General features: G+C 37.6%; 2 protein-coding genes across 5 annotated transcripts; both read left to right on the forward strand.

The window, feature by feature from the left end:
* Positions 1-20,056: 20,056 nt before the first annotated feature.
* LOC141566445 (triggering receptor expressed on myeloid cells 2-like) lies at positions 20,057-30,335 on the forward strand. Of its 4 annotated transcripts, none has more exons than XM_074310987.1 (6): positions 20,068-20,188; positions 24,555-24,905; positions 25,046-25,150; positions 27,021-27,129; positions 27,633-27,814; positions 28,325-30,335. In XM_074310987.1, the coding sequence occupies exons 1-6, from the start codon at positions 20,149-20,151 to the stop codon at positions 28,339-28,341; spliced, it is 804 nt and encodes a 267-aa protein (XP_074167088.1). In that variant the 5' UTR covers positions 20,068-20,148; the 3' UTR covers positions 28,342-30,335. The 4 variants fall into 4 exon arrangements, with proteins under 4 accessions (XP_074167091.1, XP_074167088.1, XP_074167090.1 ...); XM_074310989.1 differs by having other exon boundaries at positions 27,705-27,814; XM_074310988.1 differs by having other exon boundaries at positions 20,069-20,188; positions 24,582-24,905.
* A 10,460-nt stretch (positions 30,336-40,795) lies between these two features.
* On the forward strand, positions 40,796-49,819 carry TREML1 (triggering receptor expressed on myeloid cells like 1). The gene is made up of 6 exons (XM_074310991.1): positions 40,796-40,908; positions 41,401-41,730; positions 46,522-46,660; positions 48,353-48,438; positions 48,868-48,920; positions 49,325-49,819. The coding sequence occupies exons 1-6, from the start codon at positions 40,866-40,868 to the stop codon at positions 49,625-49,627; spliced, it is 954 nt and encodes a 317-aa protein (XP_074167092.1). The 5' UTR covers positions 40,796-40,865; the 3' UTR covers positions 49,628-49,819.
* Positions 49,820-52,490: the final 2,671 nt, after the last annotated feature.

Consider the following 52,490-nt stretch of genomic DNA (forward strand, 5'->3'; position numbering starts at 1 on the left):
AAGTAAGATTTAAATAATTGGAAAGACATTCAGTGCTCTTGGATAGGCCGAGCGAATATAATAAAGATGACAATTCTCCCCAAACTAATCTATTTATTTAGTGCTATACCAATCAGACTCCCAAGAAACTATTTCAATGACCTAGAAAAAATAACAACAAAATTCATATGGAAGAATAAAAGGTCAAGAATTGCAAGGGAACTAATGAAAAAAAAGTCAGAGGAAAGTGGTCTAAGTGTACCTGATCTAAAGCTATATTATATAGCAGCAGTCACCAAAACCATTTGGTATTGGCTAAGAAATAGACCGGTAGATCAGTGGAACAGATTAGATACAAAGGACAAAAAAGGGTACATCTATAGCAATCTAATCTTTGACAAACCCAAAGATACCAACATTAGGGATAAAAATTCATTATTTGGAAAAAACTGTTGGGAAAACTGGAAATTAATATGGCAGAAATTAGATATGGATCCACACTTAACACCATATACCAAGATAAGATCAAAATGGGTCCATGATTTAGGCATAAAGAATGAAATCATAAACAGATTAGAGGAACAGAGGATAATCTACCTCTCAGACCTGTGGAGGAGGAAGGAATTTATGACCAGAGGAGAACTAGAGATCATTATTGATCACAAAATAGAAGATTTTGATTACATCAAACTAAAAATTTTCTGTACAAATAATACCAATGCAAACAAGATTAGAAGGGAAGTAACAAATTGGGAAAATATTTTTAAAAGCAAAGGTTCTGACAAAGGTCTCATTTCCAAAATATATAGAGAATTGACCCTAATTTATAAGAAACCGAACCATTCTCCAATTGATAAATGGTCAAAGGATATGAACAGACAATTCTCAGATGAAGAAATTGAAACTATATCCACTCACATGAAAGAGTGTTCCAAATCACTACTGATCAGAGAAATGCAAATTAAGACAACTCTGAGATACCACTACACACCTGTCAGATTGGCTAAGATGACAGGAACAAATAATGATGAATGTTGGAGATGATGTGGGAAAACTGGGACACTAATACATTGCTGGTGGAGTTGTGAAAGAATCCAGCCATTCTGGAGAGTAATTTGGAACTATGCCCAAAAAGTTATCAAACTGTGCATACCCTTTGACCCAGCAGTGCTACTACTGGGCTTATATCCCAAAGAAATACTAAAGAGCGGAAAGAGACCTGTATGTGCCAAAATGTTTCTGGCAGCTCTTTTTGTTGTAGCTAGAAACTGGAAGATGAATGGATGTCCATCAGTTGGAGAATGGTTGGGTAAATTATGGTATATGAAGGTTATGGAATATTATTGCTCTGTAAGAAATGACCAGCAGGAGGAATACAGAGAGGTTTGGAGAGACTTAAATCAACTGATGCTGAGTGAAATGAGCAGAACCAGAAGATCACTATACACTTCAACAACAATACTGTATGAGGATGTATTCTGATGGAAGTGGAAATCTTCAACATAAAGAAGAGCCAACTCACTTCCAGTTGATCAATGATGGACAGAGGTAGCTACACCCAGAGAAGAAACACTGGGAAATGAATGTAAATTGTTAGCACTAATATCTGTCTGCCCAGGTTACATGTACCTTCGGATTCTAATGCTTATTGTGCAACAAGAAAATGGTATTTACACACATGTATTGTATCTAGGTTATATTGTAACACAAGTAAAATGTATGGGATTGCCTGTCATCGGGGGGAGGGAGTAGAGAGAGGGGGGGATAATTTGGAAAAAATGAATACAAGGGATAATATTATAAAAAAATATATAATAAAAAATTATTAAAAAAAAAAAAAAAAAAACAATTCTAACCCTAAATCCAACTCTGACCTTGACCCTAGCCCTAACACTCTGACAAGAATGTAACCCTAAACCTAACACTAACCTTAACTCTAACCTTAACTCAGGTTGCATTTCTAATCCTAGTAGTGCCTCTGACTCTAAACCTAACTCTATACTTCAATGCCTCTTCCTCTTACTCCATCTCCAACTCTAATCCTAAATCTGACTCTAACCCCAATTCTAACTCCAATTCTAACTCTAATCTTATCCCTAGCATAAATAAGGTACTTAACAAGTACTTGTTTATTGATAATTGTTTGAAACCTGGCTTATGGATCCTTTTAAAAGGATCCTTTTAAAAGGCTTGCTAATTGGTAGTCAAATTCTCCAAGGGTCCAAGATGTTTTATGGGAGGGTCCCTGGCCCTATCTCAAGATTCAGAGACCTGACATTGGGAAATAATATAGTGTTGGACTCCCATACTAATCTCCTTCTGCTCTTTCTGTTCCTACTATTTTGACCATCAGGGCCTTTTACTACTTTCTTAGTTTTTCTATTTCAGAGACTTGAATTAAGTTAGCACAGCTTCTACCTACCTAGGATCGCATTGAAGGTTGGGAGCTCCCTTTTTCTTAGTCCCCTAAACAAAGAAAAGCACTAACAGTGGGGATGGGGAGAGGTGACTGGAATAGGTTTATAAAGTATGGGATTTGAGTTTAAAGGAAGCCCAAAGGCTGCAGGGAGATGATTCTAAGAAGGAAACAACCACTGAATGGGCACAGTCACAGCACAGAGAAATAAACATAAGAAGAAAAACAAGAATCCAAGAATTGCTGGATCATTGAGTATGTAGAAAGGAGTAAGGTATAAAAAGATTTTTAAAAAGCAAGGTCATGAGGACTTTAAATGCCAAGAGGAAAAAAAAAGAGGTGCTGGGAACAAGAAGAAATGACGAGACTTGGCAGCATCACTAGATTGGATATGTGTAGTGGATTCAAGATATGAATCAAGGATGACATAGAGGTCTGGGTAATGTCTTTAACAATAATTATAAAGTAAAAAAAGAGAGGATTAGAAAGGTGAGAAAGTGAGGAGATAATGTTTCTATTTTAGGACATAAGATACTTTTGAAATATATATTTAGAGATGTCTTAATTCTAGTTGATTATTTCAGACTAGTGCTTAAAGGAGAGGTTAGGGTTGCCTCTATAGATCCCACAATTATCTGCATAGAAATAATAATTGAACCCATAGGAACTATCAGGACCTCCATCCCAAAACTACCCCTCTTATGATTCCTCTCTTATTATTAGGGAACACTTCACTTCTCAGAGCTAAGACCCAGCAAACAAGCTAAGAACATGAACTTGACAGAGCAACAGTCCTTTGTGACAAGCCTATCAATAAGTTCTGTTGCAGCTAAATCACAGAATGGGTTGTCTTTGAACCTGATTAAGTTCCAGGAGGAACCATGTTCAGATCATGAAGTCCTACTCTGAATAGACATTGTTGCTGTTATACCTCATTGCTACTGTTACACCCTACTGCTTGCTTCTTTGTCTAGTCACTACTATATGTATCAAGTCTTAGCTTTGCTGCTATGGATCTCCTCAGTGAAATAAATAAAGCTTTTTGCCTATAACCTCTGTTTGGTATTTATTTTTTATTATAGCTTTTTATATATAAAACACATGAATGAGTAATTTTTCAACATTGATCCTTGCAAAAACTTCTGTTTCAACTTTTCCCCTCCTTTCCCCCACCCCCTCCCCTAGATGGCAGGTAGTCCCATACATGTGAAAAATGTTAAAGTATATGTTAAATGCAATATATGTACACATATTTATACAGTTATTTTGTTGCCCAGGAAAGATCAGATTTAGAAAGAAGGTAAAAGTAACCTGAGAACAAAAAAACAAAAATGCAAGCAAACTAACAGAAAGAGTGGAAATGTTATGTTGTGGTCCATAATCATTTCCCAGTGTTCTTTCTTTGGGTGTAGCTGGTTCTGTTCCTTACAGTCAGTTGGAACTGATTTGGATCCTCTCATTGTTGAAGAGAGCCACGCCCATCAGAATTGATCATCATGTAGTATTGTTGTCGAAATGTACAATGATTTCCTGGTTCTGCTCATTTCACTCAGCATCAGTTCATGTAAGTCTCTCCAAAAGAAGTATTCATCCTGCTGGTCATTTCTTATAGAACAATAATATTCCATAACATTCATATACCACAATTTATTCAGCCATTCTCCAATTGGTGGGCATCCCTTCAATTTCCAGTTTCTAGCCACTATGAAAAGGGCTTGGCATTTATTTTTCAGAGTTGACAGCTGGTGTGTAACTCTGATATTTCATGGTTAAAAGAGCTGATAATAACACCAATAGAAGAGGGGGAAAAGAAAAGAAGGCTTGGGATAGAGCTATTGCTCTTATTATGGATGTCAATCCTGGAAGATCTGGAGCACAGGGTTGAGAGAGTTAAGAAATTATTAGGAAAAAATGGATGGGAAAGAGTAAGATAAGGAGATATGTGTAGACCATGTTGTTTTAGAGGCAAGGAGAAAGGCTTCCTAAGATACCCTTGGCTGCCTCTTTGAATCACTTTGGGTGAAAAATACTCTTCCAAGAAGCCAGGTTCCTTCCCACTCTCTTATCATCAAGTCAATTAAGGAGAAACCATGAGGTTCAACTGACTCTCTGATGGGAGGCTGTGAATTCTGGGTTTCAAAGGTCAAGAAGCTAATAATGGGTGGAGACAAGATCATGTAGAGAAGCCAGTAAGTTTCTTGTTTTTTCTCCAGTTTCCCTTAGAAGTAATACTAAATCAAGGCTCTAATGTGATTCTGGAATGACAGAACCCAGAAAAAGATGGAGTGAAATAATTTTTTCAGCTTAAAATTACTTAGAATGACTTCAGGAAAGATATGGCAGTCATCAAAACTATTTGATACTGGATAAGAAATAGAGTGGTGGATCAGTGGAATAAGTTAGATACACATGACACAATGATACATAGATACAATGACTTTAGTAATCTACTGTTTGATAAACCAAATGACTCCAGATTCTGGGATAAGAATTCCTTATTTGACAAAAACTGATGAGAAAACTAGAAAATAATAGGCTAAAACTAGGCATAGACCAATATCTCACATTCTATACCCAAGTAAGGCTGAAATGGATTCATGATTTAGGCATAAAGGATGATCCTATAAGCAAATTAGGAAATAAAGAAATAGTTAATCTGTCAGATCTTTGGAGAAGAGAGGAATTTATGACCAAACAAAAAAGTAGGGAATATTATGAAATGCAAAATGGATATTTTTGATTACATTAATTAAAAGTTTTTGCACAAATGAACCCAAATGCAGCCAAGATTAGGAGGGAGTCAGAAAGCTGTGAAACAGTTTTTACAACCAATATTTCTGATAAAAAATCTTCATGTCTAAATATATTGAAAGAATGGAGTCAAAATTACAAGAACACAAATCATTACCCAATTGATAAATGGTTAAAGGATAAGAATGGGCAGTTTTCACATGAAGAAATTAATGCTATCTATAGTCACATAAAAAATGCTGTAAATAACTATTGATTAGCTAAATGCAAACTAAAATAACTCTGAGGTACCTCACACTTATCATATTGGCTAATATAACAGAAAAGGAAAATGATAAAATTGAGGGGATATGGAAAAACTGGACACTACTGCAGTATTGGTAGAGGTGTGAATTGATCCAAGTATTCTTGAGAGCAATTTGGAACTATACCCAAAAGGGTATAAAACTATGCATACTCTTTGATCCAGAATACTGCTATTGGTATCCCAAAGAGATCATAAAAAGGAGAAAAGAATCTATATTTACAAAAATATTTGTAGCAGCTCTTTTTGCGGTGGCAAAGAATTGAAAAATGAGTAGATGCTCATCAATTGGGGAATGGCTGAACAAATTATGGTATAGGAATGTAAGGAGATACTATTGGGAAGACTTAATTGGAAAGACTTAGATAAACTGAGGCTGAGGAAAGTGAGCAAAACCAAGAGAACAATGTATAAAGTAACAGCAAGATTGTGTGATGGTCAATTATGATAGACTTAACTCTTTTCAACAATACAGTGATCCAGACAATTCCAATAGATTTGTGATAGAAAATCCCACCTGCAACCTGCTAAGGAACCATGGTGCAGATCATTTTTTTTGGAGGGTGTGTTCTTCTTTCTTCTGTTTTTTATCTTTTGTTCTGATTTTTCTTTCACAATGTGTGGAATAGAAAGATAAAGTGAAGAACTTACAGGAATGTTTAATTCTTTTTCTGTATCTTTTTATTATTTTTATGTCTCTGTGACCTGCATAAGTACAGTGTGTGCAAGCCAATATTTACTTAAAACTTTAGATATATTTACTTAACAAGAAATGATGACATATATCCTTGTAAAATGTTATCAATATTTAGATTATTAAATGCCGTCAGCTCAGTAATCTGAAGTTTGAAGGTCTGACTGATGACTCCTCTCGAAATTAGGGAAACAAAGCATTCCGTTCTAATCTGCCTTTGGCACCAATGTTTAACATTCAATTAGGGGAGAGGGCACCTATTTCTCAATGTTCCCCAACATATGAACAGAAATCTTCCATTCTAATCTCTCTGAATAGCAATAACCAATTAGATGCCTCCCCCTCCCCTTCTCAATGCTCTCTTACTTGTGATGTAATTTCTTGTATAAAAGCTATGTATCTTTACAACTTCTTTAGCCCTCCTACCATGAGCTTTCTCTTTCTTATTTCTCAATGGGATGGCTCATCCTCTGGAAGTTTTTCAATAAACAACTTTTCTACCTTCTACTGAGTGATCTCTAAGTAGTCATTTTGGGTAAGAGTTTTCTACATCTCTCACAATAACATGATTAATATGGAAATATATTTAACCTGAGTGTATATGAATAACATATATCTGATTGCTTGTTGTCTTGGAAAGGGGGGAAAAAGGAGGAAGGGAAAAAAATTTGGAACTCAAGATCTTACAAGAATAAATGTTAAACTATCTTTTCATGTAATTAGGGGGAAAAAAAGAAATGTCATTATGTAGGGGGGAAAAGAAGCTAATGATGATTATCTCAATGTGAAAGTATGGAAGTCTTAAAAGTATCAAAATGGACTAATAGGCCCTTAGTGCTAACAGGCCCCTAATTTGTTCATTCTACTATATTAAGCACAAGCTTTTCTTTCTTCAGGATAGTTTGGTTCTATTTTGCTTATATCTCACATATATTTCCCCCTAATCCCTTATTTTATGAAGAATCCATCATTTGGGGGTATGCTCCTGACCTCCCTGCAGTTCCTATTTATTATTGTCACCATGCACCATGCACAAATAAGTGATACAGAGGATAAAATGGATAAAGTATTGGGCTTGAAGTCAGGAAGACTCATCTTCCTAAGATCAAATCTGGCCTCAGACACTTACTAGCTATGTGACTCTGGGCAAGTCACTTAACCCTGTTTGTTGCCTCATTTGTGAAATAAGGTAGAGAAGGAAATTGCAAATCCTTCCAGTATTTTTGTCAAGAAAATGGGGTCAAAAAGAGTTGGACACAGTTAAAATAACTAGACTATAAAAATAAATAAGAATGTTGGCACTATGGCTATGGGATCTATAGGGTTGGGCAGAAAAAAATATTGATATTCTCCAATAATTCTGCTTGATGGTGTCTTCAAATAAGCCCCTTTCAGTTTAGGCCCTTACAATTCAACATACATTGTTAATCCAGTTCATTCCAATAAATATTTAAGTGCTTAAGTACCAGTTGGTATCTGGGATAGGATCATCTTCTTTGTAGAATTGAAAAACAAGATAAAAAACCAGAGGCAGAGCAGCATAGAGTGGAGTAGTTGAAGGAACTGAGAATTTGGTACTCCATCTTCCAGATCATCAATAAGAGGGGAGAGAAGGCTGAGGGAATCATTTGGAAGGAAGGAAAAAGGGGAAGGAGGGAAGGAAAGAGGGAATGAGGAAAGGAGCAAAGTTGTAGTATGGAAAATACAAGGTAAGATAGGGTTTCTGATGACAAAGATTCTGTACTTCAAAATTTAGTCTTTGGAAACTGAATCCCACTTTATCTAATTTGCCATTATAAGCCTTTTCATTTTTACAAAAAAAAAAAAAAAGTCTACATGTCTTAATCATCTAAATATAATAGCAAAATATAGATCAAAATGACTAGAGGTGGCCCTAGATTAATGGAAGACCTTGCCTTTTTTTAAGTTAAGGTCTTCAATAGGTCTTGTTTGACGGAGGACTCATTCATTCCGTGATTAAAGCTAGGTAATAATTGAGGCAAAGAAACTCCTCTTTTCACCTAGTCCAAAAAAATTTAAAAGAATAAATAAATGAACAAATTAATCTGGGTAGGGAAGACCTTCAGAGTTTCTGGCTAAAGGAGAAATTACTATTCTTTACATTCAATCTGAGTCAATCAGGATCCAAAGGATGACCAAATGGGGCTTGGCCTAGGACCTATTGGTGGCCAATTGTTGTTTGTCCCCAGTTTTCCAATTGATCAATGATGGACAGAATTAGCTACATCCAGAAAAGGAACACTGAGAAATGAGTATAAACTATGAGCATTTTTTTGTTTTGTTTTGTTTTGTTTTTCTTCCCAGATTATTTTTACCTTCTGAATACAATTCTTCCTTTGCAACAACAACAAAATTCGGTTCTGCACATATATATTGTACCTAGGATATACTATAAGATATTTAATATTTATGGGAATGCCTGCCATCTAGGGGAGGGGGTGAAGGGAAGGAGGGGAAAAATTCAGAACAGAAGGGAGTACAAGGGATAATGTTGTAAAAAAAAAAAATTACCTATGCATATGTACTGTCAAAAAAAGTTATAATTATAAAATTAATTTTAAAAAAGAAAGAAAACAAAAAGCAAGCAAACAACAACAACAAAAAGAAAGAAAGAAAGAAAGAAATCTAGCCAGTAAATCCCAAGATATCTTGGGAAGGTTCAGATGTGCAAAAGAGGAAAAAAAAATGCTTTTAAGAGACAATGAAAGGAAGGAAAGAAGGAAGGAGGAAATGAGGGAAGGAAGAAGGGAGAGAGGGAAGAAGGAAGGGAGAGAGGGAAGTAGGGATGGAGGGAGGGAAGGAAGGTGGGAATGAGGAGATGAAGGAGGGAAGGAAGGAGAGAGGGAATGAGGAAAGGAAGGAGGGAAAGAGGGAAGGAAGAAGGGACAGAGGGAAGTAGGAATGGAGGGATGGTGTTATAGGCCAGAACTTGAAACAAGGTACTAAGTGGAATTATTAAATGGAATTGAGGAGACAATGGTTAAATCTAGTTTAGCATTGATTTAATCCTACAACAAATAATGGTTTCCTAGTGATATAATGATTGGTGTATACTCAGTGTGGGGCACATAAGCAAGAAGCCTTCACGACCAAAGGACAAAGGCACTAGAAGCTCTCAGAGGCTGAGACAGATTCATTCCATCTTCCACCTTTGTTGTGGCTGGAGGCTCAAACACAAATCCTTGGCAGTTGGGGAGATTCAGAAGCCAGAGCTCAAGCTCTCAGAACCAAGACTACAGAAGGCCTCTAAGAAAGCTAACCGGGCCGCAGAAAAGGAGACAAAACTTGGAAAGAGACAATAAAGGATTTGGACTTTAATGCCTGGCTGCATTTGGGGTGATTACTGAACTGAAACGAAGGCTGTTCCCAGAAGCCCCCCAAGAAACTTGCTCCCAGAGAAAATTACATTTTAGAGAAGAATATTACAGGATGGAAAGAGGAAGGAAGGAAGGAAGAAAAAGAAGGAAGAAAAAGAAAGAAGGAAAGAAGGAAAGAAGGAAGGAAGGAAGGAAGGAAGGAAGGAAGGAAGGAAGGAAGGAAGGAAGGAAGGAAGGAAGGAAGGAAGGAAGGAAGGAAGGAAGGAAGGAAGGAAGGAAGGAAGGAAGGAAGGAAGGAAGGAAAGAAGGAAGGAAAGAAGGAAGGAAAGAAGGAAGGAAAGAAGGAAGGAAAGAAGGAAGGAAAGAAGGAAGGAAAGAAGGAAGGAAAGAAGGAAGGAAAGAAGGAAGGAAAGAAGGAAGGAAAGAAGGAAGGAAGGAAGGAAGGAAGGGAGGGAGGGAGGGAGGAGAGGGGAGGGACGGCAGAATTGTGAGAAATGGATGTATATTTGTTAAATTAAAATACTGAAACCCACAAGGACATCAAAGAATAATCAAGGGTGGAGTTTTATCTTCCCCCCAAAGAAAGTAAACTCCTTAGGTGCAGGGGACTGACTTTTGTAATCACAATTTCCCCCCTTTTTTAATTTAAAAAAAATTTGGTTTCCATATAATTTTCTAACCCTTCAGATTTGGCTAATACTTTTTTTTTCATTCCACTTCATAAAAATCTATTAACTCCTGCACAAAATCTCTTTATACAGGATAGATAATTAATCCCTGAATTCTCTGCTACTTCTTAAGATGGGGCTGTAGTTTGAGTGAAATTATCTCCAATTTTAACACATTTCCTCCTTTTTTGCCAACAACCTTTCTAGAGTCATTGTATTTTCCAATGCCATTCTGCTAGTGTCACTAACTACGCCGCTATTCCTTTCACTGCCTCTCTGGGGTGAATCTATCCAATAATATTTACCCACCAGAGTAGAAATGACCCAAATCCAGAACTAACAAGATTTCTAGCCTTGAATTCATCAGTTACTATGCTTGAATTAATTCTTCCTTATTCACTATTACTTTCTTCTTCAAATGCCAGGGTAAAAAGAATAGCTAACTGGATCAGTGCACAGGTGTCCACTCAGTTCCCAGGCAAAGCAGATTTGAGAGTGCCATCTCTACAATATCACCCAAAGTTTGCTTGGGGTAGGCTCATCCCTGAGAAATTGCCAGTGCTTCCCTCAGTCACATTCCAAATTGTCAAAATTATCCCAAATTGGACAGACAGTTCCATAAAGTCCTCTTTCTCTATCAAGACACAAACATTGTAATATTTGTCTATGGCTAGCCAAATCTCTATAATTCTTTAATCTGACAATCATCAAACTGAATTTTTTGTAGGATATCCTTTCCAGTTAATATTAATCTAAATATTAACTTGATGTTCCCATCCAAATTCCCAAATACTATTGTATCAGGGGAGTAGCATTAATTTTCTATAACCTTCCCTCTTCACAGGATTGTTGGACTCCTTACAGGGAAATCACTCAGACACTGAGTAGTTTGGGGTCCATTTACTAACCAGTTCCAGTTCCTTCCCAAACAAATGGGACCCAAAGTCCTTTGGGGTATGGAGCAATGAGCTTATCCACTGAAACTATTTTCTGCTGAGAATACATTGGGCTGGGTCATCCTATGTGTCCTATTTGGAAGAATATGAGCTAATTGAAGATTCAATGAGTTGAATCAGATCACTGAAGCTTGTCAATACAGCTGTCTAGTGCTGGTCATTTGAAGGTGAATTGCTCAAAGCCTAGAGGAAAACAAACCTAAAAGAACTAGAGAGAGAGTGAGCAAATATAAAGAGCAGAACCCTCATAGTTGGGAGATGTTCTCTCCTTTGAAAATCCCATAGGTAGCTAAATAGGCTTCATCTCATTTAATAGGGATTATATTATAACCAAAAAGCAATTTTGAGAAAGGGTGAATTATATCAGAATAACAGAAGTACTCACAAAATCCTTCCTTCACATGTCCTTTCATATAAATTATTCAAAAGAAATACATTTGTGCCCCAAGACATACTATACAAATACTATTCCCACATTAGTAACAAACTTAAATAAAATTGACTTTCCCATTGATGTAACAAAATATTCCATATATTACATCCCTCTAAGAAACTAAATACACTAAAATCCTCTTCTCTAAACCATACTAAAGATGTTTTAGTTTTAGTTTCAATAATCAATAAAATAAGTTAGGTTACATAGTGTATTAATTTAGGAACCTAATTTCATACAGGTAGATATCTAATATTTGACTAGGCCAAATATTCATTTATCTAATTATTTAGGACATAATGACTACATATTTTTAGATTAAAAACAGCAAGATCTTATATACTTGTATTGTGCTCACAGCTTTTACTGACTACTTGCTCTGATTATAGAAATTTGCTAAGAGGAAAAAGCAGAGACTTGATTATAATAGCATAAAAATGGGTCCTGAGACCCTTCAGCCTGAGAGTACAATACATGACAGGATAAAGCATTCTTAGCTCTGTTTCACAGCTGACAATCAATCATATAGTAACAATCCTCCCTTATAGTCAACTCATCTCTCAAATGATGGGTTACTTACTTAATAATTCATCAGATAATCATTCCCAAATTCAAAACTCAAAACACTAAAAGTTACAATCCCAAGAGATTTCATCTCAATAGCAAGTTTCACTAATCAGGTTTTAGATTCTAAACTACCTATCTCATGTATCTGCAGAGAATAGCCAAAATTAAATTCAGAATTGTCAGGTTAAAATCCTGTTCTACCTAGCTAAGCTATTCTTCAAAAAATAGAAATTAAGATAAAAGAATTTCATTTAGCCATCTGGGGGGGGGGGTGGCACTGTGAAGAGTAAAGAGTGGGTGAGCATGAGTGAGTGAACTTGTTTTCTCACTTTCCCCCCAAAGGGTTAAGTTGCGACCACACCCAGTGGGGGGAGGGTGGGCTAAGCCCTCAATTTCGTGGACCAACAAATCATGAAAATCCTAAAATTCAGATTAACTACCAAAAATCCCAATCAAGGACCTTCAGAAATCTAAAGGTCAGGGATTCTCAAACTACCGCCCATGGCCCAGATGTGGCCACTGAGGACATTTATACTGCCCGCCAGTTATGGCAAATGGGCTGAGGGGTGGATTCAGAGTGTGAGCTTTTGTTTTTACTATAGTTCGGCCCTCCAACAGTCTGAGGGACAGTGAACTGGCTCCCTATTTAAAAAGTTTGAGGACCGCTGCTGAAGAGACTGGAGCTCTATATTGTGAATCAAGCTTCTTCCAAACTTGGCAAGTTCACAAACTTTCCTAACCAACTATAGGAAAAGAAACACAAAAAGAAGTATAAAATTGATGAGTTGAGAGAATATGAAGAGTTTATCCTAGTCTATCTACAACTTGGGAAAAAAAGTCACTTCTAAGAGTGACTTAGAAGGATCTGCTGCTGGAACTCTGTCTTCCCAGAAATCAGCCGGAGTCAGGATCACTTTATTCTTTATTAAGTCTTTATTCTTGATCTTTTATGGTCAAGATCAGGGGGTTAGGCCTAGCAACCTCACACACACCTTCCTCCCTCAAATGCCAGGAGAGACTGAGTCAGCTTCTGCTTCTCAATTCCTCTTCCTACTCCTCCCACACATGTCACTTCCCCCTCTTTGTCCCACCAATCAAGTCAGCACAGAACACTGGGGAGGGTCAACCTTCAAACAAGTTAATAGGGAACTGTCCAATTGGTAATTAGTCTCACGTGCTTCATTATCCAAGTGCATTGCTCAGTTCTAGCCCTTTACAATCTGCCCCATTCTTATTCTTCAATCCTGTCTGAGGAATGGAAGATTAAACTATATGACCTCTGGGGTTGCTTCCAGCTTTAGATCTATGATTCTATCAGTATAGGTTAGGGTTAGGGAAGGCATTTCCATCATTTTTTAGTCATGTGACTCTTTGTAACCTTATATAGGGTTTTCTTGCCAAAGATGGAGTGGTTTTCCATTTCCTTCTCCAGCTCATTTTACAGATGAAGAAACTGAGGCAAAGAGGGTGAACTGACTTGCCCAGGATCACATACTAGTAAATATCTGAAGCTGGATTTGAACTCAGGAAGATGAGTCTTGATTCCAAACCTGGTACGTTATCTACACAGTACCACTCACCTGCCCTAAAAGAAACCATTTGTTACTGAATTAATGGAGTAAGGGTTCTTTGAAGGGGAGGATCCATAGGAAATAATTGAAAAGATTTTTAATCAGATTCTCCTTGCAATTTTACTTCCTAGTTTTACTGGTATTTCACTCAAAATAAATGACTATGTATGAACTAACATCCAGAAAATAAATCACATTTGGGGAACTTATGCAACTAATGAGGTTTATTAGAGGATATTCTCTATTACCAGTAGAGGTCTCAGGAGGGCTGAAGATGAGAAAGGATGTCCTTCGGGTCTGTGACTTGTGTTCCCACTCTCTATCAACTAAGTGGGTAGTAGAGGCTATATGTAGCCCTTATATTAACTGCTAAGAGAAAGAATAGTGGGGGCAGCTTCTCCCTGAATGGCACGTGGGAAATGTAGTATAACAGATTGGGTAGCAGAACTAAAGGTCACTCATTCTCCCCCCAAAATCTGGACCACTACAGAGACTTGTGCTACCAGATTAGTTGGATGATATGAGTGAAGAAGTGGAATAATTCCCAAATAAATGGTAAATTCATAAATTTAAAAAATCCTCATTCTTTTTCTAAGAATTCATCTCAAGTCTCATTCATTGTGAACTTTAGCATCTGAACTCCAGATGCCTATGTTAGAGGACTTTCTACTCTCATTGTTTTCTATCATCTGTTTTTAATATCTTTTGCATGTGCCCTTTTAATATCTAAAGTGGTCAATGACTTGCTCATGTACCTATCTCTTTAAATGTGTTTTCCTCTTCTTGTCTACTAGGGGAAGATTGTGACTTTAAAATATCCCCCATAATTTTTGGATCTAAGAAGGGGAAAGGAATAGATATTTATGTGGTCCATACTGGGTGCCAGATAACATGTTAAAGACTTTTACAGATATTGCTTGATCATCACAATGACCCTGGAAAGTGAAGCTATTACAATCTCCATTTTACAGTTGAACAAACTGAGGCAAACAGAAATTAAGTGACTTGCCCAGGATCTTGAAGTTAGTGAGTATCTGAGGCTGGATTTGAACTCAGCTGCCTCAGAATTTTACTATCCCAACTAAATGTTAGATCATTATAAACTATCCATATTTTCTCTTTGAAATTTGCTCTCCACAAAACTTAGGGCACACTCAAATTAAACCTGGATTTCTTCTTTTGTATAATAATAAATTTTAAGGAGTAGTAATAATTTCTTCCCAAGACTCCCATAAATTTTGCTTTTTCAGAATAAGATCCAGAATAGAAGTTTTCTTTACCACTTCCTTTACTTTTGAAGAAGGAAACTGCTATTAAGGCAAGCCACGAATAAATCAGCTGCTTTGCTTCGGAGAACTCCACAGACATGACAGAGTTCCCCTATCACTACAACACCAAGCCTCCATCCTAAGTATGTCATCTGTTTCCAAAACTTTTCATCTAATTTCTCCTTCTATTCATGTTTATATGAAGTGACAAAGTAAATGAGCAGAATTAAGAGAACATTGTACACAGTAACAGCAACATTGTATGATGAACTGTGAATGACTTAGTTCAGCAATAGATAATCTAAAACAATTACAAAGAACTCATGATGGAATATACTATCCACATCCAGAGAAGAACTGATGGAGTCTGAATACAGATTGAAGCATATTATTTTCATTTATTTTTTTTTTTTCATTTTTTTCTTTTTGGTCTTTTTCTTCATTCACTATGTGACTAATATGAAAATGTGTTTTATATGATTGCAAGTATATAACCTATCACATTGGTTGCTGTTTTAAGAAAAAGAGAGGGGAGGGAAGAAGAAATATTTGGAGCTCAAATTTTGTAAAAGTGAATGTTAAAAAATCATCTTTACATATAGTTTGAAAAACAAATTACTATTTTTAAAAATAGAAAAAACTTAGACATTGGACTACGTGATTCAAAGAAGGGAAGCCTGAGAAGGAGACATAATAGTTCAAGTTAGAGGATTCTATTCTTTATTTCCAGAAAGAACAAATATAATGACTCAAAGGCTTAAATTGCAGGAGGAGGAACTGAGACTAGACAAGAAGTTCTGACTGAATGGTTGAGTATTAGAGCAGACGTCTCCAAGGAGCCATCAACTGTCTCACCCTTTAACAATGTAATATCTGGGATCATCCTTCTCCAGCTTCATGCTTCTTTTGTTGTGGTTATTCAGTTATTTTTCAGTCACATCCAACCCTTCATGACCCCATTTGAGGTTTTCTTGGCAGAAATACTTGAGTGGCTTATTACTTCCTTCTCCAACTCAGTTAATACATGAGGAAACTGAGGTAAATAGTGTAAAATGTCTTGACCAGAGAGTCAATAGGCTCTGATTTAAATTCAGGTCTTTCTGACTCCAGGCCAAGGGTTCTATCCACTGATCCACCTAGCTGCCCTCAAAGTTGTTTACCATTATCAACCTTAAGTCTAACAACTAACAACCAGAATTCCTGAGTTGAGCCCCAGGAAGTTACCAAAAGAACAAAACTGGGGCACCAGGGAATCGAAAGCAGAAATCAACTTTATTATATAAACAAAGTTAGCTTGCAAGTAGAGTCTAGTAGAGACTAGATTCTGAAAATCCACTGGGAAAAGGCTACAATAGAGTATGTAAAAGTAAAAATCACAATGTTAGTTTATTCAAGGTAATGCTTTTTAGGAACAACCTTGCAGTTTCTAGATACTTGTAACCAGATAACAGCTGTATGTGGATACTTTTTGTGATACAAGTCCTAGCATGCTTTCTTGGCTCTGGGTTTGCTTTAGCAACTAGTTTTAGCACTTTCAGTAGAGGATCACAGTTATGTCAAGTAGAAGGCAAGTTCAGATTGAGCTAGGTTTGATTTTTCCAGGCTTTCTCCTTCTCCTGAATAGTAAGGAAGTCAAGATGTTTTTTTGCATTCCTCTACTAATTCCTTTTCACAGTCTCTACATTCCCCTCTTTTGACCAAAAGGATGGACAGTATGTCCCCTGATGAACTAAAATAGGACAAACATAGAGCATTATCTTACTAATTAAGGTAATGGAATCAAGGAATGGTGAAAGCAAATGCAAGCTTGAAATCAATGAAACTGAAGGTTACTAAGTGATCCAGAAAAAGTGACCAAAGCAAAAATGACCCAGCAAAGCAAAAAAGAACAGAAGCATTAGTAACTACCCAAAGAGGTCCAGGAAACTTGAAAATGGGTTCCAGGAAGTATATAGGTCTACATTTTGAATGATTTCAGGGATGTCATTCATAACTGCTCTATATTCATTCATGTAGAAGCAGAAGTCCTCTTTCAGTAAAGTGTAGGCTTGTGGAAAGCAGTCAGGGTACTGAGATTCAGTGGTTTTATAGAACTACTGCAGGCAAAGAATTGAATTGACCCTGAAATCACAGCATGGGATAGGTAGTAGCATTGATGTCTCAGGACAACTAAACAGATTGTTTTGAGAGGAACACATTGTCCTGCCAATGCTAATAACAAGAGTAGGATTTGCATCCCTCAGTGTGTATGGATTGTCACTATCTGAGGAAGCAAAGCCTACACGTCCCACTCTAAAGAAGGGGAGGTAAAACAGAAGTGACATATAAAAATAATAGCTCTATTGGACCCTTAACCAAAAAGGTCTGATGAACCACTACACCATATTTTTTGAACTGGTCTTGTATTGCAGTCATCCGGCAAGCATGGGTGTAGATCAAGACCAAGAACAATCTAATTAGAGAAATCATAGTAAGTAGATGGAGACGCATAGGAAGTAACCAAGAGACCAAGATAATAAATACAAGAAGATTAAACATTCACATCAGTAGATTTACGAAGGCAATAACAAAAATACAATGATAAAAAGAGAGAAAATATTGATCATTACTTGACCCATCTCCTGAATTTTGGGAGTACTGTCTACACCTAATGTTATCTTCTTTGTCTCATAGCTACACCTGTAGCTAATATCTTCTGATCCTTCCAAATGAGTGCAGTCAGGTCACAGAGAGTTTGATCATCCAAACAGAAGCAGGAGCTTTCTTCAAATAAACTTGGTAGTGACATAGGCTTGCTAAAGAGATCAGTTTCCAAATTGGCTAAGTGACTGACTGAAAAAATGCTGACTGTACTGTTGAGTAACAAATACAGTCAAAGTGGAATCTAATACCACATCAGCAAAAGACTAAACCTAGTCGGCTGCTGCCACAGTTCCTTGCAAGCACCCTGAGATTGTTTTGGCCACAATGTCAAGTATCTTACTATAATATTCAAGAAAGCAGAAATTACCCCCATATTTCTGGATCAGGACTCCACGTACAGTATCTATCATCTTCTCAAATTCAGAGATCTGAGTCAGACATTTTCATGCATCTCTCCTCACCCAAATCCCATTGAAATCACTGATAAAACCAAGCAAAGGAAACATTATTTAAGAGACACATAATTGTGTTTTTCTTTTTTTTCTTTTCTTTTTTTTTTTTAACCATACTGGTGATTTCAATAATAAACTCATTTCACCAATAAAGACCTTCTTTGCAATTTCCAATCTCTGAGAGTTGTTTTAAGCACTTGGAGGGTGTTTTCAGTCACACAGCTAGTCAGAGAGGATGTGAATCCAACTTGTCCCATCTCTGAAATCTGCTCTTTCTCCATTTATTATCAAGAAAGAAGATAAATAAGAAGGAAAACCCCCTCATCTGCTCAGAAGTAAGATTTCCCACAGATTTCCATACTACTGTTAAGAGAGAGAATTCCTACTTTCACATTTCTTATTGTTGTCACATAGAATTTGTGACAAAGATAATGGAGTGGGAAAAATAAATGGAGTGCCATTTCCTTTTCCAGATTATTTTACAAATAAGGAAATTGAGTTGTGACTTACTTGCCCAGAATCACATAGCTATTAAGTGTCTAAGGTTGGATTTGAACTCAAGATGAGTCCAGGTCTCTATCCACTCTGCATGACCTAGCTGCCCTACTCCAGTCAAACACTTCAACTATTTTGATATTATGTACTGATGTAATTTGTTCTGCTTTCTCTATTGAATGTCAGCTCTTGATGTTTTGCTGAGTGATTATTATCATCTGCTGAGTCATCTCTTTGGTGAGTATAATATATAACCTCCAGCCTTTTTTTTTCTTCTTTTAAAGTTCTTTTGTGGCTATAGACAGCTTCAAGACCTCAGTTTCTAAACCAGTTAAATAAGAAGATAGGACTAGATGGCCTCTGAAATCTAAGGCTTATGAAACAGTCTATGCCGAAAAAAAATCCTTAGAAAAAATCTGTTTTAGGATTGTAAATTGCCCAAAGTAAATTTGGGCAACTAGGTGGAACAGGCTAGTTGGGCTTGGAATAAGGAAGATCTTGAATTCAAATCCAGTCTCAAAATACTTACTAGCTAAGTGAGCCTGCACCAGTCATTCTATCTCTGTTTGCCTCCATTGTCTAACTGTAAAATGGGGTAACAATAACAGTTTCTCAGGTTGTCATACAAATCAAATGAGATGACTTATCAAATGAAATTGTAAAGCATATAGTAGGCTCTTAATAAATGCTTATCACCTCTTCCCCTTCCTTCCTAACTCCTTAGCATGAAGTCTCACATTCTTACCTGATATTTGGGTTTGGGTTAGTAAATTCTGATTGGAAGGTGGAAAGTGGAGCACTAAACCCCTTCCAAAACTTTCCTTTATAGAGGGCAAGATTATACTCTCTTCTTATACTATTTTCCATTTGTAGCTATGCTTGGTTTCAATTCTACAGAAAGACAAAATAAGATGTCTCCACATTCCCAGCTTCCTTTTGTGTGTTGTCTTTCCCCATCAGAATGTTAACTACTTTTGGAAAGTTGTCCTTTTTTATATCCCCAGGCACTTTTGGAAAACTTAGTAGACACCTAATAAATGTTTATTGAATTGAATTCAATCTTGACTCAAAATGCTGGGACTTTGGCTAATGATCCTGGAGCTTCATTCTATAGAACTGGCAAAGGACATGGTGGAGCTATAGCCTTTGTGTGATATTCATATAGCTACACCTAAATCACTCATTTCCCTACAACAGTAAAATAGACATAGAGTTTATCTAGGATAAGTCTAGAATCACCGAGGCAGAGAGAATTGATGGAATGTCTTCTGAAGCAGTCTGGAATTCTAGGATCTTCTAGTTAGGTAGTCTTGTGTCTTTTCCTCTTCCCTCTATGTCCCTTTCATTCATTTCTCTCCTCCATCCCTCCTTTCCTTATCTCTCCTAGATTCTTTGATTTCCCTCCTATTTATACCCCCCCCCCCAATTCTCTGCATTACCAAGTCAGATTCCTGTTCTGACTCTATTGCCCAATCTCTGGGCAGTCCGTTTCCTGTTCTTGGTGCCTGGGCCCTCTCTTTCTTGCAGAACAAAGGGAAAATTGTCACTTGTTCAAGTTGCTCCTGCTTCTTGCTGGCTGTCTTTCTCCTTCCTTCCATCTTGGACAAGGAGACATGTGGCTGCTCAGTCTCCTCATTCTGCTCTCTATCACAGGTAGTACCCTTCCCTTCTCCATTTTTTCTTCTTCCCACTCTTTCCTCCAGTGGCAATGAGAGAGGAGGAGAACCCAAGAACTGGGGGAGGGAGGTGGGCTCAGCAAAGCTGTGAAGTAGGTGGGAACTTTGAGGTATAGATCTCCTATTCTTGCCCTCTTCTATAGCAGCCTCTTCCCTCTCGGGTTCTTGATACTTCCAACTTTCTCCTACTGCCTTGCAAAATATGCCTTCACCTCAAAATCATAGGTTAGGATATTTGGGTTTTAGTCCTGTCTATGACATAAGCTCATTTCTCTTTCTGGACCTCAGTTTTCTCTGCTGTAAAATGATAGGATTGCTACATGGGAAGAGCACTGATACTGGAGTCAGATGAATTGGATTCAAATCCTGCCTTTGAGATTCTGATGATGGGCAAGTCACAATCTTTCTGAAGTTCACTTTCTTCATTTTAAAATGAGGCAGTTGTATTAAGTGGTCTCTGAGTCCTTTTCAGCTCTAAGTCTCTGATCTTATAATAAGATGAGCTCTTCAATCCCTTCTAGATATGACAGACTAGAATTCTGGGACCTTTATGTAAGTGATTAAGATTGTACCTTTCCTGGTGACCCCTTTTCATTTTAACAGGATTGAAATATAATGATGGGGCTTTTTCTCTAGTCAGTAGTGAGGGATCTTCTCGAACATTCATGATGCCCATACCCCCAACACACACACACACACACACACACACACACATTTTGTCTTAGCATAAGATCAGTCTTAAGGAAATGACACAGAAAAGTATACAAGAGATGCAATAATTAGGCTACCTGGCACTTCATACCTTCCAAATAGGCACTCCTGCCCTCAAAGAGGAAAAAGAGGGGAAATCATAATGGGAAAAAGAAAAAAAATGTTCTTGGAGAAATGTTGCTTTTAGTCCTTGAATCTTGGACCTATCCCCACAATGGGTGGCAGAGGGGAGTGGAATTCAACACTGTCATATGCTTTATCCATGAGGCATTGTTAGAACTTGAGTTAAGTGGATCTTGTCTCAGAAAATTGACCATAATAGTGAAATTTCAGTTCCTTTAAATCAACCAAAATGATAAAGAGTAGCTCTTTGAATTGGGACTATTGACTGAGCTATGGCTAGAGTATCATTTCAGTAATCCCAGGTGCTAAAACTTCAATGATGAAAATTTATCTATATCTATATATGTACAAATAAACACAAAATATGTGTTTATATGTGTATTTGTAAATACACACACACACACACACACACACACATATATATATATATATATATATATATATACATATACACCCACACATCTCAGTCCCTATCCTCAAATGAAGCCTATATAATTACAGTCTATTAGGAAGAACAAGGATGGAATGATATCTTGGGGTCTCTTAGTGTTTCTATGAAGCTGGTCAGTATCCTAGGCTTTACAACTGGCAGGAGTCTTAGAGAACAACAATATTTCTTTAATTTTACAGATGTGGAAACTGAGTTCTAACAAATATAGCCAATAAGTAGCAGAATTAAGATATGAACCCAAATCTTTGATACCAAAATCCAGGACTCTTTCTTAATTGTTTTGTTTTTCTAATTAAATTTCATTATTAGTACAGCTATTTTTGATGAACAAAATCTATTTCTCTCCTTTCCATCCCCCCTCCATCCACCATCACCACTGGGTGATGGAGTTTGAATCTTTGTTACAAACATGCATAATCAAGCAAAACAAAGTCCTGAATTTTTTTGCCTCATCCAGAAATGGATGTCTCATTCCACATCCTAAATTCATCACTGAATGATCTACAGATGAGTAGCTTGCTTCAACTTGGGTCCTGTGGAATGTGGTTGGTCATGATATCGATCTGAGCTCTTAGACCTTTCAAAACTGAAAGCTCACTAGAAAGGGTGCCAGGCCTGGACTAAGGAAAATTCATCTTCCTGAGTTCAAATCTGACATCAGATATTTTTTAGCTGTATGATTCTGGGCAAGATGCTTAACTCAGTTTGCCTCAGTTTCCTCATCTATAAAAAGGGCTGGAGAAGAAAATACAAACCATTCCATTCTCTTTGCCAAGAAAATCCCAAACGGGCTCACAGTCAGGCATGTCTGAAAAATGACTGGACAACAATATATACCTCAGCATATTTATATCAAAATGAATATCTCAAAGTATGGCAAATGCCACAGATCAGAGTTTTATTTGTTGTATCATTAAAAAAGTGATGGAGAAAATGTTAAGAATTCAGATTAAATTTAAAATTATGTTATTCATATATTTTTCCCCTGATACCTATTTGTTAAACATTTACCAGCATACCCCTAAATTGGAGTTTCTGAGCTTAGTTCTCCAACAAGCATTCCCCCACTGCTCCCTTAGCCAAAGTCAGGAGCTCCAAATCAGAGCTGAATTGTTGCCTAAAATAGCCCTGAAACAAGTCAGAGACAAAAGGAGAACAATCTATGAAAAATGAGGAAGCAGAAAAAAATAAAACAGGAAAGAGTGGGATGCTGAAAAGTCATCAGTAAGATTTTAAGGATAGCAGGGGAGAAGCAGACCACTTGAAGCTGCTAATACTGGGAAGAAATCTCAGAGAACACCATCTATTTCAACCTACACTGAACAAGGATCCCTTTCTCATCATCCATGGACAGCCAGACACTGCTTAAAGCTCTCTAGAGATCAGGTCGAAACCTTGTATGTCCCTTAGTTTTTATTGTTGAGTTCTTTCATTCATATTTAACTCTTGACTCCATTATGGGTTTGGCAAAGAGATTAGAGTGATTTGCCATTTCCTTCTCCAGCTTATTTTATAGATGAGTAAACTAAAGCAAAGGGTTTTGAATCACCTAACTGCCCTACCTACATCCCCCGCTCTCACTCCTATTCAGGCCTTAGGATTTTGAGTCATTTTAGGATATTTGCCTGCAGGCTTTAAAGTCTAGATCCTGAGAAGAGAGGTTTTAGCTTACATTATGATGAGGAAGGTATTTTGCCAGCCAAATTCCTTAATGGGCAAGGCTGACACAGATAGAACAAACTAGAAAATTAATAGTGATTGATATTATCTTTGCCATGTTAGTAAATTAATGCATTCATATATTTCCCTATGGCCTCCCCCAATATCCTCCAGTCTTCTCTTTCTCTTCCCAGTATGTTCTGTTTCCCATCTTTCAAGTATCTGCCAATTTTCCTCCCCTAGTGCCTCTCAATTTCCTGTCCTTCATCCATTTGTGGGTCATTCTGGGTTGTGTGAGATTGAGTTCCCAGAGTCTAACCCACTGTTCTTTTTCATTTTTGTGCATTTTTACATGTATTGATGCCCTAAAAGTTATTCCTTTTAAGTTACCTTCACATGCACATTGCCCCTTCTTTTATTTAAAAAAAAAAAATGAGACAAAGAAAGAGACAGAGACAGAATAGTTATGCAAAAAACAATAAGCTTGGGAGTCATGATAGTGTAAACTACCTTCTTTGTCCAAAATTTACTATCTTTCTACTAAATTGCTTGAGAGCAGGGCCTATTTTTGTCATTGTCTCTAAACTCAGGGCTTGGTACAGTGCCTGGGATATAGTAGATACTTAATAAACACTTATTGATTATGTGACTGTTTAGTCAACAATTCTCTAGATCTTTATTGTTACAATTAATGAGTTCTAGCCTTTTGTGTGTGTGTGTGTGTGTGTGTGTGTGTGTGTGTGTGTGTGTGTATGTGTATGTTTATAAAAGATACTTTGTCTTACTTGACTTGTTCAGGGTCACACAGCTAGTAAATATCAAATAGACTCAGGTCCTCCTGAATCCAGGACAATGATATATGCACTGGGCTACCTAGCTGCCCCAGTTCTATTACCTTTTAGAATTATTTTAATTTCCATCATTGTCATGATTATGCAAATTGTTCTCAGGGTACTACTGATTTCACTCTTTGTTGCATTATTTGGATTTTTCTTGGCAAAGATACTGCAGTACTTTGCCATTTCCTCTTCCAGCTCATTTTACAGATGAGGAATCTGAGGTAAACAAGATTAGATGACTTGCTCAAAATCACATAGCTACTAAATGCCTGAGGCTGGATTTGAACTAATATTTATCTTCCTGACTCCAGGTATATATATATATATACACATTCAAGCCTTCCTACTGTAGCTAATATTTCATCTATTTAATATAATATATATTATATAATATATATAACATTATATATAATGTAATATAACAAAAACTGCTATTGTGAATACTTTGATGTATATGAGAACTGTCTATATTTTACTTCCTTGGAGGGCATTATTGCAGGCATTATTTATTCCGTATAGTGGTCCTGTCTACTATTTCATCCCATATCTGTTTCCCACAGAGCTCTCTTACACCCATAATACCACAGTCCTGCAGGTCATGGAGGGCCAGACCCTGTCTATCTCTTGTCCTTATGACCCTGTGAAGTACTGGGGGAAGCTGAAGTCCTGGTGCCGGCAACATGAGCAGGAAGGGCATTGCCAACATGTGATCAGTGCTCGCCGTTCCTGGTTGATAGCCTTCTTAAAGAAGTGGAATGGGAGCACAGCCATCGCTGATGATGCCCTGGCTGGCAGGCTGACCATTACCCTGAAAGACCTCCGTACCCACGACACTGGACTCTATCAGTGCCAGAGCCACCAGAATGGAATGACAGACACCCTGAGGAAGATAATGGTAGAGGTGCTTGAGGGTGAGTAGCTGCATCCCTGGACCCTATTTCAGAATCACAGAACAAGGGGTAAGAGGTATTCTAGTATATAGAGCACTAGTTCTGAAATCAAGAGGACCTGAGTTCAAATCTAGCCTCAGACACTAATTGTGTGTTCCTAGGTCTGTCACTTAACCCTTATTGTCTAAAGAGGAGAAAAAGAAGAAGCAGCATAGAACAACAACAACAACAACAACAACAACAAAAACCTGAAAAGAATCTTAGAGGTCAGATCGCCTAGTCCAATTCTCTATATTATTATATTATCTCTATATTATTATATTATCTCTATATTAGACAATTCAGTAAACTAAAAGTTTACTGAATTGTCTAATATATAAAGATTCAGTGGCATAGCCAAGGGTTGAACAGAATTCTGATTTTAGAGTTCTTTCCAATGCACAATCCTACCAGGTTTCTGCTCTTGTTAACATCCTGTTAGACTTGGCAAGAATGAGCTATATCTCCAGGTCCCCTTCCCCTTTCCCCTAGACATTTACTTAATTCCAATTCAAAATTTTTATCTAAATAAAGATTGATTCAAAAAAATATCCAGGGCAACCTAAAAGGGGAAAAGCAGAAGGGGTGAAATATGCAGCATGAAGGATCATGAGGAAGAGTGAACAGGGTAGTAAGTTATGGCTAAAAGTCAGCCTCAGTGTTGCAAGAGAATGGGGTCCGTGAGGGAAGCAAGGATGTTCTGGAGTCAGCCTGACCCTGCTCTGGAGAGCTGATTGTTAAATCTGGGATTAATCTGTTGTTTTGTTGACTATCTAGCCTTAAGAATGTGGTAGAATAAAATGTTAATGCAGATTAAACTTTAAAGTATATGCGTGATTTTTTTTTCTAGAGAGCCAGATATTATAAAAATTTATCAGCAAGCTATGGGGTATAGGAGGGTCAAGGGCTGAATTCTTCAGGTCTTTTTCAGTAAGAGATGCAGAAAACACCTCTTTTTCCTCCCTTTAGCTACCTCTTTGAAGCTGACTGATTCATGAGTGAATCAGACCTGAGAAATTAGTCCCGGGATCTCTCATTATATCTCATTCAATCTCCTTATCTGAACTGTTGGGTGCTCCCCAAATGCTTCACTCATCTTTATACAAATTTCTTCAACACATTTCTTGTGATTCCCAAAACCAGACTCCATGGAACCAAACAAATCTATCCTTCCTACCCTAGAACTGTTACTCTAGAATAGACACTTCCTTTCTTGAAATCCTTTTCCATTCAACAAATACACTGAAAAGGCAATGAATGAATCATCTCCTTTCATGGTCCTCCCACTCCCTCTCCAACTCTGAAGAAAGAAATATAATGTTAGATGGTGGTGGTGGTGGTGGTGTAGTACCTGAAAGTCTGAGGCGAGTAGAGACTGGTTTCATTTTAAAATGGAGAGTTAATAAGCCAGCTGACCATATGGGAATATGTTCCAAAGCACATGCTACCGAAAAACTGAGGTGCAGAGCTTATATAGGGTTTTTTCTAACTAGAATTTGCAAACAGAATACAGAAGCCTAACATTTTGCAGCTTTTGTTATCTTTGGGGAAACACTTCAAAGGCAGAATAGGGAAACAAAGGCAGTTGAGGGAGGCAAGGATGGGTAGAAGCCATAATTCCAGAGAAAGCAAGCCTGTTAAGATAAGAGAACATAACTAAAATCTTGACAGGACAGGAGGCAAGATGGGAAAGTATTACTCATTGTCTTGTCGAGGACAGGAGACATCGAGGCATAGGACAATACTCAAAGTTCTGAGGGAGGAAGGGATCATCCTTCATTGTGTCAGAATGGTATGTGAAGGGGGTCAGAGGCTCAAGGTTTAGGGCCCTTTTCCAAACTCAGTTTTTCTTAGACCAAGAAAGGGGGAGGGGGTGGATATAGCTTATTATCCAGGGCTCAACAATGCCTCTTTGGGAGAGGAGAGAAGGAGGGATATGCAGTGGCTTATTAGAAAGAGGAAAGAAAAGAAAACAATGCTTAGAATGCTATGGGATCAGCAAAAAATCTTAGGGATCTTCTCAGTGCCTGAATCTCTGCCTGTATCACAAAGATGGGGAAGAATGAACTGGAGGAATAATGGAATAATCTTCCATAGATTCCCTTGGACCTCAAAGCTCAGGAGATTCCTGGATCCCTGAAGAGCCTGAGATTTTGGAGGAGCGCCAGAGCCCTGAGGAACCCAATGTCCAATCCAGCATCTCCAGGTACAGCTCTCTAATCCTAACCCACTTTCCAGGAAATCCCAGATTGTTGCTAGACACCAGAAACTGAGCTAGTTAATGCAGGTTCTCCTCTAACCTCTCACCTCCTAATAATTTTATTTTCGGGCAGTGAGAAGATACTCTGAATTGGGGAGAAGCCACTAGGATTTATTTCCCTAGATTATAGTTTCCTGGAGAGTGTACAAGATAGCAGACTTTATTTACCTTGTGTCCTTCATTGCCACCACTATCACCTCCAAGAGCTCCTACTTTGTCTTAAAGTAAGGAAAAATTTACTTAAAATTAGAGTTATCCAAAAGTGGAAAGGAATGTTACCCTAGGTGAAGATATTGGGCTCACCCTCATGAGACATTGTTAGGAAAAAACTAAATGACTACTTGCTGGGCATATTATAGAAGGGATTTTTGTTCAGACAGGGGTTGGATCCTATGGTACTGAGGTTTTTTTCACCATTACATTCTGTGGTACTTACTGTCTTCCCAAAGGGATCTCTCAGAAACTAGGCACCCACTCTCCCCCACTATCTTCTTCTTCATGGTTGCTGGACTCTTGCTTAGCAAATTCCTGGCTGTGGGATTCCTCTGGGTCGTAGCCTGGCACAAGAGGAGCCAGAAGAAGAAACCAGAGAGTGGACACAGTCAAGATTACCAGCTCCAACCCTTACCAGGTAAGTATGGAGAGAGAGGTGTCTAGCAAGAAAGGGATGAGGAAGATGTGGGGAGGTGATTTGGAGCTAGAAACAGAGGGTATAGTGTGGTATAGTAAAAGATCAGTAGTCAAAAGATTTGGTTCCAAATCATGGTTTGCCTGCTTAATACCTGTGTGACTGACTAAATTATCTCCTTTCTCTTAGTTTTCTCCAGGCTTAGACTGACTGATAATACTAATAGCTAGCTATTACATAGTATATTAAGGTTTTCAAAGCACTTTATATATACTATTTCATATGATCTTCATAATGACCCTGAGAAGTAGGTGCTATTATTTACCCCATTTGATAGATCACATACTTTCTAAATGTTTGAGGCAGGATTTGAACTTGGGTATTCCTGAGTCCAAGTCCAGCATTCTGTCTACTATGCCACTTACCTCTTTAATACTGCATTTAGCTCTGACTTTCCATAGGGCAAGGGGAAAAGCTGCAATGGTAAATGATAGATTATTCTGTATTTTACAGGGCAAGGTGAAGTCTGAAATTCCACTCCTGGGGTCAGGAGAAGAGAGACGAGGAGCAATCTTAGATGCCAGCCAATTTTCCACTTCTTCTTCTACCCCACCATACCTTCATACCAATCTCTGAGCCTCCTGAGATACCACACTAGCCAAACTATTAATATGCTTATTTACTGATCTCCATGGGCCAACACATGTGCTCTATCTGGGGGAACATACATAGACCTTTTGCCTGCCCTGTGGAAAGTAACTGCAGATCTCTCTTTCCCAAATCACCTTTTACTGTTCCCAGATGCAGCTAAGAAAGGTGATCAGGAACTTGTAAATAGAAAGAAGAAGAATTCTGTATAATATAGCATTAAAAGAATTTGTTTATAAAAATCATTCTGTTTATGCGTTTAAGGTTAGGGTAGTTTGGATTAACGTAGGGAAAGAAGGGACATTTTAAGTGGGAATGGAAGGAGGAGAATTATATGACCCTCTTGAGGCATCAGGGACCATTAGTGGTGCCATCATGTTTTTTCAGTTCTTCAAGCTAGGAAACACTGAGACATCTTTAATTCTCCCCACTCTTCCCATAACCTTACCCCACCATGACCCCTTTTGATTTATCCAGTTTTACTGTAATGTTTGTATTAGCCAAAATATTAGAGATGTATGTCCATATGAGTTATCTAAATGTATAGATTGCAGTTTATGGATGACACAATAATTATCTCTGAAATTTGGCATACTTCATTCCATGGGAGACTGAAATTTGCTCACACTTTCTCATCTATGTGTATGAGGAGAATAGGGATAGAAGCTATCTTTCTGCCCCCTCAAATACTGATCATCTAGGAGTACAAGTCTAGTTCAGAAGAATAGTCATTTCTCTGGTCATTTTTTCCATGCTTAAAATATTCTTTAAAAATTTTTAAACATCTGTTCTCCAAAAAGATCCCAAAATACAAACAAAACCAATAAAATCAAGATTAGAGGAAAACAGACAGCTAGGAATAATCTTTACAGCAAGTTTCTCTGATAAAAATCTTATTTCTCAAATATATAGAGAACCAAGTCAAATTTATATGAAAATAAGCTATTCCCCAATTGATAAATGGTCAAAGGCTATGAAGAGGAAGTTTTCAGATGAAAAAAAAATCAAAGTATCTATATATAGAAGGAGTACTTTAACTCACTTTTGGTTGGAGAAATGAAAATTAAAGCAACTGTGAGGTACTATCTCCCACCTATCAGATTTTCTAATATGACAAAAAAGAAATGTTGGAAAATTGGGACACTTTTGCACTGTTGAGGTAGGGAGCTGATCCAACCATTCTGGAAGGCAATTTGCAACTATAACCAAAGGGCAATTAAACTGGGCATATACTTTGTTCCAGCAATACCACTAGGCCTGTGTTCCAGATATCATAAAAAGGGGGAAAGGACCTGCATGTACAAAAATAATAATAGCAGTCCTTTTCATGATGATAAAATATTGGGTATCCAAGAGAGGCCTATTAATTGGGAATGACTGAACAAGCTGTAGAATATGAATGTAACGGAATACTATTGTGCAATAAGAAATAATGAACAGGCAGCTTTCAGGAAAACGAGGAAAGACTTGAAAAAAAGAAAAGTGAGAAGCAGGAAAATATTGTACACAGTATCAGCAAAATTGTGTGATGATCAGCAACACAATGATCCAAGACAAGTATAAAGTACTCATGAAGGAAACTGCTATTCACATCCAGATAAAGAAATGATAGATTGAAAGTATATAGAAGCTTTTTTCATCTGCTTTATTTTTTTTTCATGATTTTCTCCTCCTTTGATCTGCTTTTTCATAACTGTGACTAATATGGAAATATTTTTTATCTATATAAACTATATCAAACTGTCTACCATTTTAGGAAGAGGGGTTGGGGAGTGAATGAAGGAGAAAATTTTGGAACTCAGAATTGGTTAAAAAAAAAAAAAGAATGCTAATATTGTCTAGATGTGTAATTGGGGTAAAATAAAATACTATTATATATTTTTCTTTTTTGGTGAAATAATATTCCATTACAGTTATATACCACAACATTCAGACATTGAATAACTTAATTGATGAGGATTCTTAGATCCTAGTTCTTTTCTTTTTATTTTTCCCTCTTAAAATCTTCTCTTCAGGATCAGGAAGTTTGTTCTGCTGGTTACTATTCCCTTTTTCACATAATCTCCCCCATTCCTACTTGTTTCTATGTTGAGTTTGATGTATTTTTACACTAAACTGTCTGTGGGTAGATGGGTTCAACCCTTTGTCCATTTCAGATAAGAGAGAGGCTCATTTTTATCTTCACTCCCACCACCTCTTCCTCTATATTTGCATATTCTTCTTACACACTGCAATTCAGAGAAATAGCAAATTACATCTTATTCCTTTCTGCAAATGTGGCTGCCTTTTACTGTTCCTTCTCTTCCCCTTCTTAAAATCTACCTCTGGCTTTTCATTTTTCTTATTTAAGTCCCTCAATACCATGTGAAAATATTAAGGTTCTGACATAACATAAGAAATGGCATAACACATTTCTTTTCTCCATATTAAAATGTTAGCACAACCTCATCATACAACCCCTTCCAAATGCTCAAATTAATTTATCTGTCTAGGTTTCTCTTAATTCTTTTATTTTCAGTTCAAAGTTTCTGCTCATCATTCTTCAAAGTTCTCTATTTCATCAAAAATCCATTTTCCAGGTGCTACAATTGTCAATGAGAACCAAGCATCCTCATGTATCCCAAACATCAGTAATACAAACAAAACTTAATTCATATGGAAAGAAAGAAAGAATGAGTGAATTGAATGAATGTTGATCATATTCAACTTTGTAAAACAAGGTTTTTTGGTTTGTAAACCTATAACATTTGCCGTTGTGATATGTTTCTTTCTCTGAAGAAGAAAATGGATTTTGTCTATGACAATACTATGACTTTTCCTTTGGGGATTTCTCTCAGGAGATGATCCAATAAATTCTTTCTATCTTTATTTTGCCTTCTGATTCTAATAGATCTGGGCAGTTTTCATTTAAGATTTCATTAAATATAGTGACCAGTCTTTTTTTTTTTTTTTTTAAATGGCAGTTTAAATGGAGTTTAACAATTCTTAAATTTTCTTTTCTTGAACTGCTTCATAAGTTGGTTGTTTTTGACACTAGATATTTTATATTTTCTTTGATTTCTGCCTCCCCCCTCCAATCTTTGATGCTATTCTAATATTTCTTGCTTTCTCACAATCACTGATTTTTGTCTATTCTGGTTTTCAGGGAGTTCATTTCTTGATTGAGTTTCCTACTTTCTCCTCTAAGTTATGTATTTTTCCTTCTAATCCATTCCTCCAGAACTTTTATTTCATCTTTTTAAATTGCTAACTTCATTTCTTTGAGATATCAGTTGAATTTCTCTGAAAAAATCATTTTTTTTAAAATTTAGTCTTTGTTAGCAATTATTAACAGCTTTAGGGAAATCTTTAGGTTTGTAAAATTTAAAAAATATGCTGGCTGATGTCTTCTTGGATTTATTAATCTTTCAAACTTTAATTCCTGAATTGGAGCTTTATGCCAGGATCAAGATCCACCTCACATTGTGTTCCCCGGTGGGTTGGTTAGCCTTGTTTAATCTTGATCTAAGTCCCCTAAGATGCTCATGTCCCAAGGCTACTTCTATTAACCTCTCTCCACCCCTCAGATCTTTGTGGTTCAGAATATTGAATCTTCAGTGCCCTCTATGGCAGGGATCATTCAGTGTTATGTGTTATTAGGTCTCTTTGCCACTCTAGTGAAGCCTATGTGCCCCTTTTCAAAGTAATGTTGTTAAATATAAAAAAATAAAATATGTAGGATTATAGAGGAAATCACTGAAATACATTTATCAGAAAAGTTTTTAAATGGACAATTATAATGGATCCCAGGATAAGGACTTCTACTATCTGGCCCCTCAAGACCAAATGCTAGGGACCCTGAAGTCCCTGAGCCTGGTCCACTGGAATGCTACCAGACTGCTCTGGTCTCTGGGCTTACATAGTCCTCATCCTGGAGTTTTCAGCTCTTTCTGTGTCCAGATCTTAAAGCCTGCATAGGTATGGAACTTGCCATGGCTTTGCTGGTGGTTCCCCTTTTTATTGCATTGTAAGCTATTGGCTACTTTCTTCTGAAGTTCTGGGGTGGAAGAACTCACTGTAATTTCCAATTGTAATTGATCTGGCATTGATTGCAGGTATTTTCTAGAGTAGGTATGGAAAGCTAGACAACCACCTCCATTCAGGCAATCATTTTGGCCTGAGTCCTGATCATTCTTCAGTGGGTAAGGTAGTTCTTAGTTTGGGTGTGATAACCCTAACCCTAACCCTAAATTCGAGCACTAAGTGGTACAGTCAATAGAGTGCTAGACCTAGAGTCCATCTTCCTACATTAAAATCTAGCCTCAGAGATGTACTAGCCTGTGCGGCCTTGGGTAAGTCACTTAATTCTGCCTCAGTTTCCTCAACTGTTAACTATAAAAAGAAATGACAATCCACTCCAGTATCCATGTAGCATAGGAGGATCATTGGATTGAAGGGACTGGTGGTGGACTGAAGGGAGACAGAATAGATATCTGTAGCCTCTCTTCCCCTCACCCTTCTCCAAGAAAGATTTTAATTCTTGCCATGAGGGGAAGCAGGATACAAGAGCCAGAGGTTTAGCCATTATGCTCTCTCAAGAGAGTAAGGAATCTAAGCTAGAACTATATCTATTTGGTCCTTCAAATATGGTTTTTAGGTTCAAGCTTACTTCTGATTACTTTAATGGAGAAATGAGGCCCTAAAGCCCTCTATCCAAGGCATGTCCCCTTCCTACCAAATTTTCACAAAGTAACACATACAACAACAACAATAACAATAACAACAAAAACATTTTTCCAAATTGTACCAAAACAGAAATCAGAAAAGATGTATATATATATATAGATAGATAGATAGATAGATAGATAGATAGATAGATAGATAGATGTATATAGATATATACTAGATAATACAGAGTGAAGGAACTCTTCCATTGGGAACAAGATAAAGAAAGAAAATTTTAGATCTCATCCAAGGGAAAACTCTTAAAATTTTCTAGTATAGCAAGCTGGGGATAGGGACATGATGAAGACTACCAGCTCCTCTTTCATCAACTTCTCCTCTTTTCCCTCATCAACCTGAAAAGGGGTTGGCCTCTACCAGATTCATTGTTGAAGCTAAAAGTTAGAAATGCTAGAAATGACTTGAAGAACAAGTCAAAGAAGATTGAAGAAGGTTGGAGTTTTCTCACTTTGGACAACTCCGCCCTATAAGGCAGAGCATTTATTTCCACCAATGAATAGAGAGTCCTCTACCTATGAATACATATGTGTGTGTGTGTGTGTGTGTGTGTGTGTGTGTGTGTGTGTGTGTAATTTCAAGAGCAAATGAGGTAACAAGAGTTATATTGAAGAAATAACTAAGAAGGCAAACTAAATATCACAGACATGCAGACATGTTGAAGAGTCAGCTTTTCCTACACATTTCTCTCTTAATGTGTGTTTCTTGAAGAATCTCTGAAATCATACATCTCTCTTCTAAAAGTTTTCCCCAACTCCGACCCTTAAGGTGGAATAGTATAACTTTAGCTTTCTCCTCAGAAATTAGAAATCACATCTCCCTCTGCATAAACCCAATAACACCCTTCACCTGCCTGCTTAAGTGGGAGTCTCATAATATGCTTCACATTCTTCCTGTTTTTTTTTTTTTTCTATTCCATTTCCATTCTAATTCAGATACTCCTCATCTCATGCTTAGCCATTAGTCATTGAATAAGCATTACCTCAGACAAATTGAGACCCAGGAAAGACTTCAATTTACAAAGATGAAGGTCACTCTCTGCATGCATTTTGGGCTATCACCAATCAACTTGACCTTTGCCTTGCTACTGGATTCTGATGACTGATGAGGAGAGAATGAGGTTGACCATTTTTCACAGCTGTGCTTCACTCAAATCCAATTTAGATGCAAGTCAAAACATTGCCCTTATATCATTGATTCTCTTCAAGAATGAAGGACCACCACCAACAACAACTCTTGCCTGCATCACTGCTGCAGCCTTCTCTTGCTCTCTCTGAATCCAATCTCTTTAACTCTTTAACTCCATTTTGCACACTACTGCTATGTTAATCTTTCAAAAGCATCAGTTCAGTTTCTATGTGAAACATGACAAAAAGGGTCTCAGGACAGAATGACAGGAGACAAGAGCTAATTATTATATTAAGAGTGGGGAAATAGTCTGTGTTTGGTTTTAGAAAAAGACAAAATAGTAATGCATATGAAAAAGTTTTGTTCTTTTGGGAAAGACTGCTCACCCCTGTAATCAAATCATGCCCTGCTCAAGGACAAGTCCTTCTTTTTGCCTACGTCATCAAGTTACAGAAACATTTAATTTTTGGAAGTAGGAGGGCTAAATCAACAAATCCAACTCCCTCATATTATAAGGAAGGAAGGAAAGAAGGAAATAAATATTCATTAAGTGCTTATTATGTGCCAGGCATTATACTACAAGTACTTTTCAAAATATATATTCTCATTTGATTCTCATAATAATCATGCGAATTAAATACTATTTTTTTTTCCATTTTATAGTTGAGGAAATTATTGACTTGACTTGACCAATTGAACTCAAGACTTCCTGATTCCATTCCTAGCATTCTATCCATTGTGCCACAAAGCTGCCTCCCCTACAAATTAGGGAACTCAAATGGAGAAAGCCACTTGCCTGAGGTCACACTGCTTTAGTGCTTTAATGATTAAGTCCCAAATTCATATTTCTTACTTTGATATTCAAAGACCTCTACTTTTGAGTTATTTTCATCATATTTCATAGAGTCACGGTATCTTCTTTTCTTGGTTAACTTTAAAAAAATAATCTTTCTTGTTTTTCTTGGATGGTTTTTATTTAGTATTTATTTTTTCTCTAATATATCTCATTTGATTTTTAAATTCTTTTTTGAGTTCTATAAATTTTCTCTGGGCAGGGAGCCATTGCATGGTATTCTTTGGGGTAGAAGCTTTCTTTACTTCAGTGTCTTCCTCTGAAGATGAACACCTTAAGTTTCTATTGCCAGTTCAAGAAGTATTAGTGTACTGTGGCATAGGGGAGGGTGTCTCAAACTTCCCTTCAGCTTTCTCCTCTGATCAGAAACCCTAAACTAGAGCTCCACCTCTTGCAAGTGCCCACAGCCAGCAGTGTCCCAGCTCCAGTGCCTCTGCACTCACAGGTGTGCTGGTTCCTTTTTGACCAGGGCTTTGTCTCAGCAGCACAGCTAAGCCTAGTATTCCCAATCAGCCAAAGTTCACTCTTGTCTTCCCCTATTCAACCCCCAACTCCACAAACAGTCTGGGGGTGAAAGTCTGTGCTTTCTGCTGAGGCTCCAGCCACATTCAGCTAGCCCAAGGGGTCCATTTGATGTTTCAGTGGAGGTAGCCCAGAGATGTCTGCACTTCAGACAGGATAATCCTAGGCTGGGAACTTTCTTCAGATCTTCTTGGGCTGTACCAGGAGGACCCCGTTCTGTCCCAAGTCTTCTTGATTTTTCACTAGTCTATGTTCTCCCTGAGGCACAAATTTGTTCTGTTTGTGGGGGGAAGTCTGGAGAGTTTGAAATTTAACAACCTACTCCACTATCTTCCCAGAATCCTCCCCTCTTTCCTCTATTCTGGAATGGTTTTATTGTTTAGATTTCTTTTTGCTTTAAGTAGAGCCAAAGTCTATCTCTATATAGATTTCTTTCAATCTTTCCCTCGGTAGCCAGGCAGGACACAATTCTTCCCTCCTTCCTTCCTTTCTTTCTTTCTTTCTTCCCCCCTCTCTGCCTCTGTCTCTGATTCTGTGTCTGTTTCTGTCACTCTGCCTTTGTCTCTTTCTCTTTCTTTCCTTCTTCCCCCAAATTCATCAACCAACCCATTACTCCCTTCTACCTCCAAATCTACACCCTAGGCCCCCACTTCCTTCTTTCCCCTCTACTCTCTTGTCTACCCCTATTCTGTTTTCTAGATCCCAGACCCTTTACTTAATGTAATTTAACTTTCATCTACTCCCAGGATCTTGGTACCAGATTTCTGATTGTCTCCCCCTAAGACCTTTTCTCAATCCCTCCTAGTCCTGGATCCCACTCTTTCTACTTCTTCCTGTCACCTCCCTCCCACTCAATTTCCCTCATTGCCTCCCAAGCTATAATGTCAACCTTGTCTACTTCCCTTCTTCCAAACTCTTTGACTCTACCTGTATCTCCCTCATCCTTAAGTTTCCCTCTTTACAACTATCCCTCTTTCCTATGATGGTAGTCTTTGTCAGCATCTGTCTCTGCTTTGATGACTCAGTAGCATGTGGAATTGCCTCATTTGAGCTAACCCACAAGTCACTTCACTCTCACGGAATAGAGTAAGAGAATCTGTCAGTCCAAGGACAGAGCTAGGAACTAGGACTAAAGGTCCATGACTTAATCTGCCCAGACTTCAATCTCCTCATCTTTAAAATGAAAGGGTTGGATTTGATTGTCTTTGAGATCCCTTTAACCTCTAAATTTATGTTCTTATGATCCTCTAACCTTAACTTCTGCTTCTAATATTTGTGCTCGAGCAGATACACACACAGTACAAACATAACTATACACTCTTCTTAAGCTTATTGAAAGCACATACATTAGGTCATTTTTCCTTTTTTCTCTTTCTCCATCCTCACACGTCTCTTGGGTGGCTCTTATCTCCAACTCCATCTCAAGATGTTAATTTTAAAATGCTAATTTTAAATAAAATATTTTAAGAATGGTGATCTAAAAACATCAGACATTTGAAAAGAATTTGGCTTTGAGTGAACTATAAGCTTAATATGAGTAAACAGTATGAGACAGTCAAAAACACTTAGGCTGCATTAAAGGAAATTTTTATTCAGGATAAGAGAGATGTTAACATCTTCTTGGCCAGACCATATATATTTATTCTGCTACTACACCTAATTGGTGTACTAAATTGGATTAGAATTCCAAAAGTCTTTCAATATTGTTTTCTATTTTGTTGTCATAATATAAGTTGTTTAGCTGATTCTGTTGTAGCACTATATATCAGTATATATATATATATATATATATATATATATATATATATATATATATATATATATAAATATATATATATATATCTTTCTCTGACTTCTTCAGAGTAGAAAGATGATGTAATGCACATAAAGTGTTAGATTTAGAATAAGATATGGGTTCAAATCCTGCTTCTTATGATATCCACAATGTGACCCTGAGAAAGTCAACTAATCTCAGTTAATTTCAGTTTTTTCAAATTTTTCATTTTTTAAATGGACTTTATAGCATCTAAAATCTCTTCCAATTCTAAGGCTAAGACCTTATGATTCATATTCATTATTTTTAAAGCATGATAATGACAAGGGGAGCCTGAAACTGAAGGGGGGGACCCTGAAACTCTCTTCTGAAACTCCTTCACAGAGAAAGTCTCCTTGAATTCTGGCCTCTGTAAAAGACCCTGCCTGAGGTAAACAGGACAAACAGCTTCATTCTGTTATCCTGAAAGATGGGTACCACCCCCATTGATAACACTCACTACTGATTAAACGCCCTATTGTGGTGAGATTAGCCCAGAGACATTCATTCAATTCCAAGATTTTCTATTCTGATTCTAGCTCAAATTGCACCCAGCCCCCATCAAGACCTGCTAGCTGAGGCTTCTATTATAAAATGACCCAACTTGGGGTTCAGTCCTTGCAGAGAACCTAACATGCCATGCCATGCTATGCCAAGAAACCTCTCTGTCCTTGGCATAAGCTGCAACCCTCTGCCCGATAAATTATTCTCTTTCAGCGTTACCCCCTCTTTATCTCTTTTTCACTTATTTCCCTAACAAGACTTTATATCTCTCTGTTGGGATTTCTCTGCTGGAAACTTTACTTCTCTGTCAGGAACTTGCCACAGAGGAATTCAGTCTTTCTATTCATGCATAGCAAAGGCTGACTTCCCAATGCCAATAATAAATTTCTTTTACCTGTCTAGTTTTTTCGGTTCATAAATTCCTTTATGAAGTACCTCTGCATCACCAGAAGGAGTTCCCACAACTCCCTACCATGAGCCAAATCCTAGGGGAATCGAGGGGACCCTACGTTAAACCTCATAATTTGGGGACACAACCCTGAACCTCTTCATTTGGTTCCCTGAACCTCGAACCTGCCACTCACCTCATCAATAATACTGTTATATTAATAGACCACAATTTGTCCAAACAATGAGCATCTGCATTCCTTCAATTTTTTGTTGTAATTTTTAAAAATGCAGCTATAAGGATCATTTTTTATATCCATAAGAACTTTTCCTCTATTTTGAATCTTCATGTTGAAGTTCACAGCAGCATTTTCTCAGTCATCCAGATTCAAACAAAATGTATATAGGATCAACTAAAGATAATCAACCGGAGGAAGACACTAGAATTAAGGAAGATCAGGAAAAGCTTCTTATTGAAGATAACTTTTTGGCTGATATTTGAAGGAAGCCAGGAAAGCCATGAGGCAGAAATGAGGAGGGAGAGAAATGTCTGTATTTGAGAGATGGAGTGTCTTATGCAAGGAATTTCAAGGAATCCAGTGCTACTGGATCACAGAGTACAAGGGATAAGGAATAAGGTAGAAGAAGATTAAAAAGGGGGGAGAGAGCCAAATTGTGAAGGGCTTTTCTTCTAGAATGCCTAGACTAATTTCCCACTTCTTCACAGAGCTTTGGTGTCTGTATTCCCATAGCCCTCCAACATTTATCATTTTGCAACCAGACTTTTCAGAGAAAGTTGGTCATAAGAGGAGACCATAGATCTGGTAGGTATTGGTGAGTGCAGGGGGTGGAGGGGAAAGAATGCCAGGGTCTCTATTTAAAGGGAACAATAGTTATCTTTTCTCTTCCTCCATACCTTATCTCTCCCCTTTTTTTCCCTTGATTAGAGAGATAGTAGGGGAAACTTGTGGAAGTTGGTGAAGAAGGGATTGAGGCTGTCACCTCCCTTCTGAGAAACTGACAAACAAATCCTTTATAAGAATAATGAAAACTCACAACCAAATCTGGTATCAACCTGAGAGCCCTGGAACTCTACCCAATGCCCCATCGAGCTGACTAACTGGTTTCTGTGATGAGAAAGAAGGGACATCCCATTTCCTTATCAAAGTTTCATCTTTTCTAAGATGAAATGGTTTCTAAGGTATTTCTGAGCACTGATATCCTAGAAGTATATGATTCCAAGACCCCAAAGAATCTATTTCCCTCTTCCCCTATTTTTAAGTTGCCACAAGCCTTCTGGGACCTCATCCCAGCTTTGCCACTAATTCATTGAAGTAGCTACAGGGACTAACTTTGATTAAGGGAGGGGATAGAACTGAAGGAGTGGTAGTATTAAATGATCTCTGATCAGTCTTAACTCTGATATGTCAGGATTCTTTAATCATTTCAGGAAGAAAGATTTGGACTTAGAAAAATTCTCAATCAACCAAAATATTTTAATTAATTTAATTAAAGCAATAATTAACTATTGACATGTATATATATAAATATAATAACTCACATACATTAACTGTTCCACTCATCATGCTAGCCACTGGATGTACAAAGACAAAAGTAAGGCGTTCTGGAATTGTCAAGAAGCTTCTATGTCTGTGTCGAGGGTGGGATGGGGAGTGAGAGGAATGCTACAACATGTACACAGATAAGTAATTACCAGATGGAATTTGAGAATTAATAACTTGGGAAATCAAGAAGTAGGGGGTGAGATTTGAATAGAATTTTGAAGGGCAATAGCAGCTCCAAGAATTGGAGTTGAGAAAAGAGAACATTTCTGCCACAGAATGTGCAGTTATCAAGGGGGAAATAAAATATGATACAGCACAGGAAGAACAATCGAGTCAATATGGCTGGAATGGAAAGGAGAATAAAATGTAATCAATAAATCTAGAAAGGTAGGAACCTGTAGCTAGATTATGAAGAGCTTTAAATGTCAAATGGAAGTTTGTTTTTGATACTGGAATAATAGGGAGGCACTGGGGCTTTTTGAGTAGGAGTGCAATATGGTCAACCTTGTGCTTTAGGAATATTAATTTGATAGTATGGATTGAAAATACTAGAAGCAAAGAGACCATTTGGCTATTTACAATAGTCCAGGTGGGAGGTGATGAAGGACTGAATTAATAAAGTTTCAGAAATGTTGTAAAGAGAGAACTGATGGGAGCTGGCAAATTGATTCAATATGGCATCTTCTCCACTCCTTCCCCTATCTCAACTCAATGGAAGTACCTATTAGTCTCTTTGCCTCTTGCTTCTCTGTATTATATTTTAGTGAGCTACCCCTACTTTGGTCACTGGGAGACCCATGTGACTATACACTGAGAAAGCATTTCCTGCATCTGGGAGGGCCCTCTATCATTCTCTGACTGAGTCTCGGAGCTTAGTCTGTTCCCTGGACAGTGGAGCCTCTAGCTTGTCCCACCATGAGCTTCACCCTACTCTTACTTTTTCTCCTGGGTATAACAGGTAAGGTCTGAAGGGGGCTGGATACTCTCTCATTGGAAAGGGTACTTCCTAGGTCCTTAGTGTCAGATACCCCCATGGTATTGCTTGGCCCTGATGCACTAGGCAGCCTATTGCCCCTTTTGGCTCCTGAGGTCAGGGATTCTTGATCTAGTCTATGAGGCAGATTTCAGGCAGACCATGAAATTGAATGTAAAAAATTTTCTTTTCATTGGTAATTGGTAAATATTTTATTTTATGCATTTAAAAACACTATTTTAAATAAGGATTACACATATACTGAAAGAAACAGAGAGACAGAGGGAGGAAGGGAGGGAGAGAAAAACTCCTGCCTCAGATATCTCCAAGTTATAGAGTAATATCCATTCAACCTCCTAAAGTCAGAAGGGAAAGAGAGATCAGTCTTGTCTTTCCCTATTACCATTGTGCCTATGGGTGTTAGATACTGATGCAAGGTGTACCACTTACTCACTCTATGCCCTCTGTCTTCCTCAGGTTGCAGGGCAGAAAATGCTCCTGAAATCATACAGACCACAGCTGGTAGTTCAATATCCCTGCAGTGCCACTATGACTCAGAGGATGCCCGGGCTCGGAAGGTGTGGTGTTATTTCTCGTCCATGAAATGTCAACCCCTTGTCACCTCGGCTGTGGACAGGAGAAATCCAGGTAGTCAAAAGGCCTACCTCACTGACTTGGGTGAAGGCTTACTAGAAGTGGTGATGAATGATGTGCAAGTGAACAATTCTGGCAAATATGGCTGCATGGTGGAGACAAGCACTGGGCTCCGACCCCTGAGCACATTTATTCTGCAAGTATCTTCTCCAGGTGAGTATCAGGAAGACACTTTTAATTTAGTAACCATGACTCTTAGATCCCTCTGAGGGTGCCTTCCAATGGCGAGTCATGGGGAGAAGATGATAATATCCTTTCCTGTCTCTCCAAGGGGAGGAAGCCACTCTGGGTGGTGAGACCCAGATAAGTTGTTGGTTTCTGACACTGAGCTGGATCCTCAGTCATCTGAGTACAAGAGAACATGCTTTCCTCCCTGGCCTCTCCCACCCTCCCCATCATATCTTTCTCTATTTAATCAATATTTTCAACATAGAACAACTTTTCTTTTTGAATTCAGGAATTATTTTTTAAAAGCAGTGTTAGGCTGAGCACCGATCGGAAGTTAAGAAAGCCTGGGTTTAAATCCTCAATCTGCTATTAACTACTTGGTGACTTTTTACTTTTTTTTTTTTTTTTTTAACTTTTTTAGACTTCAGTTTTCTTAATTGCAAAATAGAGTTGGATTAGATAACCTATAAGATCCTTTCTAAATTTGACCTAAGCTGTTGGTTTATTTATTTTTTAATCTTAGTTGACCAAATGTAATTGAAGGAGGTTTCCTATTTCAACGAAACCACCGGTCCTCTGATTTTTATTCATATTAGGGGATAAAGGCTGTAACTAATTTTATTGATATCTTTTATTTTTTCATCTCATTCTCCTCTAAATATATTGCTATCCCTCTTCTGGCCAGACAGTCTTTCTTTATGACAAAAAGAAAAAAAAAATAAGAAAGAAAGAAAGAAAAAAAAAAAAACAGATAAAACTAGTATAATTCAGCAAAACCAACCAACACATTAACCATGTCTGACAATATATTCAATAGTCCACACCTATAGTCCCCCACCTTCTGCAAAGATAGGAGGGATATTAATTTTCTCAGCTTGTCTCTAGGAGTAAATTTGAGGTACTAGTTTTAATCCTCTTTTATTTAAAATGTACAATTTTATCTTTTAAAAATGAATTTATGTGTATGTGTATAAGAACTATGTATATATATGCAGGTCATAATGAATTCAGAAACTGAAAAAATGCTGAATTGTTAAATCCTTAAGTGCTTTTCAATAAATTGTCATCGTGCAACTAGGGGAAGATGAGTCCATAGAGCCCGGGATGTGGAATCAGGAAGATATTTAACTGGCCTCAATTACTTCTTAATTGCATAACCCTGGGCAAGTCACTAAACCCAGTTATCTCAGTGTCCTTATCTGTAAAATGAGCTGGAGAAGGAAATGGCAAACTACTCAGCATCTCCGCCAAGAAAACCCCAAATGGGACACAACTAAAATAAATGAACAACAATAAAGAAATGTCCCACCTATAGTCATGAAATTTTGAAATCATATATATATACATATGTACATACATATATATATATATATATATATATATTATGGTAGAATCAGGGTGTGTCAAGAACTAGGTGGATAAGATCAGGAGGCTGCTATTGGGTACATATAATGAGTGATCTATTCTCAGGAGGAGGGAACAGTATAGAGTGGAGACAAATGTGGTATATTTCATAAGACTGGAAATGAGATCCTGGGGGAAAGAATCCTTGGGCTAAGGGGTATGAGAGCCCTAAAGGTGGAGAATATCAGCACCCACTTACGTCTAGGACCCCAAAAAGACATTTGGCAAATTGGAAATGGTACCTAGATTTAAATCTCATGTAACTTTAACCACTCTAGACCTTAGTTTTATCATATTTAAATGAAAGAGTTCAAGTAGTGCTTAGCTCTAAATCTATTCTAAGAACTGAAATATTGTAGAGGAAGGTTGGAAAAAAAATAGGGAGGCAGGGAGAGCCTGGTACATGGTTAAACTTGTTTTAGTCACAGGGGCCTTTAGAATTTATGTCATGGGGATGGGGAAGATTCTTTTTAAAAAATTTAATAATAGTTTTTTACATTTCAAAATATATGCAAAGATAATTTTCAACATTCACCCTTGCAAAACCTTGTGTTCCAAATTTCTCTCCCTCCCATCTTCACCCCACTCCCACAGAGAGCAAGTAATCCAATATAAGTTAAACATGTGCAATTCTTCTAAACATAAATCAGATCAAAAAGCCAAAAAAATGAGAAAAGAAAAAAATCAAGCAAGCAAACAACAACAAAAAAGGTGAAAATATTTTATTGTGATCTGCATTCAGTTCCTGTAGTCCTCTTTCTGGATGGAGATGGCTCTCTCCATCACAAGTTTGTTGGAATTGGACTGAATCACCTCACTGTTGAAATGAGCCAAGTTACATCATTACATAATCTTGTTGCTATGAACGATGTTGTCTTGCTTCTACTCACTTCGCTTAGTATAAGTTCATTTAAGTCTCTGCAGGCCTTTCTGAAATCATGATGGGAGAGGATTCTTGTATTATTTTTAAACATTCTTAGAAATAAAATAAACATATTGTTCAGTTGTGTCTAATTCTTCATGACTCTATGGATTCTACTGTTACTGGAGTTTTCTTGGCAAGAATATTGGAGTGTTTTGTTATTTTCTTCTCCAGTGAGCTAAGGCAAACAGGGTAAAGTGACTTGCTCAGGGTCACACAGCTAGTAAATGTCTGAGGCCATATTTGAATTCAGGTCTTTTAATTTTAGGCCCAGTACTCTATCCATTGTACTACCTAGTTGCCCCTAAAATGAACATGACTACCCCATAAAAATGTTCATGTTTTATATGTTTTTATAGGGACTTAGGAGAATAACTATTTCCCTTTCTCTGAGTCTTAGTTTTTTTCGTCTTTAAAACAAGGAAATTAGGCTTTGGTGATGTCTAAGGTTTCTTACAGTTTGAGCATCGTAGGGTTCTCTTCTTGCACAATTATTTCATTGTCCTAAATTTACCTAATTTCCATCCCTCTTCCTTAATATTATAGGATTTGATGCCTCAGTTTGCTGAGGACATTGTTTCTCTTCCCTGCCAGAGTTCAGTTTCTTTTCTGAATAAGGAAAGAAATAGCATGATGTGGATGAGGTCAGAGATTTAGAGCTTGAAGTCCTATTCCTAATTTTACAAATAAGGAAATTGAAGCAGGGAGTAAGTGAAAAAGTTGGAGTTTGTTCTGATTCGTAATCTAACATTTTTCTTACTGCACCAATGTTAACATAGGGAATCCAAGCCATAATAAATTTCTACGGGATGTTGGGCGGATGAGAGATAAGAGGAAGAGGAGCCCAAGAGCAGCCTCAATTGTTTTCCAACGTGTAAAATAGAGTGGGCTGACTTTTAACTGATGAATTTTTAAATTCTTTGGGTATTGTGTCTATCCTTTATGTGTGCATACACTAATCACATATATAGACACACAGATGTAGTCATAGTTGCATCTATATAGCCATATATGATATTTAGATCTATCTGCATATACACACACAGTTAGCACAACATAATGAATAGGGAGGTAGTCCCAGAGTTAGAAGAACAATGTTCAAGCACCACCTTGGACACATCTTGACTATGTAATCTTGGGAACTTAGCTCTCAGTGTCCCAGGTAACTCTTTAAGGCTGAAAGTTGTAGGCAGCTGCAGAGCTCCATTGATGAAAGGAGTTTACTGATCAAGAGTTTCCTATACCAAGAAATTACAAATCCAGCACAAAATTTAAATCTATATTTTGTCTAAGGAATGTATGTGTATGTGTTGATATAAGAATCCAAAATTATATCAATATAAAGAATTCCCAATCAGGCAATGGCTTTAAATAAAATAGGTATTAAAAAACTATACAGACATGTGTATACATATACACATATGCATATATACATGCATATGTATATATATATATGTATATATATATGTGTGTGTGTATGTGTATATATATATATATATATGTCCATAAGTTGCAGAATACTTACTGATCTGTAAGGGTAGGGGGACTTTTCTTATCAGGAATTCAGCATCTTATTGAAATTACAACTCTAGACCACTTCTTTCCCTCCTACACACACACACACACTCAATAAAAGATCTTTGTTATATTCAGTAACAGATCTTAGTTGCAGTTCTTATTCATTAAAATTTCAAATGGTAATTTTTTTTTTAGATTTTTGGTTCTCATTGGACACAGTGCCAACCATGTCTGTTGACAATTCAGCTCTGCTCAAGCTATCCCTACTTCTGCTCCAGCTTCCCCACCTCTGGATTTATCTAATCTTTCTACCTGCTCACCTCTGTCCTTAACAATCTTCTCCATTTTCTCATAGTCATACCTGGAATACAGAACTTGAGCTTTGTCCCAAGGCATGATAATTTAGAGTACTTAGATAGCATTTAATAATCTACTAGTAATATATAATAAATCGAGTTTAACAGAATAACGAGTCAAAATTGGAATACAACAGATTTTGCTTCAGCTCCTCCATAGCCCAACTTTATCCATCACATCTATCCCAACCCTATCCTCCCCAAAAGCCTGAGGTATTCCTAGTAGCTTATGAAAGTTTATATATGCAAGCATCTCTTCCTACCTACTCAATTGAATTTGTTATATAAGTTATATTATATTTGTTATATTATATAATTTTATTTATAATATTTGTTATATTATATAATTTGTTATATCTTAAAAAATAATTTTAAGAATGTTTACTACATCTTACCTTAATCACAAAACCTCATATATATTTTGTTTCTTCCAACCTTAAACCCTCCTTATTTATATCCTCACTACCTCTCCATCTCTCCACCATTAGCCCTCCAGGCCTTTTCAGGTTGTAGGGTTCTACATGTTCTCAATGAATGTTTCTAATCAGTTAACCAAGTTCCTCTCTCTTTGGGTAGTGGGCGGGATGTATGTCTCTTCAGGATCAAGGCAGGAAGAAGAGGGGGATGAAGATTTTTGGGGAGAAACTTTGACTATGGGATATCCTGCAAGCAGCCCAACTTTCAGCCCCATGGAGCCCAACAGAGAAGATTGGAGGTACTATATCAATCACATCAATTAACAAGTATTTATTAAAGTCACTGTGGTGTACTAGACTAGATGCTGGGGATGCAAAGACAAAAAATGATATAATCTCTATTCTCAAGGAGCTTCCATTCTATAGGGAGATAGATTCTATTTCTCCTATTACATATATACATAAGGATGGACAGAATTAATACAAGATAGTTAAATATAAGACAGTTAAAGAGAGAAAGCACTAACAAGGGTGGGAGAAGGAGAATGGCTTTCTGTAGAAGGTAGTATTTAAGCTGCATCCTGAAAGAAAGGAGGGATTCTGTAAAGCAAAGGTAAGGAAAGAATACATTCCAGGTAAAGGAGACAGCATATATAAATAAAGATACAGAGAAGAAAGATGGAATATTATATATGAGGAACAGAGAAAGCCAATTGGGCTGAACAGTAGAGTGTAGAAAGGGGAGTAATTTATAATATAATAATAAACTACCATCATCATCATCATAATTGTCTGCTATGTGACAGGAACTTTATAAATATAATCAAATTTGATCACAACAATACAGTGAGATAGGTGCTGTTATTATCCCCATTTTACTGATGAGGAACCTTAGGCATGCAGAGGTTCAATGATTTATCTAAGAACTTGATAGTAAATGTCTGAGACTAGATTTGAACTCACATATTCCTGCTGCATCTATATACCACTTAACAGTCTACTATAGTAATATATAATAAATAATATGTAATGATGCTGAAGATTAGAAGAGGACAGGGTTGTGAAGAACTTTAAAACAGAAGTATATATTTTATCACAGAGCCAAGAATTAGTGACCACTGGAGTAAATTGAGTAGGTGAGTGATGTGGTTGGAAGAAAAAAATCACTTTAGCAGATATATGTAAGATGAATTGGGGTATTGAGAGATTTCAGGTAGGAAGACAAATTAGGAGACTATCACAATTAGAAGAATGCAGGAGCCAATTCATACAGAACATAGAGAGATCATTAAATTTTTAGTGTGAGCACCTGTGCCTCAGAAATCAACAAATGCTACAAATCAGAGATTTATTTATTGCTTTGGTTGCCTAGATAAGAAAGTAATGGAGGAAATGTTATAATGCAGATTAAATTTTAAAATCTGTTTTTTTTCAGCTATTGTTCTTTCTTGAAAGCTAGCTGTTATTTACCAACAGATTATTGATTACAATAGTCTAAACAAAAGGTGATGAGAGAGTTGAATTAAATGGTGGCTAGGTAAATAGAAAGATAAGTTCAATTTTGGAAAAGTTGAATTTTGAGTATCTCTAGCTTGAAATATATAGTCTATGCAATACTAGGTCTGAACAGGTGCCCAGGCAGCAAAGTTTGCTAACATATCAGGGTGGTTGAAGGTATGGAAGGATGAGTCACCCAGTGACTATGTCCCTTGTCCCCTAAGGACCAAAAAAGAGATATTGTTCCCTCCCCAGGACTAAATCTGGTGGATCAGACTGAGTTCCCTTCTCCCAGAATTATTGACTTCTTTATCACTTTTCTGTATTGACTTTTTATCCATGTCTTTATCAAGAACTAAGATACGACTAAGAGCTCTCTGAAGACCCCTGTTGTTCTTGTCCTGCAGAAATCTCTGACACTAAGGCTTCTCTTGAGCTTATCTTTAACCATCTTTAGGCCCAAAGGCTGAGTTCACCACATTTTTGTCCTTTAGCATTCCCTTGATCTGGGGTTCTATGCTTCTCCTGAGCCTGCTACTTGTGGCTGCTGTGATATTGGCTGTGATAGCTGGAAGGAGAGGTAAGTGATCTCCCCATTTTTTATTTCATTCTTGTTTTACTAAGGTAGCATTCGATGGTCATCTTCCCCAGGTTAAAATAAGCCAGGCCTCTGGCGTGGCTTTCACTTATTACATCAAAAAGCTGCTCCAGCTGGGCTTTTTCTTTATGACTTTGAAAAGAGAGGAAGATTTGAGAAAGGGTGGTGATAGCACCAAGGGTGGGTCAACAAGTGGAGTAGGGAAGTCTGTAAGTGGAAAGTGGAAGAAGGCTGAGAGGGACTAAAGGAAGGGTTAGTGCATCTAAAGAAAGTGGGGAAAGGGGCTTGGGGGTAGCCAGTAACCCATGCTTAGGGAAAGAGTTTATGTAGGAGAAAATGTTGAGTAGATCTGAAGAAAAGGGTTAACAGTCCAGGACCAAGAGAAAAATTTGTTCTCATCTGTCTTTCCAGGAGGCAAGCTGAACATTTGTGGACGATCCCAAAACAGTGAAGCACCAGCCTTGGTAAGAGACCCCTCTGTGTTCACAACACCCCATCTTCCCTATGGTCTTATCATTGAGTGAAACTAGGAGTCAGGAAGGTGAAGAGGCAATCTGAGATTCAGAACCCACTGGTCCCACACCCAACTCCACAGGCTGAAGGATGATTATTATTTGTGCTGTTCCTGTTAATTCCCACTCTGAGGCAGCCTTATGTATCTGGACTTCCCCTGCCAAAAAGACTACATCCTATCTACTTACTTCCCAAGATCTAGAAAGGGGAGTATGCTATTTAATTGATCACAAAGGACAAGAGCTACTCCTAACTATATTTCCAAGACTGATCCAGGCTTGGTATCCCATTTCACTCCCTTCTATGGGATAGGTGAAAGATTGTATAATTTTTTTTTGGTCTACTGCCATTTCAGGATACCTGGACACCTGCTGAAGAGACGTCAACTATACCTTACGTCAAGCTGGAGACCCCACCCTCCTTAGATGACACTACCTACACAAACCCGCCTTTAGGTCCCCCAACAGGAAAGCCACCACCTCCACCTCCTCCAACTAAATCGGAGCCCAAGGTCCATTTCAGCTCTAAGCCTGTGACATATGCGACTGTTGTCTTCCCCCCAGGAGCTGAGTCTAGAGAGGTCCCTACTCAACTTGATCAAGAGCAAACTGACCTCCAGAACCAGTCTAATTCATTACCTACCCTGACTACACCATGAAAGTATGTGCATAGGAGCATCATTCTTGTGGTCTGGCTCTGTCCACCTCATATCACAGAACCAAAGAGTATTGAGCTCTTGCTTCTTTGTTAAAATGTAAACTTCTTGAGGGGAGGCCATATATTTGTATTTCCAGACCCTAGCACAGTGTCTGGCATATAGTAGAGGTTTAATAAATTCTTGGTAATCGTCTATTCTAATTCTGTCATTTCAGAAATAGGAAAATTCAGACCCAGAGATGACTGTTGACCCACAGCAATGATGATGATAACTTCCATTTTTATAGTGCTTTGATTCCAAAAATTCTTTTCTCACTATGCTGTGAGGTAGATAGCACAAAAAGTTCTTGTTATTAAATGGGAAAACTAAAGCTGGAAGAATCTTAAAACATAAAGTCAGGTCCTAAGTTTGATTCCTAGTTAATTGAATGACTCTAAGGAGCATAACTACCTACTGTCTGTGCTCTGGATGAACCTCAAGTCTCATCTCAAGTCCAAAGTTCCTTTCAGTGAATTACTCTGTCCCATTCTGGTGCCTCAATAATCTTATCACCCAGTTATAAATTCAACAAACCCCAACTGGTTTCAAGGAAGAACCTGGTAGGGTACTTGAAGGTGGTAGAGAAATCAAATGTTCTTTCAATCAGACTATGGGACAGGATTCTTTCCCTGTGAGGTAGACTTTTCTTATGTTTCCCTACTCCATTTTCTCTGCTGTATGTGTAATGTGTGTATGTGTGTGTCTGTGCGATTCCATGTGCACCTATGGGGACAAACCCTCAGAGAGGATTCAGTGGATGGGCCTAGTGATTGTTACAAGGATAGTTTCTGTTTATAGGGCTAATGGGTCAGGGCCACCTTAACATTAGGTCTCAATGTCTCCATGTATTCATATGTATGTGTGTGTGTGATTCAGTTGTTTCCTGTCATTCCTGACTCTTCATGACCTCTTGTGTATTTTTTGGTAAAGATATTGAAATGGTTTGCATTTGCTGCTCCAACTCATTTATGATGAGGAAACTGAAGTAAACAGGGTCAAGGGACTTGCCCAGAGTCACACAGCTGGTGTCTTGAGGCCATCTTTCAACTCAGATGAACTAGGAATGAATGAGTCCTGAGTTGGGAGACCTCTAATGTGAATCTCAAGAAAATGGCTAATTTAAAAATATCGATGATATTAAGTGGCAGGAGAGTACTGTGAATAAAATTATTAGTATTAGAATTAAGTACTGTGAATAAAAGCATTTAGGGATACAATCCTCCCATAGGCCCAGGAATAGCAATCCAATTCAATCCAACCCAACAAGAATTTATCAAGGACCTGCTATGTGTACAAAGATCACTGTGCTAAGAAGTTCTAGGGCTACAAAGATTGAAAACAAAACCAAATTAACCCCCCTCCCCCCAAAAAATTCTTGTCCTCAAGGAATTTATATTCTATTGGGACAAGGCACTTGGAGACATATCCACAAATCCAGAGTGGAGAGTCTTGTTCACTAAATGGAAAGCACGAGGGTTATTCTCTAAGATCAGTGTTACTGTTTTTTGAGAACTCTGAGGTCACTGGTCAGGAAAAGCTTTGATAGAATGTAGGCTGCATGTTTTCATTGAGAGAAGTAGATAGATACATCTGTCCACTACCCAACAGCCTTGGGTCATCAAAGATAACACTGTAAACTATATGATACACAGCTTTGAATTATGTGATACTTGGAGGGAAACAGTGGTATAAGGGGTAAGGACTGGGGAGAAGAAATGTCTCACTTCATCTCCCATCCTGTTTTAATTTCCGTAATATGTGCTCCCTATTGATTTCCTTGTATACTAGTAAACTGAATAGGCTTTAGAATATAAAGATAAAGGTTTGTTTTTGTTAGCACATGATCATACATGGAACTCCTATTGAAATTTGCTACCCTAAGCTGGTCTCCTTATATGCTTCCTTGTCTTCCTCCCCCCGACACACATATCCTTTCCCTTTATGTATGCTCAAAGAAATTGCTGACTAAGTAAAATAGAACTAAATGTAAATCTATAGTCCCAAAACCACTCGGCACACACCAGAAACAGAAATGACTTCTGAATTATCTGTTACTCTGGACCATCTCCTTGCGTTAGCATGAGTTGGATACTCCTCGAGTAGACCAAGAAAAACCTTATATTGTTAGGACATTAGTCTGTTTATCCATTCAACAAATATTAAGTCCCTTTGGAGCCCTGATTTGGTGAAAGTCATTATAGCAACTGTAGCTTTTCCAGTTCTTTGCCATCTCAAAAACCACAGGGGGGTTTCTTTTCATTGAACTCCTTCAGGTATAAACTTAATAATTAGAATCTCTAGGTCAAAGAGTAGGAATGGTTATCTTAGTCACTTTATTTACATGATTCTAAGTTGGTTTCCCAAATAGTTTCAACTGATTCACAGCTATATCAGCAGAGGATTAGAGTGCCTATTTTCCTACAACTTTCTAACATTTTATTACTATAATCATTTTTTATCATCTTTGCCAAATGACCCAGCTATTGATAATTCATTTCTCTTATTAGTGATTTGGAGTATTCTTTCACATAGCTTTTAACAATTGGCACTTTTTTCCTTTCTGAACTCTTTGCTCATATTGTTTGACCATCTACAGGCGATCCTCAGACAGGATACTCCATCTCTTCACTGTGCCTTTGCACTAACCATCCCACTTGTCTCAAACGCTTCCTTACCTCTTAGAATTCTTTGCTTCCTTCATGACTCAAAAGCCACCTTCTATGGTATTCCCTTGTGCCTTCCCAAACACCATTGTTTCTGTTTTGGCCAGAAACCCTGAGGGTCTTCCCCTCCCAGGTTGGAATTTTTGAGTTAGCAAGAGAAG

The sequence above is a fragment of the Sminthopsis crassicaudata genome, chromosome 4 (assembly GCF_048593235.1).
Source record: "Sminthopsis crassicaudata isolate SCR6 chromosome 4, ASM4859323v1, whole genome shotgun sequence".
NCBI classification, from domain to species: domain Eukaryota; kingdom Metazoa; phylum Chordata; class Mammalia; order Dasyuromorphia; family Dasyuridae; genus Sminthopsis; species Sminthopsis crassicaudata.

Bases quoted from the DNA above. Each gene is read 5' to 3' on its own strand.
- LOC141566445 (XM_074310987.1), top strand. From the start codon at position 20,149: ATGTGGCTGCTCAGTCTCCTCATTCTGCTCTCTATCACAG. The intron at 25,151-27,020 runs GTCAGATCGCCT...AATCTTCCATAG, and splicing joins ACCTGAAAAGAATCTTAGAG to ATTCCCTTGGACCTCAAAGC. The intron at 27,130-27,632 runs GTACAGCTCTCT...GTCTTCCCAAAG, and splicing joins GTCCAATCCAGCATCTCCAG to GGATCTCTCAGAAACTAGGC.
- TREML1 (XM_074310991.1), top strand. From the start codon at position 40,866: ATGAGCTTCACCCTACTCTTACTTTTTCTCCTGGGTATAACAG. The intron at 40,909-41,400 runs GTAAGGTCTGAA...TGTCTTCCTCAG, and splicing joins TTTTCTCCTGGGTATAACAG to GTTGCAGGGCAGAAAATGCT. The intron at 41,731-46,521 runs GTGAGTATCAGG...CTCTTTGGGTAG, and splicing joins TCTGCAAGTATCTTCTCCAG to TGGGCGGGATGTATGTCTCT.